The 54,802-nt window shown below is 43.5% G+C and overlaps 1 protein-coding gene and 1 pseudogene across 1 annotated transcript; one reads left to right on the top strand and one right to left on the bottom strand.

Moving 5' to 3' along the window:
* The first annotated feature begins 23,995 nt into the window (after window positions 1-23,995).
* Window positions 23,996-24,701, top strand: LOC143383164 (neurexophilin-1 pseudogene; annotated as a pseudogene).
* Window positions 24,702-29,770: 5,069 nt separating this feature from the next.
* On the bottom strand, window positions 29,771-43,778 carry LOC143384522 (cytochrome P450 2B1-like). The gene is made up of 9 exons (XM_077105695.1): window positions 43,608-43,778; window positions 42,417-42,579; window positions 42,122-42,271; window positions 40,518-40,678; window positions 37,506-37,682; window positions 36,919-37,060; window positions 35,709-35,896; window positions 34,479-34,620; window positions 29,771-30,338 (listed from the first exon to the last, which is right to left on the bottom strand). The coding sequence occupies exons 1-9, from the start codon at window positions 43,776-43,778 to the stop codon at window positions 30,157-30,159; spliced, it is 1,476 nt and encodes a 491-aa protein (XP_076961810.1). The 3' UTR covers window positions 29,771-30,156.
* Between the last annotated feature and the right edge of the window lie 11,024 nt (window positions 43,779-54,802).

Here is a 54,802-nt window from a genome sequence, read left to right as displayed (position 1 = left end):
GACCAAGGCCCACACCACTAGGGATGGCCTGCTGCTTGAAACCCAAGACTGCTGCAACAAGCAACTGAATAGCCGTCCAACAGGTGGGATCCATGGGTTCTTGGTTGTATGGTTGCTCTAGAAGTTCCATCCACTGACACTACCCAGGGAACAGGTGCTGTTGGGATCTGCCCAGTGTTAGGTTTCGGCAGGCCAACACTGGGATCTTAGGCAAAATCCTGGGCTTCCTGACCAGTCCTACCCCACTACCTCCCCCACTACTACTACCCCCACCACTACCACCACCAATAAATGGATTCTTGCACCATGCTATGCTGCTGGAAGTTGGGGTAGTGTAATGAAGAAGCCAGCATAGGACTTTGTCTTGGAGCTCAGAGCTGGCCCACCATGGTGAGACCCAACACCAAACAGAAACTAAAAGTCCTTATACTGAGGCTAGAAGTCTGAGAGGCTCTGGAAGCAGCAAAGACTGGGGGAATCGACTCACTTTCCAGCTAGGACTTAGGTGCCCTCACCTGTAAAACTGCACGGGTGCTTGTGGCTGAGCCTCAGAGGCCACCTGTGGGGAACCACTCCTGAGCTATTTGAGCGTCTTCACCGGCCTTGGAGCCAAGGGGATTTTGGTTTGGCATTACAAGCTATATTGTGGCTCCCCCCACTTCATGGATTGCACAGTGCACGTGACTTCTGTCTTCAGCTAGGAAGACTGATCTCCTAGCTCGGTAGTTGGACATGACCCATTGGGAACTAGACAGCCCACCTCCTATCTTAGTTGGCTAAGAACTTTCTAGAAAGCCTTTGAAGTTCCCCATATAAATAGAGCAAACACAGGCTCCTCCTCTCTTTCTAGCATGGAAGCTCAACCTTTAAGGTCAAAGAGCTGTCCTGCCCCTGCTCTTTAAAACTATTTTCTGTGTCCTATGATTTTTCCCTGGATTTCTTGCCAGCCCACTTCACGCGGGGAACACAGATTCTGTTGCCTGTGCAGGCTGCAGGTGAGAGCAACCCAGTTTGACATCAGCCTTTGTGGCCAAAGGACCATCTCCATCACCTGTCCCTCAGACTTGGGCAGCACAGCTCTCCCTGGAACATCAATAGCACCCAGAACTTCTAGATCAGCCCTGGGTTTAGGCAGAGATCTGTGTCCCAGCGAGACAGATTGTGTTTCTGCCTAAATCACCATCAGCCACAGTGTGGGTCTGCACTGCATGCAGCTGAGATCCAGGAGTGATCCCACTTAAAGTCAGACTGGTGGCCAAGGAACTGCCTCCATTAACACTACTCATTCCTGGGTCTTTGACCAATTTTGAGTTGACTTTTGTGCAGGGTGAGATAAAGGTCTAATTTCATTCTTCTACGTAGGGGTAACCAGTTTTCCCAGCACCATTTGTTTAAAAGGCTGTCTTTTCTCCTGTGAATGGGCACCTTTGCCCAGGATCAGATGACTGTATCTGTGTGGATTTGTTTCTGTTTCTTCTATTCTGTACCACTGGGCTATGTATCTGTTTTTATATCTATACCTTGCAGTTTTTGTTACTGTAGCTCTGAAGGATAATTTAAAGTCAGTTTTTGTGATGCCTCCAGCATTGTTTTTCGTCTTAGAATTGCTTTGGCTGTTCTGGTCTTTTATTGCTTTGGGTAGTATGGCCATTTTAATGATTTTTTTTAAAGAGAGAGAGAGAGAACTTTTGATATTTATTTTTCAGGTTTTTTTTTAATTCTTTATTTTTATTTTTATTTTTTTTATCTTTCATACATTTGATTCATGTGAGTTATGCTTTTCCATTTTTACCCCAAATACTGTTGTTTTTTTTTTTTTTCGGACACAACATCTTTGTTTGTATGTGGTGCTGAGGATCAAACCCGGGCTGCACGCATGCCAGGTGAGCGCGCTACCGCTTGAGCCACATCCCCAGCCCCATTTTAATGATATCAGTTCTGCCTATCCATGAACATGGGAGGTCTTCCCATCTTCTCCTGTCTTGTTCAATTCCTTTCTCCATGTTCTATGTTTTCATTGAAGAGGTCTTTCACCTCCTTGGTTGGATTCATTCCTAGGTGTTTTCTTGTTTGTTTGTTTTGAGGCTATTATGAATGGGATTGTTTTCCTGATTTCTTTCTCAGAGGACTCATTATTGGGGTATAGAAAAGCTATTGATTTTTGTACATTGATCTTTTAACCTGCTACTTTGCTGCATTTGTTTATTAGCTTTAGTAGTCTTTTGGTAGAGCCTTTGGAACTTATAAGTACAGGATCATATCACCTGCAAACAGTGATAATTTGGCCCAGTGTTTTTTAATAGACACTCACTCTAGGAGACCTTACTATTATTATGGCCAATTTCAATAGCAGTTCCTTCCACCCCCACTCCAAGTCCTAAAATGACCATCTTGGTCACAGAGAAATTGTTGAGAGCCACAACCAAGTCAAGATGGCACCTGGCATTTTGCCAGAAGGAGTGGTTGAGAAGTAACACCAGCAAGCCATTAAGATGATGATAATTAAGTTAAGCTGTGTATAATTAATAAGATAATGACTGATTGCTGTAACTGGATGATGCTAAATTGAAGCAAGCTGTGTATTCAGTTCTGTATATAAACCTCTGCTGTAGGGCAATAAGGCGGCTCCTGCTACCTCGGGTGCCCGCTACTTTTGAGTTCCCATTGAGTTCTCTCAGAGTTCCGGTGGTGTTCCCGTGGGGTTCTGGCAATAAAGTAGTTCCTGTTTGAACCTACAAGTGGCTCGTGACCTCCCGGTTATTTTGTGCCCATCCAGACTGCGGCAAGAAATCCTGATTTTCATCAGTCCCACCTATCTGTGAAAGAGAGGTGACAGAAAAGGAGAGTAATGTTGGTATTCTCTTTAATCACAAAAAGAGTGGGGAAAATATGGTTCTCTCACCAGGAAGTTAGAAAGCCATGTGTTGTGGTCTGGATACTGGTTTGAGTGGCCTCCTAAAGCCCAAGTGTCTAAAGCTTGGTCTTCAAGATGAAGAGTCCTTGGGAGTTAGAACCATGTGGGAGGTCCTTAGGTCACTGGGGGCCTGCATGAAGGGGGTTGTGTGAAGGAGAAGACTTAGAAACAACAAAAAAATAATGATAGAAGTAGAGCTAGGGAGACATAAAATATTAGTGAGGCAAAGAAGAAGGGGGTCACAAAAACAATCGGGCAGAGAAGAGAATGTACATGGTGTCAGATGACCAGAGAAAGACAGACCCAGACAGACACCTAAAGCACAGGAGACAGAGAGGGAGAGATGAAGAAAGAGAAACTTAGCCACAAAGACCCAGTGAGGGACGGGCTGGTCAAGAGACAGACAAACCAACCACACCAGTGAGGATGGCACTAGCCAGGTCCGAGTCACCCAGGGGACAATACAGGGGACACATGATGCCACGTGCACAGCAGCTGGCTGTCCAACCACTATTTTTTTCTGATTTATTTTTTATTCTAATTTGTTACGTATGACAGGGGAATGCCTTACAATTCATATTACACATATAGAGCACGACTTTTCATATCTCTGGTTGTATACAAAGTATATTCACACCATTTGTGCCTTCATACATGTACTTAGGGTGGTGATGACCATCACGTTCCACCATCGTTTCTACCCCCATACCCCTCCCTTCCCCTCCCAGCCCTCTGTCCTATCTAGCGTTTGTCTAATCCTCCTATACTCCTCCTACTAACCCCACTATGAATCAGCCTCCTTACGTCAGAGAGAACATTTGGCATTTGGTTTTGGGGGATTGGCTGACTTCACTTAGTATTATATTCTCCAACGCCATCCATTTTCCTGCAAATGCCATGGTTTTATTCTCTTTTAAGGCTAAGTAATATTCCACAGTTTCTTTATCCATTCATCTACTGAAGGGCTTCTAGGTTGGCTCCACAGTTAAGCTATTGTGAATCCTGCTACTAGGAACATTGATGTGTCTCCGTCCCTGTAGTAAGCTGTATTTAAGTCCTTTGGGTATAGACTGAGGAGTGGGATATCTGGGTCAAATGTTGGTTCCATTCCCAGTTTTCCAAGGAATCTCCATACTGCTTTCCATATTGGCTGCACCAATTTGCAGTCCCACCAGCAATGTAAGAGTGTGCCTTTCCCTCATATCCTCACCAACACTTATTGTTGTTTGTAGTCTTAATACCTTCCATTCTGACTGAAGTGAGATGAAATCATAGTTTTGATTTGCATTTCTTTAATTGCTACAGATATTGAACTTTTTTCATGTATTTGTTGATTGGTTGTATATCATCTTCTAAGAAGTGTCTGTTAGTTCCTTGGCCCATTTATTGATTGGGTCATTTGGGTGTTTTTTTTTTTTTCTGTTTAAATTTTTGAGTTCTTTATATATCCTAGAGATTATTGCTCTATCTGATACGCAAGTGGTAAAAATTTCCTCCCAAAATATAGACTTTCTGTTCCCCTCACTGATTGTTTCTTTTGTGGAGAAGAAGCTTTTTAGTTTAAATCCATCCCATTTATTGATTCTTGACTTTAATTCTTGCACTGTAGGAATCTTGTTAAAGAAGTTGGGGCCTAATCTGACATGATAGAGATTTGGACCTACTTTTTCTTCTACTGCAGGGTCTCTGGTTTAATAACTAGGTCTTTGACACACTTTGAGATGAATTTTGTGCATGATGAGAGATAGGGGTTTAATTTCATTTTATTGCATATGGATTCCCACTTTTCCCAGCACCATTTGTTGAAGAAACAATCTTTTCTCCAATGTATGTTTTTGGCAACTTTGTCTAATACAAGATAACTGTAATGATGTGGGTTTGTCTTTCTGTCCTCTATTCTGTACCATTTGTCTACCAGTCTATTTTTGGTGTCAATCCTATGCTGTTTTTGTTATTGTTGCTCTGTAGTATAAAGTTTGGTTTAGTGATGCCACCTGCATCACTTTTCTTGCTAAGGATTGCTTTAGTTTATTTTTCCACATGAATTTCATGACTGTTTTTTCTATTTCTATGAGGAATGTCATTGGGATTTTGATTGGAATTGTATGAAGTATAGTGCTTTTGGTAGTATGATCATTTTGACAATATTAATTCTGCCTATCCAAGAACACGGGAGATCTTTCCATCTTCTAAGGTCTTCTTTAATTTCTTTCCTTGGTATCCTGTAGTTTTTGTTATAGAAGCCTTTCACCTCTTTTGTTAGGTTGATTCCTGGGGTGTTTTTTTGTTGTTGTTGGTTTGTTGTTGTTGTTTGTTTATTTATTTGAGGCTATTGTAAATGGGGTAGTTTTCCTTGTTTCCCTTTTAGAGGTTTTGTCCCTGATATACAGAAATGCCTTTGATTATGGGTGTTGATTTTGTATCCTGCTACATTACTGAATTCATTTCTTCTAGGTATAGAATCATATTGTCAGCAAATAGTGCTAATTTGAAGTTCTTCTGTTCCTATCTATCTCTTTAATTTCTTTCTTTTTTTCATTTTTCTTATTTATTGCAATTTATCAAAAGATGTTGATTTTTTTATAATTTTTATTGTTGGTTGTTCAAAACATTACATAGTTCTTGATATATCATATTTCACATTTTGATTCAAGTGGGTTATGAACTCCCATTTTTACCCCGTATACAGATTGCAGAATCACATTGGTTACACATCCACTGATTTACATATTGCCATACTAGTGTCTGTTGTATTCTGCTGCCTTTCCTATCCTCTACTATCCCCCCTCCCCTCCCCTCCCCTCCCCTCTTCTACCCCATCTACCTCATCTACTGTAATTTATTTCTCCCCCTTGTTTTTTTCCCTTTCCCCTCACTTCCTCTTGTATGTAATTTTGTATAACCCTGAGGGTCTCCTTCCATTTCCATGCAATTTCCCTTCTCTCTCCCTTTCCCTCCCACCTCTCATCCCTGTTCAATGTTAATCTTCTTCTCATGCTCTTCCTCCGTTCTCTGTTCTTAGTTACTCACCTTATATCAAAGAAGACATTTGGCATTTGTTTTTTAGGAATTGGCTAGCTTCACTTAGCATAATCTGCTCTAATGCCATCCATTTCCCTGCAAATTCTATGATTTTGTCATTTTTTAATGCAGAGTAATACTCCATTGTGTATAAATGCCACATTTTTTTATCCATTCATCTATTGAAGGGCATCTAGTTTGGTTCCATAGTCTTACTATTGTGAATTGTGCTGCTATGAACATCGATGTAGCAGTGTCCCTGTAGTATGCTCTTTTTAGGTCTTTAGGGACTAGACCAAGAAGGGGAATAGCTGGGTCAAATGGTGGTTCCATTCCCATCTTTCCAAGAAATCTCCATACTACTTTCCAAATTGGCCGCACCAATTTGCAGTCCCACCAGCAATGTACAAGTGTACCCTTTTCCCCACATCCTCGCCAGCACTTGTTGTTGTTTGACTTCCTAATGGCTGCCAATCTTACTGGAGTGAGATGGTATCTTAGGGTGGTTTTGATTTGCATTTCTCTGACTGCTAGAGATGGTGAGCATTTTTTCATGTACTTGTTGATTGATTGTATGTCCTCCTCTGAGAAGTGTCTGTTCAGGTCCTTGGCCCATTTGTTGATTGGCTTATTTGTTTTCTTATTGTTTATTTTTTGAGTTTTTTGTATACTGTGGATATTAGGGCTCTATCTGAAGTGTGAGGAGTAAAGATTTGTTCCTAGGATGTAGGCTCCCTATTTACCTCTCTTATTGTTTCTTTTGCTGAGAAAAAACTTTTTAGTTTGAGTAAGTCCCATTTGTTGATTCTAGTTATTAACTCTTGTGCTATGGGTGTCCTATTGAGGAATTTGGAGCCCGACCCCACAATATGTAGATCAGAGCCAACTTTTTCTTCTATCAAACGCCGTGTCTCTGATTTGATATCAAGCTCCTTGATCCATTTTGAGTTAACATTTGTGCATGGAGAGAGAAAGGGATTCAGTTTCATTTTGTTGCATATGGATTTCCAGTTTTCCCAGCACCATTTGTTGAAGATGCTATCCTTCCTCCATTGCACGCTTTTAGGCCCTTTATCAAATATAAGATAGTTGTAATATTGTGGATTGGTTTCTGTGTCCTCTATTCTGTACCATTTGTCCACCCGTCTGTTTTGGTATTAGTTCCATGCTGGTTTTGTCACTATTGCTCTGTAGTATAGTTTGAAGTCTGGTATCACTATACCACCTGATTCACACTTCCTGCTTAGAGATGTTTTTGCTATTCTGGGTCTTTTATTTTTCCATATGAATTTCATGATTGCTTTATCTATTTCTACAAGAAATGCCATTGGTATTTTTATTGGCATTGCATTAAACCTATAGAGAACTTGTGGTAATTTCGCCATTTTGATGATGTTAGTTCTGCCTCTCCATGAACAGGGTATATTTTTCCATCTTCTAAGATCTTCTTCTATTTCTCTCTTTAGGGTTCTGTAGTTTTCATTGTATAAGTCTTTCACCTCTTTTGTTAGGTTGATTCCCAAGTATTTTTTTTGAGGATATTTTGAATGTATTGGTTGTCCTCATTTCCATTTCAGAGGATTTGTTGCTGATATACAGGAATGCTTTTGATTTATGCGTGTTGATTTTATATCCTGCCACTTTGCTGAATTCATTTATTAGCTCTAATAGTTTCTTTGTAGACCCTTTTGGGTCTGCTAGGTATAGAATCATGTCATCTGCAAATAGTGATAATTTAAGTTCTTCTTTTCCTATTTTTATGCCTTTAATTTCTTTCGTCTGTCTAATTGCTCTGGCCAGTGTTTCGAGAACTATGTTGAACAGAAGTGGTGAGAGAGGGCATCCCTGTCTTGTTCCAGATTTTAGAGGGAATGCCTTCAATTTTTCTCCATTCAGAATGATGCTAGCCTGAGGCTTAGCATAGATAGCTTTTACAATATTGAGGTATGTTCCTGTTATCCCTAGTTTTTCTAGAGTTTTGAACATAAAGGGATGCTGTACTTTGTCGAATGCTTTTTCTGCATCTATTGAGATGATCATATGGTTCTTATCTTTAAGTTTATTGATGTGGTGAATAACATTTATTGATTTCCATATATTGAACCAGCCTTGCATCCCAGGGATGAATCCTACTTGATCATGGTGCACAATTTTTTTGATATGTTTTTGTATCCGATTCGCCAGAATTTTATTGAGGATTTTTGCATCTAGATTCATTAGAGATATTGGTCTGTAGTTTTCTTTCTTTGAAGTGTCTTTGTCTGGTTTAGGAATCAGGGTGATGTTGGCCTTGTAGAATGAATTTGGAAGTTCTTCCTCTTTTTCTATTTCCTGGAATAGCTTGGAAAGTATTGGTATTAGTTCTTTTTTAAAGGTTTTGTAAAACTGCTGTATACCCATCCGGTCCTGGGCTTTTCTTAGTTGGTAGTCTTTTGTTGGCTTCTTCTATTTCCTCAATTGATATTGGTCTGTTTAGGTTGTCTATATCATCCTGACTCAATCTGGGCAGATCATATGACTTAAGAAATTTATCGATGCCTTCACTATCTTCTATTTTATTGGAGTATAAGGATTCAAAATAATTTCTAATTATCTTCTGTATATCTGAAGTGTCTGTTGTGATATTGCCTTTTTCATCCCATATGCTAGTAATTTCAGTTCTCGCTCTTCTTCTCTTCGTTAGCATGGCTAAGGGTCTGTCAATCTTATTTATTTTTTCAAAGAACCAACTTTTAGTTTTGTCGATTTTTTCAATTGTTTCTTTTGTTTCGATTTCATTAATTTCAGCTCTGATTTTAATTATTTCTTGCCTTCTACTTCTTTTGCTGTTGTTTTGCTCTTCTTTTTCTAGGATTTTGAGATGAAATGTGAGATCATTTATTTGTTGGTTTTTTCTTTTTTTAAGGAATGAACTCCAGGCAATGAATTTTCCTCTTAGAACTGCTTTCATTGTGTCCCATAGATTCTGATATGTTGTGTCTGTGTTTTCATTTATCTCTAAGAATTTTTAAATTTCTTCCTTGATGTCTTCTATAACCCATTGATCATTCAGTAACCTATTGTTCATTCTCCAAGTGATGCATGATTTTTCCTTCCTTCTTTTATCATTGATTTCCAGTTTCATTCCATTATGATCAGATAAGATGCATGGTATTATCTATACTCCTTTATAATGTCTAAGAGTTGCCCTGTGACATAATATATGATCTATTTTTGAGAAGGATCCATGTGCTACTGAGAAAAAAGTGTAACTGCTTGATGTTGGGTGGTACATTTTATATATGTCAATTAAGTCTAGGTTATTAATTGTATTATTGAGTTCTATAGTTTCTTTATTCAACTTTTGTTTGGAAGATCTGTCCAGTGGTGAGAGAGGTGTGTTGAAGTCTCCCATAATTATTGTATGGTGGTCTATTAGACTCTGGAACTTGAGAAGAGTTTGTTTGATGAACATAGGTGCACCATTGTTTGGAGCATATATATTTATGATTGTTATGTCTTGTTGGTGTATGGTTCCCTTGAGCAGTATGTAGTGTCCCTCTTTATCCCTTTTGATTAACTTTGGCTTGAAATCTATTTTATTTGATATGAGTATGGACACTCCTGCTTGTTTCCGAAGTCCATATGAGTGATATGATTTTTCCCAACCTTTCACCTTCAGTCTATGTATGTCTTTTCCTATCAAATGCATCTCCTGTAGGCAGCATATTGTTGGATCTTTTTTTATCCCTGTACTAGCCTGTGTCTCTTAATTGGTGAGTTTAAGCCATTAACATTTAGGGTTATTATTGAGATATGGATTGTTCTTCCAGCCATATTTGTTTATTTATGTTACTTAACATGGTTTGTTTTTCCTCTTTGATTATTTTTTCCCTTTACTGTACTACCTCCCACTGTTGGTTTTCATTGTTATTTTCCATTTCCTCTTCCTGTAATGTTTTGCCGAGGATGTTTTGAGATGGTTTTCTAGCTGCAAATTCTTTTAGCTTTTGTTTATTGTGGAAGGTTTTAATTTCATCTTCCATCCTGAAGCTTAATTTCGCTGGATACACAATTCTTGGTTGGAACCCATTTTCTTTCAGCATTTGAAATATGTTATTCCAGGATCTTCTAGCTTTCAGAGTCTGTGTTGAAAGATCAGCTGTTATCCTGATTGGTTTACCCCTAAATGTAATCTGCTTCCTTTCTCTTGAAGCTTTTAAAATTCTCTCCTTATTCTGTATGTTGGGCATCTTCATTATAATGTGTCTAGGTGTGGATCTCTTATGATTTTTCACGTTCGGCATCCTCTAGGCTTCTAGGATTTGGGATTCTGTCTCATTCTTCAAGTCTGGGAAGTTTTCTCCTATTATTTCATTGAACGGATTGCTCATTCCTTTGGTTTGGACCTCTATACCTTCCTTTATCCCAATGACTCTTAAGATTGGTCTCTTTGTGTTATCCCATATTTCTTGGATGTTCTGCTCATGGTTTCTTAAGAGTCTCGCTGAGCTGTATATGTTCTTTTAAAGTTGAAATACTTTGTCTTCATTGTCTGATGTTCTATCTTCTACGTGTTCTACTCTGCTGGTAGTATTCTCATTTGAGTTTTTAAGTTGGTTTATTGCTTCCTGCATTTCTAGGATTTCTGTTTGTTTGTTTTTATAACCTCTATCTCCCTGTATAGTTGATCTTTTGCTTCTTGGATTTGTTTATGTAATTCATTCTTGAAGTGATCTTTCATTGTCTGATTTTGCTGTCTAATGTCTTCCTTGAGACTCCAAATCATCTGAAGCATGTAAATCCTGAATTCTTTATCTGACATTCCATCTGCTGCAGCTATTACCTCTTCTAAGGTTGAGTTGAACTGCATTGCTTGTGGTCCTTTCTTTCCTTGTCTTTTCATACTGCTCGCGTTTCTTTCTGCTTGGTGAAACTGTTGTGTTATTGAATTCCCCCCTATATATTTATATTGCTCTTGTATAGTTGCAAAGTCTCCCTTGCAGGGGCGGGCTGCGGCTGTGCTCCTCCTCAAATTGGGGTGATCTATCTATCCCGCAGGCGGGCCGCTGGGCCCCTTCTCCAGGTCGCGTGGTCTGCCTACCTTGCAGGCGCAGGCGGCGGGCAGCGTCTCTGCTCTGCCCCTCCTCCAATTGGGGTGACATGTCTACCATGCCGTCAGGCCGCTGGGCCTGTTCTGCAGGTCGGTGGCAGGTCTGCCTGTAATCCAAGCAACTCGGGAGGCTGAGACAAGAGGATCACAAGTTCAAGGCCAGCATCAGTAATTTAGAGAGACCTGGACACAGCCAAATGGACTGAACACTCATCTTCTACCCTTCTCCTAGCTCCTCCTAAGCCTCTCAGATTCCTGCAATCCCAGCAACTTGGGAGGCTGAAGGAGGAGGATCACAAGACCACCTGCTTTGCATGTGAAAGGCCATGGATTCAATCTGCTTTTCTGTTTTCGAGGTGGTTTCTCCAGTGTGCCAGTCAGTCTGGGGGCCAGGCGACTCCGCAGTTGCTGGGGCTGCCGGGCTCTTCTGACAATCCGGCTCCTGCTCCCCCGCGGGAGTTGCTCCAGCGGCCGCAGTGCTCGCTCGGGAAGCTGAGGTGGCGGAGGATGAAGTAGGCGGAGAGCTCTTTAATTTCTTTCATCTGTCTAATTGCTCTGGCCAGTATTTCAAGAACTATGTTAAATAGAAGTGGGCATCCCTGTCTTATTCCAGTTTTTAGAGGGAATGTTTTCAATTTTCTCCATTTAGAATAATGTTGGCTTGGGTCATAGCATAGATAGCTTTTATGATGTTAAAATATGTTCCTGTTATCCCTAGTTTTTTTTAGTGTTTTGAACATAATTGGGTGCTGTATTTTGTCAAATGCTTTTTCTGCATCTATTGAGTGACTCATATGATTCTTATCTTTAAGTCTATTGATGCGATGAATTACATTTTTTGATTTTCATATGTTGCCTCAACCTTGCATCCCTGGGATGAACCCCACTTGATCTTGGTGCACTATCTTTTTGATATGTTTTTGTATTTGATTTGTCAGAATTTTATTAAGAATTTTTGCATCTATTTTCATTAGAGATATTGGTCTGAAGTTTTCTTTCTTTGATGTGTCTTTGCTTGGTTTTGGAATCAGGGTAATATTGGTCTCAGAGAATGAGTTTGGAAGTGCTGCCTCTTTTTCTATTTCCTGAAATAATTTGAAGAGTAAAGGCATTAGTTCTTTTTTATAAGTCTTGTGGAACTAATCTGTGTATCCATTCAGTCCTGGGCTTTTTTCGGTTGGTAGGCTTCTGATGGTATCTTCGATTTCATTGCTGGAAATTGGTCTGTTTAAATTGTGTATATCATCCTGATTCAATTTGGGCAAATCACATGACTCTAGAAATTGGTTGATCCCTTTGATATTTTCTATTTTATTGGAGTACAAGTTTTCAAAATAATTTCTAATTGTCTTCTGTATTTCTGTAGTGTCTGTCATGATATTTCCTTTTTCATCATGGACATTAGTAATTTGAGTTTTCTCTTTCCTTCTCTTTGTTACCATGGATAAGGTTTTGTTAATTTTGTTTATTTTTTCAAAGAATCAACTTTTTTGTCAATTTTTTTCAATTGTTTCAATTTCATTGATTTCAGCTCTGATTTTAATTATTTCCTGTCTTCTACCACTTTTGGTGTTGATTTGTTCTTTTTCTAGGGCTTTGAGAGTAGCATTAGGTCATTTGTTTGTTGACTTTTCTTCTTTTAAGGAATGACTCCATGCAATGAACTTTCTTCTTAGTATGCCTTCATAGTGTCCCAGAGATTTCAATATGTTGTATCAATATGTTGTATCAGTGTTCTCATTTACCTCTAAGAATTTTTAATCTCCTCCTTGGTGTCTTTTGCAATCCATTATCCAGTCAGTAACATATTCTTTAGTCTCCAGGTCTTGGAGTAGTTTTTATTTGTTATTTTATCATTGATGTATAATTTCATTGCATTGTGATCTAATAAAATGCAAGGTAGTATCTTTACTTTTTTGTTTTTCCTAAGAGTTTCTTTGTGACATAATATATGGTCTATTTTAGAGAAGGATCCATGTGCTGCTAAGAAGAAATTGTATTCACTCACTGAAGGATGAAATATTCTATATATGTCAGTTAAGTCTAAGTTATTGATTGTGTTATTGAGTTCCATAGATTCTTTGTTCAGCTTTTGTATGGAAGATCTATTCAGTGCAGAAACAGGTGTGTTAAAGTCACCCAAAATTATTGTGTTGTTGTCAATTTGACTTGAATTTCAGAAGAATTTGTTTGATGAACATAGATGCTCCATTGTTTGGGGCATGTATATTTATAATTGTTGAGTCTTGTTGGTGTATGGTTCCCTTGAGCAGGATGAAATGTCCTTCTTTATCCCTTTTGATTAACTTTAGCTTGACGTCTACTTTATTTGATATGAGAAGAGAAGCCCTGCTTGCTTCCACAGTCCATGTGAGTGGTATAATTTTTCCCAATCTTTCACCTTCAGTCTGTGGATGTCTTTTCCTATGAGATGAGTTCCCTGGAGGCAGCATATTATTGGGTCTTTTTTTTTTATTCAGTCAGCTAGTCTATGTCTTTGGATAGAAGAGTTTAGGCCATTAACATTCAAGGTCATTATGGAGACATCATTTGTATTCCCAGCCATTTTTATTTATTTTTATTATTTAAATTGACATGATTTCTCCTTTGATTAGTTTTTCCTTTAGTGTAACACCTCCCTCTGCTGATTTTCATTGTTGTTTTTCATTTCCTTTTCATGGAATATTTTGCCAAAGATGTTCTGTAGTGCAGGTTTTCTTGCTGAAAATTCTTTTTAGAATTTTGTTTGTCATGGAAGGTTTTTATTTCATCATCAATTCTAAAGCTTAATTTTTCTGGTACAAGATTCCTGGTTGGTATCCATTTTCCTTCAGATCTTGATATATGTTGTTCCAGGATCTTCTAGCTTTCAGGATCTGGATTGAAAAATCTGCACATAACCTAATTGGTTTCCCCCAAATGTAATCTGATTACTTTCTCTCTTGGCTTGTACTATTCTTTCCTTATTCTGTATGTTAGCCATTTTCATAATAATGTGCCTTGGTGTGGATCTTTTGTGATTTTGTACATTTGGCATCCTGTAGGATTCTTGAACTTGGTTTTCCAATTCATTCTTCATGTGTGGAAAATTTTCTGATATTATTTTATTGAATAGATTCTTCATTCCTTTGGTTTGTAACTCTATGCCTTTCTCTACCCAAGTAACTCTTAAATTTGGCCTTTTCATGCTATCCCATATTTCTTGAATGTTCTGTAGAGGTCGGGCGAGCGTCGGAGGAAGAGACCACCAAGACACTGTCTCATGCAACAGCAAAGGGTTTATTGGGGGTCCAGCATGCTGGGGCTCAGAGCTCACTTGAATAGAGCAAAGAGCCCTGAGAACAGCTTAAGCAGAGCTTATATACTTTGCTTGGAGAGGGCAGGGAGGGAAGTTTCATTCTGCAGTTTGGCAGTTGGGGACAGCACATTTTGGGAACAAGATTAGCAAACAGTTCGAAGTTGGGGATAGCACATTCTGAGAACAAGATTAGCAAACAGTTCTTAAGATTTCAACAGTGTTTTGTTAAGCATACAGAAAAATGGAGTGACAAGTACCTATTTTATTAACCTTTCATTCCCCACTTCTTCTTCTGGCTACTTTTAATCATAAAAGTGATCATTGGGGGGTGTCACATTTTATGTCTGCTAGTGGGGTGTATTGTTGTCTGATTACCATAAGTTTAATTTGTCCAATTTGAGCTTGGAGAAAAGAAATTACACAGTTGAGCAAACAGGGTCTTATAGTTAGCAATAATATGAGGATTATTAATGGACTGGCCAGGGCTGATAAAAGTGTAGTTAACTAGGGGGACTGTGTGAACCAAGACTCAAACCACCCTTTTTGGGTTTCTCTCTCTCGTTGATGCTCTTTAAGGCGTCTTTTTAATTTACTCATAGATTTTTTCACAACTCCAGTATGGTTGGCATAAAAACAACATTTTTCCCTCAATGCAGCATAAAGGCCCTCTTCTCTCATGAAGAGAAGGTCCAAACCTCGCCTGTTCTGTAAAACAACTTTAGAGAGAGAAAGTTAAAGATTCCTGCAAAGCTGTTATGGAGGTTTCTAATATCTTTAAGTTTTGGTCCATTGCTGCTTTTAATTGGGTCATTTGTTGTGTCCCATGGACCAGGGCAGTGGTTCTTGTGTCCACCCCTGCAGCAACTCCTATTCCTAATAGGATGGCTAAAGTGAGGGATACAGGTTCCTGGAAGAACCAGGTTGTATGCCCCCGTATTTGATCTTTAAATGAACCTGCGTCATGATAGAGCACTCTGGGAAATATCTGCACCATTATACAATTAATTACATCTGTTGACCATTTCATGAAAACATAAACAATGTTTAAGTATATAGAATTATACTGTTGAAGGGACAGACAAGGCAAGGCACCTAAGATAGCGCTGAAGACAGGGAAACAGTCCTATTTGGTTGCAACCAGATTCAGAGGGCATTGCTTCTGTTGTAATCAATTAATCCCCTGAACCCCAAGTTTAGGTAGTTTCAGAATTTTGTACTCAACATGTAAGGGAAGGGGCTCAGAAGTTCAGAGTCTGCAGAAGTTCACAAAAAGCAGTTTTTGTTTCTGTTTTTTTTTTTTCCTCTGTTCTGGGCAAGTTAACTTTTCCAGGACACCTGGGAGGGGGAGAACTTTTTCTTTCCTCTTTTTTTCCCCTGCCAGCTGTTACCATGGAGCCCAGTTGGTAACTTTTTTATCTTAGAAATGTAGCCATCTCTGTGAAGCCCCAGCTCAAGGCCAGAGGCCTTGTTCACATATTTTGTGAAAAACTAGTAAGGGGGTGTCTAGCTTAGGAGTGCTGATTTTTCCAGCCAGTGGCCAAGTAGAACAGGGCAACGTGAAAAGAGGAAGTTTATCTATACTGAACTCTTTTATAGGGATTCTTTTGCTGAAAGTCTTAAAGTCAGCCATGGTGAAGACTTCTGGAGAAGGTCAGTTAAGACTTTTCTGTGGGCCTAGTACAGAGGGGGAAGACGGGGAAGGCGGGGCTGAGAGCAGCTCCATGGACCTGAGAATGAGGAAGGAGAGATGTAAAAGAATAAAGGGAAAGGGGTTTGGGATTTTCCTAGCAACAAAAACTTGAGTAGTAGAACAGGTAGAGCAGAGGGGAGGACTGGAGTGACAATCCCAAAAAGCCTGTGAGGGACTTTAAATTCTTAGTAACCTGTTTTCAGTGATGACAAAGCAACTTTAAAGGCCATTTTCATTACATCTTGGATAGGGGTCTGAGGGCTCTCCTCAGCTGGTTTGAGCTTTGGGTTAGCTGGTAAGAGGACTTGGTGGGACCCTGTGTGGGCACTGACAGGAGAAGAGAGGAGTGAATGGGTGGAGGGGTACCTCAGTACCTGTTACCTCAGCAAGGGGGCAATGGTCTGAGAACCGGCGGAGGTTTGGTTCCATCAGGTAGCCCCTGTATGTTTATATCTTTATGACTTACAGAAGAAGTCCGTTTTTCCCCTACACAGCCGTGACTGTTTGTGGCTTTGATAGTCCGCCGGGCAAACATAGTAATCTAGGTTAGCCAACCTGCATCTGGCTTGCGTGTCCCTACATCCATAATGGTTATTTTTATTATCTATGGTACGGAAGGGATTTAATAGAATTTTAGTGGGATCTTCTTCATCAGGGATATCCCAATAGGAAAGACCTATAGCCACCTGGGTGGAGAGATGGCCACCAGGTCCCTAAGGGGGCTGTATGTGAGACAGACCATACTTTTTGTCCAGTAGGATTTGTGTTCAGCCATCACTGGTGAATGGGCTGATGAGGGTTAGGACTACTGGTGGTCAAGGGGAGAGTCTATAGCCCTATCCACATGGTGAATACACAATTTGAGAGGGTTATCAGTTTTTTTCCAATTTCCAGCCAGAGTCTGGATAGGGCGCAGGCTTGAGATGAGAGGCATGGATCCAGGAAGTGATTCCGTCTACCTTTACCACTGTAGGTGTTATAAGTAGCACCTGGTATGGTCCTTTCCAGCGGGGTTCCAGGGATGACACCTGATGTCGTCTTACGTAGACGAAGTCTCCCACTTGATATCAGTGTGGAGTCCCTTCGTCCCCAGGTTGGTAGGCAGTGGCCAGCTGTTTCCACAGGTATCGCTGGGTTCTTTCAAGAGCTTTAAGTCTGTCAAGCAAGGGGGTGTGAAAGGAATCGTTAGGTCTTAGAATTGGGGTTAGGTCCCTTACTGGAGGAGGGGCACCATAGAGAATTTCATAGGGGGTGAGGTTACACAAAGAAACAGAGGGAGTATTTTTTGCCCGAAACAGTGCATAAGGCAGGAGCATAGTCCAATCTTTTATGCCGGTCTCTACGTTTAATTTCATTAACGTCTCTTTAATGATTCTATTTTTTTTTTTTTACCTGTCCTGAGCTCTGGAGTCTATAAGCACAATGTAACTTCCAATTAATCCCCAGGGTCCTGGCTAACCCCTGACTTACCTGGGCCACAAACGCCGGTCCATTATCAGACCCTATTACCTTAGGCAGGCCGTATCTTGGAAAAATATCTTCTAGGATCTTTTTGACCACCATTTTGCGCCTCTTTGTGTGTGTGTGTGTGTGTGTGTGTGTGTGTGTGGGAAAGGCTTCAGTCCATCCTGAAAATGTATCTACAAAGATTAGGAGATATTTAAGTCCATACCTTGTTGGCTTAATTTCAGTAAAGTCCACTTTCTAGAATTGTCCTGGTCTGGTTCCTCATAGGCGCTTTCCTGTAGGAATCTTGGAAGGGTAAGCATTAACCAATTGACAGACCCGACAGGCTTTTGTTACCTGTTCAGCTATTTCCTTTCGCTGTGAGTCAGTTAGTGGAAAACTATGTTCTTGATCCTTCAGGAATGCCTGCAGTTTCTTTGAACCAAGGTGAGTGAGTTGATGTACATTTTTAACGTAGTGTAGGGCTTTCTGAAATTGCAGGCTGAACTCAGTAAAATCCAGGAGTTCAGTGTCAGTGTCCTTAGATGTTAAGTTGTCGGGGTGTTCCAACGTAGTTAAATCTCCTGACTTATGTTCCCCCGGTTTGGAAAGTGTTAACATGGTTACTCTGTTTAGGGCTGCCAATTTAGCTTCTTCATCTGCCCTCCAGTTAGATGGGGGTGGTATCTGCACAACGGTTTGTTTTCTGGGCTCAGTGAGCCATCGTTTACCGCCCCTAAGGGAATAGCCCAGGAAGATTACTTTTTGTTGGCAAATTTGGGCCTTTTTGGCAGAAGCTTTATATCTGAGTTGAGCAAGCTCGGATAATAGTACTTGGGTCCCAGACTCACGGTTTGTTTGTTTTTTTTTTTTTTTTTTTTTGGTGTCAGCTGCCAGTAGCAGGTCATCCACATATTGAAGCAGGGTGACTTCGGGATGTGTAGTTCTGAAGTTGTTGAGATCTCTGTGGAGGGTTTCATCAAAGAGAGTGGGGGAGTTTTTGAACCCCTGTGGGAGTCTAGTCCAAATTAGCTGATCAGACGTTCCGGTTTCTGGGTTTACCCACTCGAAAGCAAACAGCAACTGATTATCTTTATGCAGAGGCAAGCAAAAGAAAGCATCTTTAAAGTCGAGAATAGTATACCATTTTCGCTCAGGGTTCCGAGTGTTGAGCAGATTGTACAGATTAGGTACTGTGGGGTGAATGTCCTGCACCCTGTTGTTGATCTCTCTTAGGTCTTGTACAGGGTGATAGTCCCCGGTTCCTGGCTTTTTTACTGGTAGCAGGGGACTGTTCCAGGCCGATTGACAGGGCCTTAGGACCCCTAAGGCCAGATATTTCTGAATATGGGGCCTTATCCCATCTTTAGCTTCTTTGCTCAGAGGATACTGTTTGACATTAATGGGGGAGGCTGAGGTTTTTAACTCCATTGTTCTTGGAGGTTGTTTCACGGTTAGGCCTAACCCAGCAGTTTTTGCCCAGGCATCTGGGTAATCTGTTATCCATTTCTGGTGTAGCTTGCCTGTTTGATCAGCCTTGGGGGGTGTAAAGAGTTGATGTTCATCTTCTACTGACATAGATAAAGCCGTGACTATAGGAGTTTTTACTGAAGGATTTAGAAATTCCATTTGGGGGCCTTCAGGGTTAAAAGTTATTTTGGCCCAGAGCTTGGTGAGCAGATCTCTGCCCATCAATGGGGCCGGGCATTCTGGGATCACTAGGAAGGAGTGATGGTCTTTTCCTTTCCCCAGGTCCATGGTCCTCTTAGTTGTCCAAGCCCGATATTTACTGCCATTAGCCCCTTGAATTAGAGACCTTTTAGTTGATAGAGGGCCCAGGGGGTCTTAAGGGCTGAGTATACTGCCCCTGTGTCCACCTCAAAGTTCACTGGGGTTCCTCCCACTTCAAAAGTTACCCTGAGCTCGGGGAGGGGATCCGAGCCCTGACTTTCCTAGTCATCCTCCAGAGTCAGAATGGCTGGCTGGCATGGCTGTCTCTTTCTAGGGCACTCTTTGGCCCAGTGTCCTTTTTGTCTACAGTAGGCACATTGATCTGAGGCCAGAGGTGGCCTCTGGCGTGGGCCCAGGTATCCCTTCCTGTCTCCCTGTTTCTTAATTTCTGGCCTATTTTTTGTTGCGACCAGGACCTTAGTCAATGCCTTAGTCTGTTTTTTGCTTCTTTCATCCTCCCTTTGCTCCCTTTCTTTCTCCCTCCTTTGTTCCTTCTCTTCCTCAGTTTCTCTCTTATAGTATACCTTTTCAGCTTCTCTGACTAAATCTCTCAAAGTCATATCTTGTAATCCATCTAAGCGTTGTAACTTTCTTTTAATATCCAGGGCAGCTTGCCCAATAAAGACCATCGTGACAGATGCCTTCTGATCCTCTGCCTGAGGATCGAAAGGAGTATATCTCCTATATGCCTCCATGATTCTCTCTAGAAACATAGAGGGAGATTCCTCAGGCCCTTGAATAATCTCTCTGACCTTGGCCAAGTTAGTTGGTCACCTAGCGGCCGCTCAGACACCCAGTATTAGAGCCCAGCAATAAGTGGACAGATGCCTCCTGCCTTCAAAGGTGTTGCGGTCCCAGTTGGGTCGGTTCAAGGGGAAGTTGTGTCAGTCGCCCATCTGGTCCGAGGATATTTTTTTTAGCTTCCAGGAGGATTCTCTCTCATTCCTCTGTCATGAAGAGAGTGCCTAAGAGTTGTAGGCAGTCATCCCAAGTAGGCTGGTGTGCAAACATCAATGACTCAATCAGACCTGTGAGCCGGGTGGGGTCCTCGGAAAAAGGGGGATTGTTATTTTTCCAGTTATATAGGTCTGAAGAGGAGAAAGGCCAATACTGGTAGGCTTGCATTTCTCCTCCATGGCCATCGTCTATCATTGGCCCGTAGGACAGAGGGGGAGTATCACGGGGGCTTCAGGGTTTTTAATCATTCACCACCAGCGAGTTCCCTTAGCCAGGCCAGCTTCCTCCAGGGGAGGAGGGGCTGTGTGTGCCACGGGGAAGTCATCTGGAGGGCGCTGGGCCGGCTCAGCCTCCTCCAATGGTGGAGAGGCTGAATCAGCAGCAGGGGAATCACTTAGAGGGAGTTGGGGGTTGGGGGATGAGGGCAGGAGATAAGGAGGGAGAATGGAGTCCAGTAGAGTCAAATCTTGAGACTCAGGGAGAACAGAGGGTGGAGGAGGAGGAGGAGCAGAGGGTTTGAGAGATAGAATTGTGGGGGAAGGAATAGGAGCGGGGGCAGGGAAAAGGAAAGGCTTCACCCACAGAGGAGGAGATTCGAAGAGGTCCTGAAAGTTAAGATATACGGCTGTTGATCTGATGGCTATGTGGCCCCGGCTGAAAGACCATATCTCTGACTTTTCGAATTAGTGGGGAGTAGAAAAATCCTCCTGGGGGCCATCCGACTCCAAAGGTGGGCCATTCTGAGGCACAGAGAGTCTGCCAGTTCCGGCGTTTTACTAAAAAAGAAAGATTCTGAGCCCTTAAGTGGACTTCGGTCCAGTGATCAAGGGTCAGGGACAGAGGCGTTGAAGTGCTCTGTGCCATAATGAAGGATACACAAACAGTGATAGCAACGACACACTACACAGATAAGACAAGACAATAAAGACAGGCAATGGACGTCCAACACTGAGACCAGGACTGAATAGCCGGCAAAACCCGATGGGCTGGCAATACAGAATCCGAAACAAAATATCACTGAGTCGAGGAGACTATTGTTCCTCGATTTCCTGAGTCTTCTGGGGCATCCCCCAGGGACGTGGCCTGTGGCTCTGTGACACGTCTGTCAGCCACCATCGCAGAGAGCTCACGTTCTTCACCGAAAGCCACTTTGCCAGCCCTAACCTGAAACCTGAAAACTGAAACCTGAAACCAAAAATCTGAAACCTGAAACCAGAAATCTGAAACCTGAAACCAGAAATCTGAAACCTGAAACCAGAAACTAGAAAGCAGAAACCAGAAAGAGGCGCCTTACTTACCCCGAGAGGAGCCCATTGGGGTCTTTCGTCCGTCGCTGCCAGATCTCGCTGGGGCCTCCAGATGTAGAGGTCAGGCGAGCGTTGGAGGAAGAGACCACCAAGAGACTATCTCATGCAACAGCAAAGGGTTTATTGGGGGTCCAGCATGCTGGGGCTCAGAGCTCACTTGAATAGAGCAAAGAGCCCTGAGAACAGCTTAAGCGGAGCTTATATATTTCCTTGGAGAGGGCAGGGAGGGAAGTTACATTCTGCAGTTTGGCAGTTGGGGACAGCACATTCTGGGAACAAGATTAGCAAACAGTTCTTAAGATTTCCACAGTGTTTTGTTAAGCATACAGAAAAATGGAGTGACAAGTACCTATTTTATTAACCTGTCAGTTCTGCTCATGGTTTCTTACTCTGTGGTCCATATTCTTTTCAAGATTATATACTTTGTCTTCATGGTCTGAGGTCCTCTCTTCCTGTGGTCTAACCTGTTGGCAATGCTTACATAATTTGGTTCATTGTTTCTTTCATTTCAAGGATTTCTGTTTGGGTTGATATGCTGAAGAGGTAGGAGGTGAGGATATAGAGTTATTATATCTTAGGAAGTGTGAAAGAGAAATCTAAAGAAGAAGGTAAGTATCAAGGGAATAGAGAGGAAGTAATTTTGGGTAGACAAGTGAGTGGGAATACAGTAGAGTACATAAAACAAACACACATATATTAAGAAAAATAAAAATGTTAACATGTAAAAATTGGAGGAAAAAAGAATATACAACAACTGTTCTATAGTATTCAGATGTCGCAGTCCTCAAAACCCTAATTCACGCAAAGCAGTTGGTTTCACATATGTTGGGGATGTGAGAAGGAGAAGGGAAAAAAATCTCAAAGAAAGAAACAAGGATTGTTTTGGTTGGAGATCAGTATCTTTCCTGCTTCCCTGTCATCCAATAGGTGGGGTCATCTGTTGTTAGCTGGTATCTCCACCCTCAGAATGGTGAATGTAACCAGGGTGTCACTGTGCGAGATTAGCGGCTTCTGGGGAGAAGGGAGAGTTAGAAGCTGAGTACTTGGTATCCTGGAGTTCCAAACTGGGAGTTGCCCCACTAAAGATGGTGGTGAAGGTGACCCAAGATGGAGGTGGCTGCTTTCAGCAATGGAGTGTCAGGTCAGGTGCGGGGGAGCCGGGTGACGGTGTTGTACATGGAAAATGTGTTCAGAGACAGCTCTGTGGCCTCCAGGGTGTGCTGTCTGCTGGGTTCAGAGCCTGTGTGGCCAAAAGTTCTGTGTGGGTGCTCATGCAGATGGTCCTGCTCAGGCACCTGGTAGTCCTGTGTGGGCGAGAGGTTGGGAGACCTACTCTGACACTGAGGCCTGGAGCCCTGCACAGTACAGTAGCCATGATTCCTGGATGGGAGCAGGAATATCGCTGGCAGAGGAGCAGTATTCTCACTGCTTGAGTCCCAGGTCACAGAGCAACACAGAATGCTGCTTCCCTCTGTCCCACCATCTTGGATCCCCTGGTCCACTCACTATTGCATCCACATCTTCTGCAGACCTAATTCCTACCCCCAACCTGACTCATGGCCTCAGCTGGTCAGTCAGGGGTGGGGTGGCCTGTGTGCAGGGCTGGTGGCCTATGTACCTGGGAGTCCAAGGACAGGAGTATGTTTGAGCAGGTAAAGCGAGAGCACATGTGCTTATAGCCAGTACTTGGGCAGCTCCCAGGGCAGAGCTTCCTGGGCTCTGCAATAGTAAATAAACCTAAACAGCATTTTCCTCGAGGAAGGGGTGCCATTTTCTAGTTCCTTTAGAAAGGCACCAGGTAATGTCCAAGTAAGTCACAGAAGGTTTGTGGAGGGTAAATCTCAAAAAGTTTGTGTTTCTGATCAAATTGGCCGTAATTAGCACAGTCAGTCACAGTTACTTGAACTCTAATGAACTGATATGAAGCAAAGTCTGAAACATTGATCTGCTCTTACATACGGATGATTTTACAGTATTTGTTAGGTTTTATTACTTGGGGAATCTAAGTCTTAAAGGAATTAGGATTTGCACCTCTTTTAAAGTCTTAAATGATTCCTTTGTAACTGGTTAAACAAATAACTGTTATTTAAGCCTTGCCTAAGAGTTATGTAAAAGTTTATAAAATGAAAGTTTATGTAAGTTTCCTGACAAGACAACCCATAAGTGCTCTCTTTTATACATTGTATCTGACACAAAAGAGCCACATTGTCATTTGAAGATCTGTCTTATGTATGTTTGCTTTGATTCAATCTATTTCTGACTATTAACACTGTTTCCTAACTGTATAAGAGATTTGAGGCTATGCTTTGACTTTGGTTCACCTATGCAGACCTGTGATTATTGTTACTGTACACTCTGGATTCTAAATTGTACTTTAAAAGTTAAAAATTATAATAATAAAATAAGAAAATTGAAAAAAATCAGGCACCATAGGCTCTCTCTGCTCCCTGGCCGTCCTGTCTGAGCTGCTTTCCCCCACCATGCTCTTCATCATGGTGTTCTGCCTCCCCTCAGCCCATAGCTATGGAGTTGGCTGACCATGGACAGAGCCTCTGAGACTGTCACATGTGCCAATTTCGCAAATGGTGGAAACTCAGAACTTCTGAAGTTGGGAAGATGCAAATCCACAGTAAAGCTCATGTGGACAGAAAGCAGTGAACAGTTGTCTATCAGCCGACTCCTGTCACAGACTTTTCATGGCAAGGAAAAGGATGCAGATTTGGACCTATGATATGACCCCCAGAACCTTGGTCTCAGCAAGACTCCTGGGACTGGCTGAGGCAATCCACAGATGTTCAAAAGCCTCAGCCCAGGGCTAAGAAAAGGGCCATTGTAAATAAGAAAAAGTTTAAGAAGACTGGGCAATTTTCATTCAACATCAAAAACAGCAAAGATGAACCTGTTGACAACTGGGGAAATTGTAGATCATAGCCATGGGGCATTTAGTGCTTATTTGGGGCATAATCCCACTAGTGGGGGATTGTAACTGTCAGGTCAGTGCCTCCTACAAAAATTGTGGGATTTGACTTGGCTCAATAAACTGTGATGGATGCCAAAGATCCCAAGTCACTTACCTGTCGTGTCAAATATGAAAGGATTGACAAGTCTCTAAGAACTCACTCTGCAACAACAGCTCTTCCAACACCTGTTACCAGGAGCACAACCAAGGCCAAGTGCCCTGGCTCTGCTCCAAGCCCCTCCAGGGACCTGTATTTACATTCCCTTTTATAGTAGATTATAGATGAGTACAGAAAGTGTCCCCACTACAACTGCCATGTGGACCCCCCCCCCATGAGGACAGACAAAGGGGTGGGGCTGAAGACTGAGGAATTAAAGATCACATGACAGGGCTGTTGTCTCAAAGCATGTATTCAGCTCAAGTATTACTGAAAGCTATGTAGACATAATATTTCTGGAAAAAAACAAAATGTATATAAAAATAAAACAAAGTTGAGTTCAAAAAAAAAAAGGCACCTCAGATGCTGGCAGGGGCCTTGTGGGCCTGTTACTCAGAAGTCAGAAGCAGGGAGAGATTAAATCCCCTTCCAGGATTTAATCTCTCCCTGCTTCTGCCTTCCTGCTCCTGAGCTCGGGACAGGGAGCACCAGGTCCCATCCCAGGATCCACCACCCAGATTCCTGGCCCATCCTGGAATCTTTGACCTCACGTGGATATAGAAGGAGCTGAGGATGGTGAAGGTTTCCTTCAGTAAACTCAGCAGACGTAGGAATTTGGGATCCTGGTAACTAAAGCGTTCACCAAAGAACGGCGCAGATGAGGTTGGCCGTGATGGAGTGAAAGAGGAGGGTGGGGTCCGGATAGGTCCCTGGGGATGAGAGGCCCATAGTGGAGGTCTGCATGTCCCTGCATTGCACTGTCCTCCTGCGTGACTCTGACCTGGCTGGGCCATCTTCACTTGCGTGGTTGGTTTCTGTCACTTGGCCAGGTCTTTCATGGGTTTTTCAGTCGAGCTCTGTCTTCACACCCCTCTCTCTCTAGTGTTTCAGGGTCTGTCTTGTCTCACTCTCTGTGTACATGTCTCTCTCTCCACCTCTGACCCTCTGTGAGGCTGTCCACTCTCTTGTCTGTGCCCATCAGTCCTTGACCCCTCCCCTTCACCTTACTAACCCTCTGTTTCACCCCTGTTTCTATCTTTAGCTTTTTCATTATAAATCTGTTCTTTGGATTTTTCTTTCTAGATCTATCATTGCCTCCCTGGCTTTTCTCTGTCTTTTTTTGTTTTTTGTTTTATCTTGTTTTCTCTCCTCTCTCCCCGCCCTCCTCCTCCCTCCCGACTCCTCTGTCTCCATGTTCCTCATTCCCTTTCCCTTCCCTGTGTCTCTGTCTCCCTCTCTCCCTGAATCTGTCTGCATCTCCCTGTCCCTGTCTCTTATCATCATTTCTTCCTCCCTATGTCCCTATCTTGAGTTCCCACGGGGCTCATCCTGAGGTGTCCACAGCTCCTCCACCAAACTCCGAGCCTCCTCCTTGATTCACTCCTCAAAACTCCACTTCCCTCTCCCAAAGTCCTCCATGGTGATCAGACAGAACCGCTGGAGGACTTCCCAAGGCTTTCCACTGGCAAAGCTCACTCCTGATTGGTGGGGCACAGAGGAGTTTGGGAGGACTCATACTCCCGCATGTCCCCCCGGTCCCCACCCTGTCCCCCAACACCAGTTCCTAGAATATGGAGTCAGTGTGGCAATGAGCCCTCGGCAGGAGAAAGCCTCAGCTAGACCCACTGGAGCCTCGTGCATGACCTCGTATCCGCACAGGCTGATGGCAGGATGGGGTCCCAGTGCCCTGTGAAGAGGTTCCCATATTTCTCCCCCAGCTGTGGAGACAGGGTCCAGACCTCACTATGAAGCACGAGAGAAGCATCTGCCCCACTCCCACCTGAACGACACCTTCCAGGGGATCCTGAGCCCCGCTGGCTGTAGCCTCATCAGGGAAGAACCAACCCCTGAACTCCGTGCTTTGTCCAAGCCTCCACGTGCCCTTCCCCGATCATCCTGTCTCAGCTTTGCCAAGGACCCTCCAATCTTTGAATTTTACGAATAGCACCACTCCCCAAACCCAGCCTCTCCTCCCCCACTGCAGGACCAAACTCAAAGCCTCAAGTCTGATACCCCTCCAAGCCATCCTCCTCCCTGCGTTCTCCCGGGAACTCCAGACGCTTCTCTACGGGGCATGCTGGGCCAGATCCCTGCTGAAAGAAGAGAATTCCCAAGCTGCTGTGAGACTTTCACCCCAAGTTGGACTCCAGCCGCCTCTCTGCCTTGAGCCTCTCCTCCTCCTACCACCCCCTCCTCACCATCTGTGGTTGTCGGAGGAGGGTGTGCCAGGACCCTACCTTGGCAGAGCTCCGAGGGAGGCAGGCACTGCGCAGGCCACATGTTTAGTCCCAGAGCCAGCTTCCCATTGGCCACTAGCTGCAGGGAGATAGCTCCTGGAATGTGTCACATGCCCCGCAAAGACATGCCAATAGGTGGGATCTGGCCAGGCTGGTTTCAAGTGGCTCCATTGCCAAATGGCTCTCAGCCATTTTCGTCAGGGGATGGCATCCAGCATGAGAGGTGAAGAGACCTGGCAGGCAGAATGGGGGCCTCCCTGAGCCCCTTGGTGGCAGGATGTTATTCTAGGTATTAAAAGACAGTGACCCACAGAGGTGACATGGTCTGATGGCAGAGGCCTGGTTGGGTTTATCTACCATGCGGCCAGCGCAATGGTTTCATTAATGAGGTTCTTGGCATAAAAGTTAGCTAGCGAGATCGAAATAAACACACAGACTCAGTTACCTTTTTCTATGACCAGGTCCGAGACGGCTCCCCTCTCTGGTTCCCTCCTCTAACCACCCGGCAGGGCAGCAAGGATTACTCAGGGCTAGCAGGAGAGAGAGAGAGCGAGCACGCCAGGGAGTAGCCTTTTATTGGGGAGCAAGAAATTCAGGGGATAATTCCATCCAATGAAGGTTGAAGGGGGGCCGCACTCCAAGGTCAGGGTCAGTGATTGGGCCTCCGGGGTCAGTGGTCAGTTACACCCCCACACAGACAGGTTCTCTCATCAGGAGAGGGCCGGGAAAGCTCCGACACAGCCAGAGCGCCTCAGACCCTAACCGGGAGTCACCCAGTCACGTGTGAGAATGGCTCCCGACATATTCCCCCTTTCTTTTCGCAAAAATGAGGTGGGGGTTCACTCTCCGGAGTTTCTGCATTCTTGTTCTGAAGACTCGCCATCCTACAATTACAACCCAATAGAGAATTAGCAGCAAAGAGAATAATCCAATAATGTACCAGGCCGAGTGTTTAAGAATATTTCCAGGGTTGAATCCATTTAACTCCTTCAATATTTGGTTAGCCAAAGAAGAAGGATCTGAAAAATCAGCTCTATTATTTTGAATGTCTTGGATATGGTGATGAAGTTCCAGAATATCCAAGCTATTATTACTATTTTGCCAAATATCTAACAAATGGTTTTTAACCTTCTCCCAATCCGAGAGAAGCATTGTACTTGGCAGCTGTAACACACATACTTATAATTAGCATGGCATTTAAGCCTTTCTTTAAATTTTAAGGCTGAAAGTTCATTTCCTATGTCAATAACAGTTGCCTCTAAGGCGTTTAATTTGGTTTTAATCTTTACATCAATATTTACTTGATTACGCAGAGCCTTGGAAGTATTTTGAGCTAAATTATTAAGAAATTTTGCATGCTGAATATTTTGAGACAATGTCAGAGACGCAGAGACAGTTGAGGCAATAAAAGAGACTAGCGCCAAAACACCAACAATTATAACTCCAATAGCACGTTTAGGTCTTGCCAGCTGGGCATGAATTTGCTGTAAGACTTGTAAACCAGCATCAGCGTACCATGGCTCTGAAATATTAGCAGGTAATAAAACGAAAGAGGGCTGATGAAGTATCAGCACTCCTTTTCCTCCATTATACCTAGTAATGCAATTGGTTAGGTTACATTTTTTACAAGTAACAATATATCTGTCATCTATCCATTTAACTTTTACATTTCCAATAATTAAAACATAAGGAGATTGGACACAAGCTCGTAAGCCATAGCAGGATCCCTCTTTACAGTTCTTGCCAATAAATCTTGGTAAGGGTTTGTCTGTAAAATGTAAGAATTCTGAGGCAGCAATTAAACGCCAAATATCTTTTTGAACACCACCTTTACTATAAGTCAAAATATTACTAACAAATCCTGCAGGTGTCAGAGCAGAATTTCTTCATGACTGTCTCTTATCAATTTTTGGAGACCAGTCTAAAACATACCCACTATCTTTAGACACCTTATGTTGTACAGGAAAGGGATTTATACAATCCATCCATTTAGGAAAGGTGCCAATCTCAATTGTAGAACTATTTGGACAGTGGTGTATCTGTGGAGGTTTTGCAGAAATGACTGGCTTATTATGGGAAAGTTGCATCTTAATTACTGATCTAGTATTAGGTTTTAAATCTCCATAAATAGAATTATTTGTCAGTTTAGGTCTACCAATCGCTGTCTTTTCTTCGAATGATACTTTTAGACAGCCAGCATGTTTATCGTGGGACCAACACAAGGGTAATTGGGCACTATAGCCAGAATAATTAAATCTAATCACATGATTGGGAGTAATATGAGTATCTGTAAATCCTCCCATCATGAATGAGTCATTAGTAAATACTGGAATAGATTCTCCAGTCCACACAGCTGGGTGTACCAGGGGTGGATCTGGGAAATATGTCCAGTAAGTGTCTTCTTGATCCCCCTTTACCTGACAGCCCAGTAGGGCAATTACTGTTGTTACCATCATCACTGGGGTCCTGTTTTCTCCTAGGTCTCGAAGTATTCGGGAAGCCTGGGTTGTTAGCTTCTTCACGTCTTCCCATGAAATCAGCTTTTTGGCTGGGTGGGAGAGTTTGGGTTCTAGAGCCAGAGCGCAGCCTGGTTCCTCCACCGGCTAGCTCTGGGACCTCAGGAGAAGAGGCTCTCTCCTGTCCTCTGTTATTGATCTGTAAAATGGGCATGGTCAGGGGGGTATTGGGGAGAGGCCTCAAGAGAGGGCTGCCAGGTTTGAGGTTGGACAGCCAGTAATCCAACTGGCGCAGGAGGACTGCAAGTTCAAAGCCAGCCTCAGCCACTTAGTGAGGCCCTGAGCAACTTAGTGTGACCCTGACTCTAGGGTGCTGGGTTAAATGTCCCCGAATTCAGTCCTGTTACCAAAACAAGAGAGAGGGGGGAGAAAGAGAGAGGGAGGTCATATGTGAAGCCCTTCAGCACAGATGATGGAGCACAAGGAATGGATAAATGGGACTGTATTTATTCTGAGCAAGGAAGAATTTATTCAGCATGAGCTGTGTCCTGGGAGGCAGAACTGCAGAAGGACCTACTGCCAGGTTTCCTCTCTTGTCCCCAGTTATATACACCTAGAAAGGTACTTGATTACCTTCAAGGTTGGTTCTGACTTTTGAAATTCTATGAATAGGGGAAAGGAGTACACCTGAGGGCCTGGGAAGAGCTACAGCATGATGGAAGGAAGTAGGACTACACAAAGGACCTTCCCATGTTGATGCAGACAAGGACAGGGAAGATGCTGGGTACAGCAGGTCTCTCAGACACAGGAAAATGTGGAGGCCATCGAGGTCATTCTCTACAGGGTAGAAACAATGACCCTGGATCCTTTGGCCCTTGTCCCTCAGCCCATTCAGTGGGGCAGGAAGCGGATCTGGTATGTTGGGGGCACTCTGCCCACACCACTCTCCCGGGGAGTGAGGTCGATGTCCTGGGGAGCCACCGGGCTGGCCACAGAGAAGTTCTGGAGGATGGTGGTGAAGAAGAGGAACAGTTCGTTGCGAGCGATGCCTTCACCAAGACAGATGCGCTTCCCTGTGGGCACAGAGGATCACCATGTGGGATTGGGGCCAGGGCACATGCTTTGCCTGCCATACCCCAAAGCCCAGGCACCTGTGCACTGCTACGGATTGTCACAGGCTTGATCTTTAACCTGTTGGACTCTTCAAGCTGATTGTTACAGGAGAGAGTTTATAACTATTGTTTAATTTTCAAAGGGTTCAGTGGCCTCGTAGGAGATAAGGACCCACTAGTGTTTGGGTGTGTCAGTGTGTGTAGGTATGTGTGTGCATATTTCTGACTTGATATTTTTAATGTTCTTCTTTTCTCACAGGGAGTATAGTACTTACCAGGCACTAGCAGGGTGACTAAAGGTAAAGATGGAATTTGTAGAAACTCCTAGACTAACACCTGGCTTGCATTAGAAATTCTACAGATGTAGTTATTGCTACGTCTGGATCTAAGAGCCAGTAAGCCTGTGTGTGTGTGTGTGTGTGTGTGTGTGTGTGTGTGTGTGTGTGTGTGTGTGTTTCTGGCACTCTGTGTTACATCTGTCTCTGGGTTTTCTTCTAGTTTCAACCTGAAATCCACCAGCTTCAAAAAATTCTCCCCCCAAAATTATTCATAAAGTAGTGAATGGACCAATGCCCATGAGCAGGGTTTCTATGGCTTCCCTCAGATGGTTACTCAGAGGGGTTTGAGTTTACAGACCACAGGCTTAGAGAGGAAGGAGGACAGAGATGGCCTGAAAAGTCGGGCAGGGACACAGAGCGCCTCCAGGTGCTTCAGTGCTTCCTCATCTGCAAACTGAGAGCCCTGGGAAGCCCCAGTGGAGGGCAGGATTCCAGGCATCCCCTGTGCTTTTCAAGCTGCTGCAAAGTTGTGCCTGCTTGGATGCATCTGGCAAGGGGTCTGTGTACTTTTGGCACTTCCAGATGTCAGGAGATGGGACCTTGGAAGTACTCAGGGCAGGTCTCTGGGAGGGTTCTTCTCCTGGAACTGGCTGGGGATCCAGACCTTTCCAGTAGCCTAAGGCCTGCTGTCTTCTCTCAGCACACCCTTCCCTTCTTTGGCTCTTTATTCCAACACTCTATTGGTTCAGTTTGTTGTTTTTTCGGCTTGGGGCACTCTGCCTCTGTCTTGGTCTATACCTAAGAAGTTTTGTTTTGTTTTTTGTTTGTTTTATCCCTTTTACATTTTCTTCTTCACTCCTGTCTATCCATTCTCTCTCTCTCCTTCCTCTGTGGTCTCAGGTTCACTCTCTGTCTCTAACAGACTGTCTCCTCCGCCATGATCTCCCTGTCTCTGTCCCTCTTTCTGTCTAGTCCCCATCTCTTCTCCTGTGCTTAGCTCTGTTTCAGTCCTTACTTCTCTAAGCCTCTGCCTCTCCCTAAACTTAGGATGGGGGTAATGGATGGGGGGCTGACCTTCACCCACCACCCCACGTGTTCCCTGCTCTCACTGAAGACAGAACGGACCCTGAGGACCACATTCCACAGAGGCGGGAGCTATGCCAGGGCCCTGGGCCCCTGAAGTCACTGATGAAAGTCATAACTAGGAACTTGTTTCTGGGGCCTTCCTTCCTCCCCAAACACGAGGAACTGAATGTTGGGGTGTCCTTGGGGGGAACTTTCAAGTTAAATCTGGCCTAAACCCCACTAAGTAAACTGCACCTTGACTTAATATTAACCAAAGGGCAACCGAACCTGAGAGCACATTCCTGGAACAAGTAACCAAGCCTCAGCCAATCCCAGGGCACTCTTCAGCCAATCCCAGCGCTGTGCCTCAGCCAATCCCAAATGGCCAACTGCTCAGACACACCAAAGGCGGCCACGTGGACCAACCTCTGGACTAACCAAGCTGTTTCTGCTATTTGGTTCCTTTTTCTGTCAACATCCCTACCTGCCCATGCAACTGGGTGGAGCTCTCTAAAGCTTCACCACTGCAGGTTATGGTCCAATTCGTGAATCGTTACTTTGCTCAAGTAAACTCTACAAATTTACCTTGTCTGAAATGTTATTTTACCAAACCAGAGTGTACAGTGGGAACGGGGCCAAGTGTGTCCAAGACTTTCCCCAAGCCACACAGGGCCTGTAATCCCAGAGGATGGGGAGGGTGAAGCAGGATTGTAAATTCAATGCCAGCCTCAGCTACTTAGCAAGGCCCTAAGCATTTTATCGAGACCCTGTCTCTAAATTTAAATAATAAATAAAAAGCCTGGGATGTGGTTAAACATTCCTGGGTTCAATCCGGGCTACGAAAAATAAAATAAAAGACTTTTCCCAGCTCCAGTGCTCAGAGATCAATCTAAATTCCTCCCCAGCCCTCAAGGCCCTGCCCAGCTGAGCTCCTCACACTCAATCCCTCTCCTAATCTACACCTGGAGCTTCTTACAGTTCCTCTCATGGACCAGCTGGCTCTGCCCTGCTGTTGCCTCCACCTGGAACTTTCTTTCCCGTAGCTGATCAACACTCACCCACCAGCCTCGGCCTGAAAACCAGTTTCTCAGGTGAGCTTTTCCTTTCCTACCCACCAAAATTAGTATTTCCTACTTTGTGCTCCCAAATAATGCCAGATTATTAATGATACAAAGTGCCCATCACTTACTTTGTGCCAAGCAATTCTAAGTGCCAAGCATTTAATAATTTAATAAGATCATTATTTGGGGACAATTTGATGAACATCCTTCTCCCTGTGGACTATAAGTTTCCTGGAGCAGGAATTGAATCTGTATATGATCTGGGTTCTTTACACTTTTATTGATGCATTATAATTAGACATCAGAGATTCACTGTGACATATTTATATGTGCACATAATGATCTAGGTTCCCAGGACTTCTCGGTACTTCCTTCCTCCCTCCCCCTGACCACCTTCTTCTTTTTTTAATATTATTTTTAGTTGTAGATGGACACAATACCTTTATTTTATTTGTTTATTTTTATGTGGTGCAGGGGATCCAATCCAGGGCCTCATGCATGCTAGGCAAGTGCTCTACCACTGAGCCAGAGCCCTGTCTCCACCTTCCTCTTCTTTACTGGTTTCCCCCTCCATTTATTTTTTTTTGTTGTTGTATAATAATTATACATAAAAGTGGGGTTTGTGAGTTTGTACATACACAGAGCATAACTTGGTCAGTTTTATTCCCAAGTAGCTCCCTCTCCTTCTCCTTTGCCCTCTGCCTTGATCCCCTTCCTCTGCTCTACTGGTCTCACTTCTGTTTTCATGAGTTTACTTTTTTATTCCTTTTTTTCCTGTAGTTTTCACATATGAAGGAAACATTCACACTTGACTTTCCAAATCTGGCTTATTTCATATAGCATAATGTTCTCCAGTTCCATCTGTTTATCAATTTACCAGCAAATGATATTATTTCATTCTTCTGTGTGGACAAATACACACACACATACCCCATTTTCTATTCTTTTTTTTTTTTTTTTTTTTTTGGTACTGGGTATGGAACATTGAACTCAAGGGTGCTTAACCACTAAACCACATTCCCAGCCCTTTTTTACATTTTATTTACAGTCAAGGTCTCACAGAGTTACCTAGGACCTTGCTAAGTTGCTGAAGCGAGCTTTGAACTTGCAATCCTCCTGCTCAGCCTCCTAAACTGCTGGGATTAGTCATGCCTTGCAACTATACCACATTTTCTTTATCCCTTTATCTGCTGACAGACACCAAGGCTGGTTCCATAACATAGCTATCGTGAATTCTGTCATTAGAAACATTGGTGTGCATTTATAGCTATAGTATGCTGATTTTAGTTCTTCTGGATGAAAACCAAGGAGTGGGATAGCTGGGTCATATGGAGGCAATAGACTAGGGATGAAACCTCTCTGAGTTTTTAGCTGCATTATCTTAGCCCTTTATTAAGCACTGGGCTTGGAGTCATGCTAATAAATACTTTTTGGTTGTTGATTTTTAAGAAAACGACTTTGCTCAGGTCTAGGGATTTTCCAACATTTGCCCAAGATCCGGCTTATCAAAGTGAGCCTTGGGACATGTCACTTTTCAAGTTTCCTAGCAGGGCGGTAGTGAAGATGGAATGGGACAGTACAGGTAAAGCAACTGGAATATGTTGATGCTCACTAAACAAAGACCTATCATTGTCTGTCTCGAGGAGCAGATGGGACCTGCCCCTAGTGTCTGCAAAGGAATCCCAGGTCCAGCCTACCTGCCGAGAAGGGGATAAAAGCTTCGTTCTTCTTCAGTGCCCCGTTGGCATCCAGAAAGTGGTCAGGGTTGAAGGTGTCTGGTTCTTCAAAGTAATGCGGGTCGTGGAGAGCAGAGCTCAGGATGGGGTACACTTCAGTGTTCTGAGGAAAGGTTGAAAGATCAAGAGACACTGCCATTTTATCAAGAATACAAGTATTAATAAATGCTGGCCAGGATGTGGGAGGAAGGTATGCTCATATATTGTGGTGGGACTGAAAACTACAACCATTTTGGAAAGCAATATGGAGATTCCTCAAAAGACTAGGAATGGAATCACCATGTGACCAAGTTATCCCACTCTTTCGTATTTATTCAACAGAACTAAAATCAGCATGCTATAGTGACGCAGGCACATCAATGCTTATAGCAGCATAATTCACACTAGCCATGTTATGGAACCAACCCAGATGCTCATCAATAGATGAATGGATAAATAAAATATCTTATATATACACAATAAAGTTTTACTTAGCATAAATGATAATGAAATTGTGTGATTTGCTGGTAAATGGATGCAACTGGAGAACATTCATGCTAAGTAAAATAAGCCAGAAACAGAAAGTTAAGGGTTGAATGTTTTCTCTCATATGCAGAAGCTAGAGTAGAGGAAGGAAAATAAGTGTGGGGGGGCATGTCCCATGAACACAGAGAGCAGATCAGTGGAGTAGAGGAAGGAGATTGAAGGGAAGGGAGGAGGAATTGAAAAGGGAGGAACTGCAGAATCAAATTGACAAAATTATGCTATGCACGTACACAAATATACCACACTGAATTGCACCTTTATGTATATCTATAAAGCACCAAAGTAAAAAAAAAAAGAACAACAACAACAAATAAACATAAGGAAGACCAGTAGAGTATAGGAATGGAAACTGAGGAGGGAAGAGGAGAGGTTAAAAGGAAGCAAAGGGCAATTGGAATCACCATGTGACCAAGTTATACCAAATTATACTCAATGTGTGAGTGATTATGTCATCATGAGCCGCACTGTTATGTATAACTATAATGCAGTAGTAAAAACATTTTCTAATATTGCCATTCCCTAGCTCTCACACACAATTAACAAATTGATAACACAAAACAAAAATGGAAACAAGGAGGCCCTATGGAGAAGCCCACAAGAGGTTGAGATTGTGGGCTAAAAGAACAGAGCACACCCACACAAAGCCATGGAGCCCGCTGCTCTCACCTTGGGGATGATGAACCCTCGAAAATATGTGTCCTTGGTGACTATGTGAGGCACACCAACGGGAATGAGGTCTGCGAATCTCTGAATCTCATGGATGACAGCCTCTGTGTAAGGCATCTTAGTGCGGTCATCAAGGGCTGGTGGGCGGCGTGAGCCAATCACCTGCTCAATCTCCTTTTGGACCCTTTCTGCACCAAAGAGGGGTACCATGAGCCTCTTTTTACATAAGCATTTCACCAGTGACACTGTTTTCAGTGGGTCAGTGAGCCAGGAAAATCCTAGGGCAAAAGCTTACATCATTGATACACTTCAGAGCAATCAGCTGGGGTGATGAGAGGAGAGCAACAAGAATTAGAATTCTAACCCTTTCAAATTCAATGAATATAATGAACTGTCTACTATATGCACAGAAACTCTGCAGGCACACAGCACGCACACAAGCACACAAGCACACACGTGCACACACATCCCACATCCACCACAACTTCACAAGGAATTTTAGATTAATAACTCCACATTAAGAACCTGTCAAAACTTCACCCTCAAAGATGAACAGAAAATGATCCAGTATTTGTGTGCATGTGTGTTCATTACAGATGAACACGGCACTCAATCCGCAGGAAAATCACAGTAAAATAGATCAATGGATTAATCTATGAGCAAGTGGATAAAGAAATGGAATAAGTGAAGGAATAAAAAAAAAGTGGATAAGTGAAGGAATGGATGGATGGATGGGTGGCTGGATGTGGGATGAATAAGAAGATGGTTGATAGAAGGTTTAAGGAATGAAACCCAGTTAATAAAAAATGGGTTGGTGTCCTGTGAATGAATGAATGAGCCAAGTCATCAGTGACCAACAGTCCATTCAATTCTTCTTGTGAATAGCATCAACTCATGAATGAATTAATCCAAATAAATGAATGAAACTGTCCGTGAATGAATTATGGATGAACTGATCACTGAATATACAAGTGGATTAATCAATAAAAGATAGACAGCTGGATGGTAAATGGGAAAAGCACTGGAAGAACAGATTGTCAGATTTGTCATTCACCCAATCACCAACAGCATTGGCTCAGGAGGAGACCTCCTGACCTGCCCAGCTCCTGAAACAGAGGTCAGGGTGCCTCTCATCCGTGGAGGACCCCAGCCCCACCTCTGCAGCCAGGAGGGGATCAGAGGACCTCCCCACGCGCTCCCCCGGGCCCACCTGCCACGTGAGGGTACTTGAGCATGAGCAGGAAGCCGTAGCGCAGAGTGGTGCTGGTGGTCTCGGTGCCCGCGAAGAAGAGGGACAGCAAGGTAAGGGTGAGGTTCTTGTGGTGGAACTCGCTCTGCAGGTTGGACTTCTCCTGGGCCCAGAGGTGAGGAGAGGGAGGGCAGGTCAGGGCCTGGAGCCCACTGGGGACTCGCCTGCCCCCAGGCCCCTCCCTCTGTCTCTGGGTCTCCCCCGGGGTCCCTGGGTCTCAGCAGGGCCAAGCCCCAGCCTCTCTCCCTCCGCCTCATGGCTCTGCCTGGCTTGGTGTCTCTCTCTCCGTCTCTTTGGCTTGTTTCTGGTTTTTGTCCCCCAGTCCCTTCCTGCCTCTAAGGGTCTTTTCTCCTGTTTCTTTTGGTCCCTGTGGGTCCCCATCACCAGCGCCCCTTCCCCTCTCCCTCTCATGTCAGACCCTCCTCCTTTCCCTGGTCTTCCTCTCCCCCCCCAGCTCTCCCCCTCCTCGGTCCTTCCCGCCCCCTCCCCCCTGCCTACTCCTTCCCTCATCCTCCCTCTTTCCCCCACCCCCCCGCCCCAGGCCTCACTTTGTCCATGCGGAGCAGGTAGGTGTCGATGAAGTCTCTGGGGGCGCTGGGGTCCAGGGTTGCTCGGTGCTTCTCCACACTGTGGCCGATGAAGGTGAGCACCTCCTGCAGGTACTCGTAGACTTGCCTGTGGGTGCCGGGAAAGTGCTTCAGGACGTCGGAGAAGAACTCAAACACCTGCAAGAAGGAAGGGGCCGTGAGGAGTTCCAGGGGCCTAGCTAGCACGTCACGTGGAGGGCAGCCATGCGGGGCCCCAACGCCTCTGTGGGGAACCTCTCTCTCCCCCCCCACCCCTTCTCTTCTTCACCCTCTCCCTCCTCCACCCCTCATCACACTCAATCTCTATCCCCAGTCTCTTTGTCTTCTCTTTTTTCCTTTATTCTTTCTTCCTAGCCCTCATTTGCTTCTTTTTCTTTTCCTTTTTGATTTTTTAAAAATATTTTGGCACCTTGTAAGTGTACATAACAGTGCGATTCACTATGCCATATTCATACATGCACATACTCTAATATATCAATTTCAATCCCCAGTACCTTCCCTTTCTCTTCCCTTCCCTCCCCATCCTCTTGCTCTACTCTGCCCATCCTTTTTCTGTTGGGTCTACTATTATCTTAATTAGTACATCATGATTTATATACATGAATCCTTGTATGATATTTGTACACAAACGTTATTCAGCCCCCAGTACTTCCCCAATCCTCCCCTTCTCCATACCTCCCAATCTTGTTCCTCTACTCTTTTGGTACTGTGGTTTGAACCCAGGGACACTTAACCATGGAGAGACAGGGTCTCACTGAATTGCTAAGTGACTCAGGCTGGATAAGTTGCTGAGGCTGGTTTTGAACTCATGATACTCCTGCCTCAGCCTCTTGAGCTACTGAGATTACAGGTGTGCACCACCACACCCAGTTCTTTCTTCTTTTTTTTTTTTTTTTGAGAGACACCTCATTTTTAATATCTCTTCTCCCCTGCCCTTTGGCTTCTATATACAAGAAAAAAAAAACATTCAATCCATAACTTTGTGAATCTGGCTTATGTCACTTAATTTCTCCCATCCATCCATTTTCTTGCAAATGGCATAATTTTCTTATTTATAGCTGAGTAGAACTCCATTGTGTATAGATACCACATTTTCTTTATCTTAGTCTGTTGATTGGCACCTAGGCTAGATCCATAGTATGACTATTGTGAATTGCATGTCTATAAATATTATTATTCACATATCACTATAATATCCTGATTTTAGATCTTTTGGATACATACCAAGGAGTGGGATATCTGGTTCATGTGGTGATTCTATTTCTAATCTTTTGAGGAATCTCCATACTGCTTTCCAGAGTGGTTGTACTAATTTTCATTCCCACCAAAAATATATGAGTGTACCTATTTCCCCACATCCTCACCAGAAATTATTATTATTTGTATTCTTGATGATTGCCATTCTGACTAGAGTCAGATGAAATCTCAATGTAGTTTTCTTTTGCATTTCCCTGATTGCTGTGGACGTTGACCATTTTTTCATGTATTTGTTGGCCATTTTTATTCTTCTTTTGAAAAAATGTTTATTTAGATCTTTTGCCCATTAATCAACTTGGTTATTTTGATGGTATTGTTTTTGAGTTTTTAATATATTCTGAGTATTTATCTTCTGTCAGAGGAGTACCTGGCAGGGATTTTCTCCCATTCTGTAGGCCCTCTCTTATGTTCTTTAATGTCTTTTACTGTGCAGAAAATTTTAATATGGTGGCATCCCACTTATTGATTTTTGGCTTCCTTTCTTGAGCTTTAGGGATCTTGTTAAGGAAGTTGGTGCCTGTGCCAATATGTTGGATTTCTGCCTCTATGTTTTCTTCTAGCAGTTGCAAAGTTACCTCTCTAATTCTTAGGTCTTTGATCCACTTTGAGTTGATTTTTGTGTGCTAAACATGGAGATCTAGTTTCAATGTTCTACATATAGATACTCAGTTTTCTTAGCACCATTTGTTAAATTTCTCCAACATATATTTTTGTCACCTTTGTGAAGAATCAGGTGACTGAGTCTGTTGGATTTGTCTCGTGCCTTTCATTCTGTTCCACTGGTCTTGGTGAGTGTTGGAAGGCCAAGACCATGCTATTTCATTTCTGTCTCTGCAGTATGATTTGAGACCAGATATTGTGATATCCACTGTGGTATTATTGCTTTGGCAATTCTGGGTCTTTTATTCTTCCAAATGAATTCTAGACCTGTTTTTCCTAGTTCTGCAGAGAATATCTCCTGGTGTTATGGTTTAGAGTGGTGTCCCCCAGAGACAATACAAAAAAGTTTGGAAGAGAAATTATTGGGTTATAGCCTTCACCTAATCAGTGAATTAATCCCTGGTGGGATTAACTGAATGGTCACGGGAGGCAGGTGGGGTGTGACTGGAGGAAGTGGATAAGGTATCTGGGTATATATTTGTATCTGGAGAGTGGAGTCTCTTTCTCTGCTCTCTGATCACCATGTGACCTGCTTCCCTCTGCCACACTCTCCTGCCTTGTGGCTCCTGTCTCATCTGGAGCCCTGAGCAATGGAGCCTGTTGTCTGTGGATTGGGACCTCTGAAACCCTGAGCCCTTAAATAAACTTTTCCTCCTCTACAATTCTTCTGGGCAGATCTTTAGTGAGCAGCAAAAAAAAAAAAAAAAAAACCTGATTATAACACCTGGTCTTTTGATGGGGACTGCATTGAACCTGGAGAGAGCTTTGAGTAAATGACCACTCCACCGTATCAACTGAGCCTGTCTGGGAACAGCCACGCCCTAGTTTTCTTAGTCTTTCTGACCCTGTGTTTCTCCCTCCCCTTCACTCCCCTTCCTTTCTTTCAACCTTCCTACTCCGTTCCCCCTCTTCCCCTCCAGGACTCAACATCCCTCTCTTTCCGTGTGGTCCTCTGTCCTTCTTCGGCCCTAAATGCATTTCTTTGCCCCCAGAGCTGACCATCCTTTCCCACCTCCCTGAATGTCCCCCTCGTCCTCTTCTCCTCCTGCCACTGACCTGGCTGGAGAAGGAGCTGATCAGCGTGAATGACTGATAGAACATGTCCAGCAGCCGCAGGAACTCTCGGTCTTTATAGTCGAAGCGTTCTCCAAAGACGATGGAGCAGATGATGTTGGCCGTGATGGACTGGAAGAGGAAGGTGGGGTCCAGGAGGGCCCCTAGGAGGAGAAGGCGGCAGGTCACAGGTCACAGACTCCAGAGCCTGGGGACAATCTGGCTGCTGCCCCATCTCTCTGTGACTGTCTACCGCTGCTCCAAAATAAAAGAATATTTGTAACAGCTTGCGCTGGCACAGACGGCCAGGCCCTACTCTTAGAACTCACATTTTCTTTCAATCAGTTTTCACCAAAACTTTGTAAGGCAGATGCTCTTCTATTATTACCTCCCACTTTACAGTTGGACACAAAGGTCGAGTAATGGAAGGTTGCACAGATCCTCCTTCCTGAGGGCAGCATTCAGACCCAGAGACAGGGCCAGTGCTGTTGGCCACTCCCCTGTCTCTCTTCTGGGACCCATCTCTGACAGTGTGACCTCCTAGAGTCAAGTCCTTGGGGCAGGGCTGCAGAGCTGAGCTCCATCAATGCCTTGTGCAGATTTAGAAGCCCCGACGGCTGCACCCCTCACCCCCACACCCAGGTAGTATCTTCTCTCCATCCAAAGGGCTCTCTGGTCTTACTTGAATCATTCTTCATTTGCTTGCTGAAGCCTGTGCTTGGCAGGTGCAGTCCTGGTCCCTGAGGCCAGGAGGGAGAAGGCTGGGAGCCCAGGAACCTCAAGTGAGTGCGACCCCTGTCTCTGGATCTCACCTGCTTTAGCTCATTCGTCTGCAGACCTTTCTTTGAGGTTTGTCTGTCTGTCCCTCTAATTTTCTGTCTCCAATTATCTTCCTTTCTTTTTACCTCTCTCATTCTCTTTCCCTCTCTCTCTCTCTCATCTTTCTTTTTTTCCATCACTGTCTCCTTCTCCTTCCCTGTCTCTGTCGCTCTGTTCCTCTGTCCTTCTTATCAGTCTTTCTGTCCCTGTCACTCCTTCCAGGCTCCACATAGATGTCTCAGAGTCTCCTGAGAAGTGTTGCTAAGAGTGCTGATGAAGACCTGGTATAAATGGGGTGGACGTGCTGATAAAGGGCCTGCCACCTACACGCCACATTATGAAGACTCTAAAATCACCAGAAGTGTCCTGGGGCTGCCCCAGAGCAGAACACAGCCCCTGCCTCTTGGCTTGCTGGCACGTCACCCAAGGAAAGAAAAACACAGTTCATTATTTTCCATGTCTGCTAATCTGTTGCTTCTCTTTGCTTTCTTTTACATGTCCTATTTTTGACTTTGACACATACGATCAATCCCTAAATTGATTTCATTGAACACAAGTGAACTGCAAGCTAATCACTCAGTCTGTCTTGGATGCTAAAAACTTCACATCTCTTCCCCTAACTTTCTTGGTTTCTCACCTCCCGTCTCCATCTCGATTCCCATCTCTCTGTTTCTTTATCTCTCTCTGCCCTTTTTTCTCTGCCCACGTGTACCTCTCTTTCTGTTGCTGTGCACCCCATATCCCTCTCTGTTCCACTTCTTTATTTCCTGTGCATCCCTGGGCCTCACCCTTGGATTTCCTCAGCTCCTCCACCAGACACTGGGCCTCCTCTTGAATCCGTTCCTCAATGCTCCGCTTTCCCATCCCGAAGTCCCTCATGGTGGCCAGAGAGAATCTCCGAAGGGTTTTCCAACGTTCTCCATTGGCAAAGGTCACACCTGGGGATGTAGGAGAGGCATGGGTGGCAGAGGAAGTTGGAAGGAGTCTGGCTCTGTCCCCACCCCTTGTCCTCCCTTCTCAGACTCCCCTTTCCCAGGTCCCATCTTCCATCCCACCCCATCCCAGGGACTTCTATGTCCTCACCGTATCCCTGGAAGATTGGCTCAATGATGGCCAGTGTTCCCCGACCAGAGAAATCCTCAGCTTGGTCCACCAGGGCCTCCCGTATGGCCTCTGTCCCACACAGCATGACCACGGGCTTTGGTCCTAGGTACACCGTGAACACATCCCCATATTTCTCTCGAAGCTGCCAAGCACATCCACACCAGGGATGATGTTAGTCTGTGCACACCTCCATTGTTAACCATGAAATGCTTAGATGCAGATTGGTACAGAGGGGTCTCCCACAAGACCCTCCTCCCTCAGACGCCAGCCCCCTTCCCAGGACCCAGCCACTAAGGGGTCAATGCACAGTCCGGGCAGGTCCACTCTCATTGGTTGGGCCCTAAGAATCCACATGCTTCAGTATTTCTAATGCCATCCTGCCTGTGCCCTTGAGTCTGGCCACATCTCCTGCGCCTCTCAAAGAGTCTCCTGTGACCCAACTGCTTTATGCCTCCTGACCATTTCCTTAGAGGACGACTCTGACCCACCCACTTGACAGACGTGAAGGGACAGTGATGACCTTCTAGCCTTGCTCATGAAATGGTAAAAGCCATCGTATCAGCCACTTGGGAAAATGCTGGGCACTACAGTCACTCCTTAGCATCCACCGGAACTGGCCCAGGACATCCCTGGAATACCAAAATCCCTCAAATGCTAAAGTTAAGTACTTACAATGGTGTAGTATTTGCATATAATAAATGTTCATCCTCCAATGTACTTTAAATCATCTCTAGATTACTGATAAACCTGGAAGAATATATTGCGTCCATCCCAGGCCTGACTCGGGCCAGCCTCTGCTCCCTCTTGTTGCCAAAAATAATATCCCCTGGACTGGTGCCACCCTGTTCCTCTCTTCCAGGGATAGGCAGGCACCCAAGGTCACAGCCGAGGGTGACGGAGGACAGCAAAGGTCTGCACTGTAGCTCACATCCACACACCTCTGCAAGGCCACCCGCCCCCTGGAGGACAGCGCCCCTCACACAGTTCCAGCTGAGCCGGATGCCTCTGGCCATCTTACCACTCTCCATCAAGATTCAGGCTCAGGCCCTTCACACACCAGCCATCCACCCAACCCCTGAGCTGGATGGAGGCCTTGCTCTTCCTGCTGAGGGATCCCCAAGTAAAGAGGCAGCGACCAGCCCGCCGCAGGGCCCCGTCCATCTGTCTCACCCTCAGGAAGGAATTGAGCAAGCCTCCTCTCTGTAGCTCCAAAAGGTTCCCCAAGAAGGGCAGAGGACGGGGGCCTGGTGGGAGGCGGCCGCGGGCCTTTGGGCGACCCCTGACCAGCAGAAGAAAGAGGCCTGTGAGCAGAGCAAGGAGCAGGAAGACACTGAGCTCCATGGTCCTGGTCTGACCGCCGTCTACCAGCTGCAGCCTGAGCTGGACCTTTTATCCTGAGCCTCCTCCCCACACGTTATGCAACCCCATCTGCTCCCCACCTCCCTCCCATCACTGTCCAACTGTCCATAGTGTGAAGGTAGCAGAGAGGTGCTGAGTGCTCACACTTCCTGCTTGCTTCGCCTCATGACCCGCCTCCTCCCTAGATGTTGGCAGTGAATCTGGGAAAGTGATACCACAATGCATAGGGCGGGGGCATGCTGGTGTGTGTGTGTGTGTGTGTGTGTGTGTTCGCATCTTTTCTTCTGTAGGTGTGTGTGGTTGAGCATGTAGCTGTCCACAAGATTTGTCTACTTGTTTATACTGGCCTGCACTTGTCCATGCCTGCTTGCCACCATATGTGTGCTGGTGTGCTTTTGATATGCCAAGGGATGTTTCCTACATATGAAGGGACGTTTTCTTCGTGAGGGTGCTGGTGTGCATTTCTGTGCTGTGACAACCTGCACATCAGCTCATTAGTAGCCTGAGCTTACATCACAATTTCTATGTCCTTCACCTCACCTCCTCTCTCCCCTGGCCACAGCACCATCTCACATCACAAGAAGGGGGAGCACAGTACAATGGGATATTTTGAGAGAAAGGCCATACTCATAACTTTCATTACAGTCTATTATTATAATCATGTTATGTTTCTCTATATGCTACTTTTGTTAATCTCCTACTGAGCCTAACTTGCCAATTAAACTTCCATACATATATTTGTAAAGCAAAGTGTCTACAGGGTTCAGCAGTATCCAAAGTTTTCGGTATCCCCGAGTTTGCTATGGATGCGTTCTATATGCTGCTCCGTATAGATCCAAAAGCTGCCATCTCTTAAGACTGTCAAGGTGGCAACAAATATCAGCACGAATTTTGGCGGGAACATTCAAACCATAGATGGCTCCAGGTTTCTCTGGCCACTCTGCTCCAGTCTATCTCTCCTTTGCTGTGAGCCTTCACCCATGTGGCTTCTGGTGTGGTCAGTTCATATTTGCCAAATATGAGAGTAAAGGTTTCCATCCCCTGCAGCCCGTGTTGGCCTGGGCCCGCTCTCTAACTCTCTGTTTTAAGGGGTCCTCCCAGGACCGGGACGTAGCTCAGTGGTGCAGCACTTGCCTAGCTAGTGTGAGGTCCTGGGTGAGATCCCTGGGTCTGAAATCACAAAATAAAGTAAATGCACCTCCTTCTCTTTAAGGGGGAGTGAGGGAAGAGTGAGAGGGGATGAAGCAGCATCATTCTTTTTGAAAATTGTTATTTATTGGTTCATATTAATCATACACAATGATGGACTTCGTTGTGACTCATTCCTACGTGCATGTAAAGTAACATGGTTGATATTCCTCTCAAGTACATCCTCTTTCCTGCTCCTCCTCCCTCCCAGTCCCCTTCTTGTATCCTAATGGCTTCCCTTCAGTCTTTACCCCTCTCTCCCTCTCTAGTTTCCACATATGTGAGAAAACACAACCCATTTCCTTCTGAGTCTCACTTATCTCACTTAACATTGTGCTCTCAAGTTCCACCCATTTTCCTGCAAATAATAAAACTTAGTTCTTCTCTACGACTGAGTAAAACTTGATGTTGTAATAGACCACATTTTCTTTATTCATTCATCTATTGACCGACATCCAGGCTGGTTCCGTAACATAGCTATTGTGAATTGTGCTGTAATAAACCTGGGTACGCATATGTCACTCTAATATGCTGACTTTGATTCTTTTGGATCAAATACTGAGGAGCGGAAGAACTGGGTCGTATGGTGGTTCCATTCCTAGTCTTCAAAGCAACTTCAACAATGATTTCCATGGTGCTTGTACTAGTTGACAGTCCTACCATCACTTATGAGAGAGTCTTTTCCCCTGTACTCTTGCCATAATGTATTCTTATTTGTATTCTTGATGACTGCTATTCAACAGAAGTGAGATGAAATCTCCCTGTGGTTTTGATTTGCATTTCAATGACAGCTAAAGATCTCGAACATTTTTTTTCATACAATTGTTGGCCATTTGTGTGTCTTCATTTGAGAAGGGTCTGTTCAGTTCAGTCACTCATTTATTGAATGGGTTAATTCTGGGGATTTGTTTTTTGTTTGTTTGTTTGTTTTGGGGTTGTTTTTGTTTTTGTTTTTGTTTTTTTGGTTTGGCAGGGCAAGGGGTGGTGCTGTGGAAATTTAACCCAGAGGCATTTTACCACTGAGCGATACCCCCAGCCCTTTTTTTAAATTTTGAGACAAGTTCTTGTCAAGTTGTTCATGGCCTTGTAAAATTGCTGAGACTGACCTTGAACTTGCGTCCTCCTGCCTCAGCCTACCAGTCTGCTGGGATTACAGGCATGGGCCACCAAGCCTGGCTGGGCTTTGTAAAAACTTTTTTAATGTTGAGGAGTTGTTTCAGTTCTTTGTATAATCTGAATATTAATCCTCTACCAGAAGAGTAGCTGGCAAAGATCTCCTCGCATCCTGCAGGATCTCCCTTCTCCTCATTGCTTCCACTAGTTCCAAAAGCTCTTCGCTGTGATGAGGCAACAAAGTTAAGCAGACCTTTTGCCAGACCCAGGACCCTGACCCTGACATCTGAGTCACAATCCATTTACCAATGATTGTTGAGCAGAGAGAAAAACATGATGTGTTTTTCAGGGGTGGAAATTTGCTTTTCTGATATTGGAAAGGTGCTACCATAGACTTTCCTGACCTCAGAACCTTGCTCCCCTGCGCTGGGTCATCTGGCGCCAAGCCTGGGTTACCATGCCAGCCAGGACTTCCTGGTGAAGGGCGCATGAAGTGCTTTTTGCTCTTACAGAGAAATTCACTGAATCTTTTTGCTTTGAGGGAGATATTATTGTCATCCCCATTTTATTGAAAAGCCTGAAAAAGAAGTTGAGAGTCTCCCCCAAGATCGCCCAGTGGGTTGGAGCTACATCATCCAATGTGGTACCAGCTTGCCACACAGGACCTCAAACACCTCCAAGTTTACATGCTCCATCAAATTTAAATTTGATTTTAACTTTAAAAGTTGATATTCAGTTCAGCTATTGGAGAACTGTTAGCTATTTTGGGGAAATTTTATGAATCATCTTTATAAATGGTAAGTGGGATGCCCTGTAAAGACCACTAACTGAGACTGTTATGGGTTCCTCTTCTTGGTTGCCATCCCTCAGGGAACACTGACCTTATTGCCTGGTGCCCCGTGCCTTGAAAACAGTTTTTAGAACAAGTTCTCTATTGTGTGGTTATTTCTTTGGGAAGGTTGGTCTGACCACTGTGTCTTCACCTTGGCCCCCAAGATGCCCTGTTGTATTTGTGTGGTGTTGTGTTGTGTGCTTCTGTGTGTGTCTGCTTGTAGTGGTCCTGTTTGTGTGTGTGTGGTGTGTGTCCTGGTCTCTGCCTTTGTGGTGGTCTGCAAGTGCTCAGTGTCTTCCTTCTTCACTTCTCCTCTTCTGGGATAGACACAGAGATGATGAGAGAAACAGAGAGCGGATGGGAAAGCCATAATGGGTGAGACCCAGGCTGGGATGTGACCTAGGACATCAGGACATAACTGCAGATAGCTCTGGACCCCTGTGTCTCTCTGAGCTGGATACTTGTCTCCCTGTTTCTGAGTACTTTCTTCTTCCCCTGGTGGGCCTCCCTGCCCCTCCCACTCCCTCTCACTCTGTATCTGTTCTTTTCTAATCTCTGAGCTCTAGGAGCACAGTGTTGGGTCCAGTGTGATTGATGTCCAATGTGCTTGGCTCTGTCTACATCACCATTGCGCACCTGTACTCTCCCCGTCCCCAGCAGAAGGTCAGGCCCTAATTGCCCAACATGAGAATTAGTGTGTACACATCTGCCCATCTCTCTTTCTCGCTCCTTTCTTACATCTTGCTTGCCAATGCAAAACCAACCAGGAGCCTGGCAGAGGAGGTGGGGTGGCACCAGGGTGAGGTGAAGCCAGTGCTCTATGTGAGTCTGAAAGTCCAAGCTGCTGGGCCCAGCCTCACCCCAGCCTCCTCTGACCCAGGAAGAAGGAAGCAACAGGGTGCACCCTGTTCATCCCTGACCTTGGAGATGTGTCACCATAGACTTTCCTGAACTCAGGATCTTGCTTCTGCTGTGCTGGGCCACGTGGCACTAGGTTGCAAAATGGTCCTCATTCCAGACCCAGGAAACACTCACTGGGAGGCAAAAAAAGTGCTTTCCACTGAGTTCTCTCCCTTGAAGGGAGGTACCATCATTCTCCCCATTTTACCAATGGCGGGAGTAGAGCACAGGCAAATCAAGAATCTTACCCGAAGTTGGGCAGAAGTTTGAGCTACATTGTTCAACGGGGCAGCCACTTGCCACACTCGGCCTTTAAACTTGAAATGTGGTCTGGCCAAAACAACTCACACTTCATTTAACTTAATCTCAAAAGTCAACATGCAATTCAGCTATTGCAAAACTTCCAAGTATGCTGGTACAACTGAGATACGCCAACCATCTCTTCCAATGGTAAAATTCATGAAAGTTAAAAAAAATATCAAGGGTTTCTAAAGAAAATTTAGAGTCCTGATTAAGGACACCAGATTTCAAAGATACAGTTTGAAAATAAGAGAAAGAGAAAGATAATTGATGGCAGAGACAAAAAGAGGACGAAACTCAGAGATAAAGAGGACAAGAAAGATAGACCAGGACATCAGACAGAGATACAGCTAGAGAACAAGAAGGATCAAGACTCACAGAGAGAGAGAGGAGAAGACCAAGAGGGGGGCAGATACTGAGAGACCCAGGAACAGAGGGGCGCAGTCCTATTGCACTGCTAAAGCCTTTAAAAAGATGAAGAGTCCTTGGGAGTTAGAACCATGTGGGAGGTCCTTAGGTCACTGGGGGCCTGCACGAAGGGGGTGGTGTGAAGGAGAAGACTTAGAAACAACAAAAAATAATGATAGAAGTAGAGCTAGGGAGACATAAAATATTAGTGAGGCAAAGAAGAAGGGGGTCACAAAAACAATCAGGCAGAGAAGAGAATGTACATGGTGTCAGATGACCAGAGAAAGGCAGACCCAGACAGACACCTAAAGCACAGGAGACAGAGAGGGAGAGATGAAGAAAGAGAAACTTAGCCGCAAAGACCCAGTGAGGGACGGGCTGGTCAAGAGACAGACAAACCAACCACACCAGTGAGGATGGCACTAGCCAGGTCCGAGTCACCCAGGGGACAATACAGGGGACACATGATGCCACGTGCACAGCAGCTGGCTGTCCAACCACTATTTTTTTCTGATTTATTTTTTATTCTAATTTGTTACGTATGACAGGGGAATGCCTTACAATTCATATTACACATATAGAGCACGACTTTTCATATCTCTGGTTGTATACAAAGTATATTCACACCATTTGTGCCTTCATACATGTACTTAGGGTAGTGATGACCATCACGTTCCACCATCGTTTCTACCCCCATACCCCTCCCTTCCCCTCCCAGCCCTCTGTCCTATCTAGCGTTTGTCTAATCCTCCTATACTCCTCCTACTAACCCCACTATGAATCAGCCTCCTTACGTCAGAGAGAACATTTGGCATTTGGTTTTTGGGGATTGGCTGACTTCACTTAGTACTATATTCTCCAACGCCATCCATTTACCTGCAAATGCCATAAAAAATTCTCTTTTAAGGCTGAGTAGTATTCCACAGTTTCTTTATCCATTCATCTACTGAAGGGCTTCTAGGTTAGCTCCACAGTTAAGCTATTGTGAATCCTGCTACTAGGAACATTGATGTGTCTCTGTCCCTGTAGTAAGCTGTATTTAAGTCCTTTGGGTATAGACTGAGGAGTGGGATATCTGGGTCAAATGTTGGTTCCATTCCCAGTTTTCCAAGGAATCTCCATACTGCTTTCCATATTGGCTGCACCAATTTGCAGTCCCACCAGCAATGTAGGAGTGTGCCTTTCCCTCATATCCTCGCCAACACTTATTGTTGTTTGTAGTCTTAATACCTGCCATTCTGACTGAAGTGAGATGAAATCTTAGTTTTGATTTGCATTTCTTTAATTGCTAGAGATTTTGAACTTTTTTCATGTATTTGTTGATTGGTTGTATATCATCTTCTAAGAAGTGTGTGTTAGATCCTTGGCCCATTTATTGATTGGGTCATTTGGATGGTTTTTTTTTTTTCTGTTTAAATTTTTGAGTTCTTTATATATCCTAGAGATTAGTGCTCTATCTGATACGCAAGTGGTAAAAATTTCCTCCCAAAATATACACTCTCTGTTCACCTCACTGATTGTTTCTTTTGCGGAGAAGAAGCTTTTTAGTTTAAATCCATCCCATTTATTGATTCTTGACTTTAATTCTTGCACTGTAGGAATCTTGTTAAGGAAGTTGGGGCCTAATCTGACATGATAGAGATGTGGACCTACTTTTTCTTCTATCAGACGCAGGGTCTCTGGTTTAATAACTAGGTCTTTGACACACTTTGAGATGAATTTTGTGCATGGTGAGAGATAGGGGTTTAATTTCATTTTATTGCATATGGATTTTCAGTTTTCCCAGCACCATTTGTTGAAGAAACAATCTTTTCTCCAATGTATGTTTTTGGCAACTTTGTCTAATACAAGATAACTGTAATTATGTGGGTTTGTCTTTGTGTCCTCTATTCTGTACCATTTGTCTACCAGTCTATTTTTGCTGCCAATCCTATGCTGTTTTTGTTATTGTTGCTCTGTAGTATAAAGTCTGGTTTAGTGGTGCTACCTGCATCACTTTTCTTGCTAAGGATTGCTTTAGTTTATTTTTCCAGATGAATTTCATGACTGTTTTTTCTATTTCTATGAGGAATGTCATTGGGATTTTGATTGGAATTGTGTGAAGTATAGTGCTTTTGGTAGTATGATCATTTTGACAATATTAATTCTGCCTATCCAAGAACAAGGGAGATCTTTCCATCTTCTAAGGTCTTCTTTAATTTCTTTCCTTGGTATCCTGTAGTTTTTGTTATAGAGGCCTTTCACCTCTTTTGTTAGGTTGATTCCTGGGGTGTTTTTTTTTTGTTGTTTGTTTGTTTGTTGTTGTTTGTTTATTTTTTTGAGGCTATTGTAAATGGGGTAGTTTTCCTTGTTTCCCTTTTAGAGGTTTTGTCCCTGATATACAGAAATGCCTTTGATTATGGGTGTTGATTTTGTATCCTGCTACATTACTGAATTCATTTCTTCTAGGTATAGAATCATATTGTCAGCAAATAGTGCTAATTTGAGTTCTTCTGTTCCTATCTATCTCTTTAATTTCTTTCTTTTTTTCATTTTTCTTATTTATTGCAATTTATCAAAAGATGTTGATTTTTTTATTTTTATTGTTGGTTGTTCAAAACATTACGTAGTTCTTGATATATCATATTTCACATTTTGATTCAAGTGGGTTATGAACTCCCATTTTTACCCCGTATACAGATTGCAGAATCACATTGGTTACACATCCACTGATTTACATATTGCCATACTAGTGTCTGTTGTATTCTGCTGCCTTTCCTATCCTCTACTATCCCCCCTCCCCTCCCCTCCCCTCCCCTCTTCTACCCCATCTACCCCATCTACTGTAATTCATTTCTCCCCCTTGTTTTTTTTCCCTTTCCCCTCACTTCCTCTTGTATGTAATTTTGTATAACCCTGAGGGTCTCCTTCCATTTCCATGCAATTTCCCTTCTCTCTCCCTTTCCCTCCCACCTCTCATCCCTGTTCAATGTTAATCTTCTTCTCATGCTCTTCCTCCCTACTCTGTTCTTAGTTGCTCTCCTTATATCAAAGAGGACATTTGGCATTTGTTTTTTAGGGATTGGCTAGCTTCACTTAGCATAATCTGCTCTAATGCCATCCATTTCCCTGCAAATTCTATGATTTTGTCATTTTTTAATGCAGAGTAATACTCCATTGTGTATAAATGCCACATTTTTTATCCATTTATCTATTGAAGGGCATCTAGTTTGGTTCCACAGTCTTGCTATTGTGAATTGTGCTGCTATGAACATCGATGTAGCAGTATCCCTGTAGTATGCTCTTTTTAGGTCTTTAGGGAATAGACCAAGAAGGGGAATAGCTGGGTCAAATGGTGGTTCCATTCCCATCTTTCCAAGAAATCTCATACTGCTTTCCAAATTGGCCGCACCAATTTGCAGTCCCACCAGCAATGTACAAGTGTACCCTTTTCCCCACATCCTCGCCAGCACTTGTTGTTGTTTGACTTCCTAATGGCTGCCAATCTTACTGGAGTGAGATGGTATCTTAGGGTGGTTTTGATTTGCATTTCTCTGACTGCTAGAGATGGTGAGCATTTTTTCATGTACTTGTTGATTGACTGTATGTCCTCCTTTGAGAAGTGTCTGTTCAGGTCCTTGGCCCATTTATTGATTGGGTTATTTGTTTTCTTATTGTTTAATTTTTTGAGTTCTTTGTATACTCTGGATATTAGGGCTCTATCTGAAGTGTGAGGAGTAAAGATTTGTTCCCAGGATGTAGGCTCCCTATTTACCTCTCTTATTGTTTCTTTTGCTGAGAAAAAACTTTTTAGTTGGAGTAAGTCCCATTTGTTGATTCTACTTATTAACTCTTGTGCTATGGGTGTCCTATTGAGGAATTTGGAGCCCGAACCCACAATATGTAGATCAGAGCCAACTTTTTCTTCTTTCAGATGCCGTGTCTCTGATTTGATATCAAGCTCCTTGATCCTTTTTGAGTTAACTTTTGTGCATGGCAAGAGAAAGGGATTCAGTTTCATTTTGTTGCATATGGATTTCCAGTTTTCCCAGCACCATTTGTTGAAGATGCTATCCTTCCTCCATTGCACGCTTTTAGGCCCTTTATCAAATATAAGATAGTTGTAATATTGTGGATTGGTTTCTGTGTCCTCTATTCTGTACCATTTGTCCACCCATCTGTTTTGGTACCACTACCATACTGTTTTTGTTACTATTGCTCTGTAGTATAGTTTGAAGTCTGGTATCGCTATACCACCTGATTTACACTTCCTGCTTAGAGTTGTTTTTGCTATTCTGGGTCTTTTATTTTTCCATATGAATTTTATGATTGCTTTATCTATTTCTACAAGAAATGCCGTTGGGATTTTGATTGGCATTGAATTAAACCTATAGAGAACTTTTGGTAATATCGCCATTTTGTTGATGTTAGTTCTGCCTAAACATGAGCAGGGTATGTTTTTCCATCTTCTAAGATCTTCTTCTATTTCTCTCTTTAGGGTTCTGTAGTTTTCATTGTATAAGTCTTTCACCTCTTTTGTTAGGTTGATTCCCAAGTATTTTTTTTTTGAGGATATTGTGAATGGAGTGGTTGTCCTCATTTCCATTTCAGAGGATTTGTTGCTTATATACAGGACTGAGTTTGATTTATGCATGTTGATTTTATCTCCTGCCACTTTGTTGAATTCATTTATTAGCTCTAATAATTTCTTTGTAGACCCTTTTGGGTCTGCTAGATATAGAATCATGTCATCTGCAAATAGTGATAATTTAAGTTCTTCTTTACCTATTTTTATGCCTTTAATTTCTTTCGTCTGTCTAATTGCTCTGGCCAGTGTTTCGAGAACTATGTCAAACAGAAGTGGTGAGAGAGGGCATCCGTGTCTTGTTCCATATTTTAGAGGGAATGCCTTCAATTTTTCTCCATTCAGAATGATGCTAGCCTGAGGCTTAGCATAGATAGCTTTTACAATATTGAGGTATGTTCCTGTTATCCCTAGTTTTTCTAGAGTTTTGAACATAAAGGGATGCTGTACTTTGTCGAATGCTTTTTCTGCATCTATTGAGATGATCATATGGTTCTTATCCTTAAGTTTATTGATGTGTTGAATAACATTTATTGATTTCCATATATTGAACCAGCCTTGTATCCCAGGGATGAATCCTACTCGATCATGGTGCACAATTTTTTTGATATGTTTTTGTATCCGATTCGCCAGAATTTTATTGAGGATTTTTGCATCTAGGTTCATTAGAGATATTGGTCTGAAGTTTTCTTTCTTTGAAGTGTCTTTGTCTGGTTTAGGAATCAGGGTGATGTTGGCCTCGTAGAATGAATTTGGAAGTTCTCCCTCTTTTTCTATTTCCTGGAATAGCTTGGAAAGTATTGGTATTAGTTCTTTTTTAAAGGTTTTGTAAATCTCTGCTGTATACCCATCCGGTCCTGGGCTTTTCTTAGTTGGTAGTCTTTTGATGGCTTCTTCTATTTCCTCAATTGATATTGGTCTGTTTAGGTTGTCTATATCATCCTGACTCAATCTGGGCAGATCATATGACTTAAGAAATTTATCGATGCCTTCACTATCTTCTATTTTATTGGAGTATAAGGATTCAAAATAATTGCTAATTATCTTCTGTATTTCTGAAGTGTCTGTTGTGATATTGCCTTTTTCATCCCGTATGCTAGTAATTTGAGTTCTCTCTCTTCTTCTCTTCATTAGCATGGCTAAGGGTCTGTCAATCTTATTTATTTTTTCAAAGAACCAACTTTAGTTTTGTCAATTTTTTCAATTGTTTCTTTTGTTTCGGTTTCATTAATTTCAGCTCTGATTTTAATTATTTCTTGCCTTCTACTCCTTTTGCTGTTGTTTTGCTCTTCTTTTTCTAGGATTTTGAGATGAAGTGTGAGATCATTTATTTGTTGGTTTTTCCTTTTTTTAAGGGAATGAACTCCAGGCAATGAATTTTCCTCTTAGAACTGCTTCCATTGTGTCCCATAGATTCCGATATGTTGTGTCTGTGTTTTCATTTATCTCTAAGAATTTTTTAATTTCCTCCTTGATGTCTTCTATAACCCATTGATAATTCAGTAACCTATTGTTCATTCTCCAAGTGATGCATGATTTTTCCTTCCTTCTTTTATCGTTGATTTCCAGTTTCATTCCATTATGATCAGATAAGATGCATGGTATTATCTCTACTCCTTTATAATGTCTAAGAGTTGCCCTGTGACATAATATATAATCTATTTTGAGAAGGATCCATGTGCTGCTGAGAAAAAAGTTTAA

The sequence above is a fragment of the Callospermophilus lateralis genome, chromosome 18, assembly GCF_048772815.1.
Source record: "Callospermophilus lateralis isolate mCalLat2 chromosome 18, mCalLat2.hap1, whole genome shotgun sequence".
Lineage (NCBI taxonomy): Eukaryota > Metazoa > Chordata > Mammalia > Rodentia > Sciuridae > Callospermophilus > Callospermophilus lateralis.
The sequence above is the reverse complement of the archived record's forward strand: the minus strand, read 5'-3'. Positions and strand labels throughout refer to the sequence as shown.

Coding starts and splice junctions, on each gene's coding strand:
- LOC143384522 (XM_077105695.1), bottom strand. CDS start 43,778: ATGGAGCTCAGTGTCTTCCTGCTCCTTGCTCTGCTCACAGGCCTCTTT. Junction 40,679..42,121: donor GGAGCTGAGGAAATCCAAGG/GTGAGGCCCAGG, acceptor TTCTCCTCCTAG/GGGCCCTCCTGGACCCCACC. Junction 30,339..34,478: donor TTTTATCCCCTTCTCGGCAG/GTAGGCTGGACC, acceptor CTGTGCCCACAG/GGAAGCGCATCTGTCTTGGT.